Genomic DNA, 72,089 nt, shown 5'->3' on the forward strand with positions numbered 1-72,089 from the left:
TGTTTTAAATTCTTACTAATCATAACTCCCAGATCCCTTTCACAATCCGACTTCGCAATCTCAACACCATCTAGCTCGTATCTTGTAACTCTATCATCATTACCTAGCCTCAGAACTTCACATTTATCAGCATTAAACTGCATTTGCCAATCCCTTGACCACCCCAAACCCCTATGCAGATCAACTTGAAGTAATAGTGAGTCCTCCTCCGAATTAATTTCCCTACCGATTTTCGTATCATCGGCAAATTTGCAAATGTTGCTACACAAACCTGAATCTAAATCATTTATATATGCCACAAACAACAGAGGTCCCAGGACAGAGCCCTGAGGTACTCCACCAACAAGACCATCCCACTCTGACTTAACCCCATTTATACTAACTCTCTGTTTCCCTTGGAATAGCCATGCCCTAATCCAACTTAATATAGCACAATTTGGAGAATTAACTTTGTCATCCTACGTTGGACACGTTCAAGTGAATTTATATCCATTCTATAGTACAGCGACCAAAACTGAACTGCATATCTAAATGGGGCCTAACCAGAGCAAGATATAGCTGAAGAACCACACCAGGTGTCTTGTTACTAACGCTTCGATTAATAAGAACATAAGAACAAAGGCAACTGCAGAAGGCCCACTGGCCCATACGAGGCAGCTCCTATCTATAACCACCCAATCCCACTCATATACTTGCCCAACTCGCGCTTGAAACAATCGAGGGACCCCACCTCCACCACGTTACCAGGTAATTGGTTCCACAAATCAACAACCCTGTTACCGAACCAGTATTTACCCAAGTCTTTCCTAAACTTGACATGTACCCAGCGATAGGTGATGTAAAAGGGGATTTCGATGTGGATTTAATATATAACTTATTTAAGAATATTCTAAACAAAGCACAGGAACGAAGTATACCATACAAATTGAATAGATCGAATACTAATGACCCAAAGAGGATAACAAATAATTTAAAGAACCTTATAGGTAAAAAGAGAGCTTGGTACAAAAGGATTAAGAATGGGGAAGTCAGTTTAGAACAGGAATTCATACAATTGGATATGAATGGATAACAAAGAATTTGAAGAACCTTTTAGGTAAAAAGAGAGCTTGGTACAAAAGGATTAAAAATGGGGAGGTCACTTTAGAACAGGAATTCGTACAACTGGTTAGAAATGTTAAAAAAGAGATAAGGAAAGCAAAAAGAAACTATGAAGTTCGCATAGCAGGGCAAGCAAAGACAAATCCTAAAGGGTTTTTTCAGTTATATCGTACTAAGACTAGGGAAAGGATAGGTCCATTAAAAACTGAGACAGGTCAAATAACTGATAGTGATGAAGAGATGAGTAGTATTTTTAATAAATATTTTGTATCTGTATTTACTAAAGAGGAACTTAACAATATGCCTTCAGCCGAACAAGTCTATGTGGGTGGGGACGAGGACAGGTTGACGAGTTTAGCAGTTACCAGGGAGGATGTTCTTAAACAAATAGTAAAACTCAAACCAAACAAATCCCCAGGGCCGGATGAAGTGTTTGCCAGGGTGCTTAAAGAATGCAAAGAGGAGCTTTGTGACCCACTGTCAACCATATTTAATAAATCAATAGAGTTAGGCAGAGTGCCAGAGTTTTGGAAAGTTGCTAATGTGATACCAGTTTTTAAGAAAGGAGATTGATCACTTGGTCAAACTATCGACCAATTAGCCTAATGTCTATTGTGGGCCGTTCATGTTTAACAAATTTGCTAACTTTTTATTCCAGCATAGTTGAGGCAGTTGATAGTGGTAAGGATTGTGATGTTGCGTACCTTGACTTTAGCAAAGCTTTTGATACAGTGCCACATGAAAGACTAATTAAAAAAATAGAAGCTCATGGGATTGGGGGTGCTATATTAACTTGGATTAGGGCATGGCTATACCAAAGGAAACAGAGAGTTAGTATAAATGGAGTCAAGTCAGAGTGGGAAAATGTTGTAAGTGGGGTGCCTCAGGGCTCTGTCCTGGGCCCTCTGTTGTTTATAATATATATAAATGATTTAGATTCAGGTTTGAGTAGCAACATTTCCAAATTTGTCGATGATACGAAAATCGGTAGGGAAATTAATTCGGAGGAGGACTCACTATCACTTCAAGTTGATAGGGTTTTGAAATGGTCAAAGGATTGGCAAATGCAGTTTAATGCTGATAAATGTAAAGTTCTGAGGCTAGGTAATGATGATAGAGTTACAAGATACGAGCTAGATGGTGTTGAGATTGCGAAAGTGATCTGGGAGTTATGATTAGTAAGAATTTAAAACAAAAGTATCAATGCATGAATGTTCGTAATAAGGCGAATAGGACACTGGGATTTATTAATCGAAGCGTTAGTAACAAGACACCTGGTGTGGTTCTTAAGCTATATCTTGCTCTGGTTAGGCCCCATTTAGATTATGCAGTTCAGTTTTGGTCGCCGTATTATAAATGGATATAAATTCACTTGAACGTGTCCAACGTAGGATGACTAAGTTAATTCCCCAAATTAGAAATCTTTCATATGAAGAAAGATTAACAAAGCTTAAGTTGCATTCACTGGAAAGGCGAAGAGTTAGGGATGACATGATAGAGGTTTACAAGTGGATGAATGGACATAACAGGGGGATATTAATAGGGTATTAAAAATATCAACACAAGACAGAACACGAAACAATGGGTATAAATTGGATAAGTTTAGATTTAGGAAAGACTTGGGTAAATACTGGTTCAGTAACAGGGTTGTTGATTTGTGGAACCAATTGCCGCGTAACGTGGTGGAGGTGGTGTCCCTCGATTGTTTCAAGCGCGGGTTGGACAAGTATATGAGTGGGATTGGGTGGTTATAAATAGGAGCTGCCTCGTATGGGCCAATAGGCCTTCTGCACTTGCCTTTGTTCTTATGTTCTTATCTATCTCCTTTCTTAAAAACTGGTATCACATTAGCAACTTTCCACAACTCTGGCACTCTGCCTGACTCTATTGATTTATTAAATATGGTTGACAGTGAGTCACAAAGCTCCTCTTTGCATTCTTTAAGCACCCTGGCAAACACTTCATCCGGCCCTGGGGATTTGTTTGGTTTGAGTTTTACTATTTGTTTAAGAACATCCTCCCTGGTAACTGCTAAACTCGTCAACCTGTCCTCGTTCTCACCCACATAGACTTGTTCGGCTGAAGGCATATTGTTAAGTTCCTCTTTACAGATACAAAATATTTATTAAAAATACTACTCATCTCTTCATCACTATCTGTTATTTGACCTGTCTCAGTTTTTAATGGACCTATCCTTTCCCTAGTCTTAGTACGATATAACTGAAAAAACCCTTTAGGATTTGTCTTTGCTTGCCCTGCTATGCGAACTTCATAGTTTCTTTTTGCTTTCCTTATCTCTTTTTTAACATTTCTAACCAGTTGTACGAATTTCTGTTCTAAAGTGACCTCCCCATTTTTAATCCTTTTGTACCAAGCTCTCTTTTTACCTATAAGGTTAATGTCGCTTGGTTAATGTCTCGCTCCAAGACCGGCCCACACCCCATACCCAAGACTTTCCAATCAATTTGACCCAAAAAATTTCTTAGGCTATTAAAATCAGCTTTTCGAAAATCTGGCACTTTAACAGAATTTTCTCCAACAGGTCTAATCCATTCTATGCTAAATCTGATTTCTTTGTGATCACTGTTCCCTAGCTCACTCCCTATTTCGATGTCATTAATTTGTGTTTCCCTGTTAGTTAACACTAAATCTGAAATATTATTTTCCCGTGTTGGCTCCTTAATGCGTTGCGTAAGAAAGCAATCGTCAATTAATTCTAGAAAATCTAATGCTTCACTATTCCCTGTTTTGTTCAACCAGTTTATTCCACTAAAATTAAAGTCACCCATGACATAAATACTGTTAGATCTAGATGCTCTAGATATTTCATCCCATAGATGCTTTGCTTCCATTCTGTCTAAATTTGGTAGCCTATATATAACTCCTATTATAATATTATTAGCTTTTTCGTTTAATTCTATCCAAATAGTTTCTGTGTGTGGCTCAGTTTTGATTCCCTCTTTGAGACTTCATTTCAAACTGTCCCTAGCATATATGGCTACTCCACTTCCTCGTCTAATATATCTATCTGTGTGAAATAGTTTAAATCCATTTATTTGATATTCAACTAATAGTTCTCTATTTTCTACATTCATCCACGTTTCGGTAAGTGCAATAATATCTATTTTTTCTGTGCAGACAAGAGCATTTAATTCGTTAATTTTATTTCTTAGACTTCTACTGTTAGTGTAATGTAACACGGGTTTGAGTTCCTCTCTCTCTACTTCTCTACCTTCTACTCCCTCTACCCGTATTCTTACTTTTTATTCTCTACCAAGGGACTCCAAAACTTTTACCAAAGCCAACTCCACGCCACGTGGTCCTAAGACGATTGACCGACTTAGGATTCTACACCCAGTATGACGTGACCTAGGCTCTGAACAAAACCCTAGAGTCGCCTCTACGCTGCCACCACCAGACCAGTAAAAAGAAGAGCAATGATCGAGGTCTGGATCGATCACGCTAATTAATCAACCTAGGGGCTTGATCCCCACTATATATGATGACCTTGAGTGTGGAATAAATTACACGGTAATGATAATTCCGATTCGATGTTAGAATCGGCGCCCAATACAACTCTGCCTCGTGTGGACCACGTGACCAGGACAAGTATACACATAACCAAATGGAGACAATAAAAATGCAAATTATTAACTTAATTAATTTATTAAAAGAAAACTAAAACAAAAAGCTAAATATGTTCACTCCCTGTCACTTTAACACTCCCTACTTGACCTGAATGGCAAATGAGACTATTTCTATACATAACCATAGCAACTATACCTCTATGTTTTCCAGCTAAGATGTTGGGCTGGTCTCGGGGAGAGGTAAGATGTTTGACCTCTCCCAGCTGCTTCCGTGACCACACTGATCTGTCCTCGTCTGATCTCGCCCAGACTAGAACATTGTATTGTTCCGCATCGCTTACCCAGTTACTTTAGCAAGGTTAAGTTATAACAATTATCCTCTGTTTATACTGAATTGATCCAGACTGGTTGAATTATTTTACTTTAATTAGATTACACAAACATCTAACGGCAAAGCTGTTCCCGATCACAAAAATGGTTAATTGAGCTTTGAGAAATACTAGACATGTCAACCCGGAGTGACCGCCGGTCACTCCGCCTTAAAAGTTAGATCTGATTCGTGACGTCACTGATGGTGACTTAAACTCAATAATTAGAATACTCTTGATATTGTATCCAGTACTATTATACAATACAATTTTAATGCAAAATGAATAAAGGCTAATTTCTCTAAATTACTGAATACTATAGGATGATTCATTATACGCAGCTATGAACAAAGCGTCGGTTATTTCCACCGCGAATCCCCCTGGGGGTCAGGTCACCATGCGGCTCAGCTTCAGATTCTCTTTTGTCGATAAACCACTCTGGATAATTCTTACAACAGCCTAGTTTGTTACAACCCCCCCGCACAAGCACTTAGTAAACCTTGTTAATTTGTTAAAAAATCACGAGGTTTAGTATCCAAACCCACAATTCAACTCATGCCACAAACAAAAGCTAACCTAACTAATAAAATTCGACAAATAATAGTCCATCATAATAAACATGTTCAAATTTTTCTCAGCTGTCAACTGACAGCAATCCTCCAATATCAGGAAACATACATCCTATCCTTACTGACATAGCTAAATAACAAGTCCCTACTCTATCATCAACGACTAGCTATTAAACTCTCTTGGCTCTTCACTAGCCAAGTCCATGTGTCCTCCAGAGCCGGCCACACCGTGCTCAAACAAACATTAAAGTTATATCATCAGACTGAACTTTCAGTCATCCGGGAGCGTACTACGGAACTATCAGGTACACATCCGTGTACTAACCACTCCCCAATCAATGTCAACCTTGACATGTTAAGGAACACACCTAACGTTTATTACATCTATCTAAAAAATATAAAAAAAATCCTATACCATATCACAGATTTCAGCTGACTGTACAGCCAAGTGTTCTCACTCACTAGAAGTGTCAATGTTTATATTGGTCCGCCTCTCCTGTGTTCAAACATTCTGCAAAAAATAGCACAACATGATTTTCCATAACCGTTTGTTCTGGGCTGAGACAATTACACAGGGGCTTCGATTTTGATTACTGACCAATTTATAGAGCAAAATTCATATATTATACCAGAATTATTATTTTAAATCTGTTTTTCAACATTTATAAAGTATTGATTCTAAATCTGTTTTTCAACATTTAAACAAGTGTCCAGATGTTCTTTACACAGATGTTCAGAGCCAACTTTGTTGTTTGTATCAATTGTTCATATTGAGTAAACGAGAAAAAAAAAAATCGATGCTGCTGGATGCTGAATGTAGTCGCTGACGATGACGGTGTCGATCTTGCTTCTTCTCATGTGTAGACATCAATACCTGGTCCTCTTGTACTCCCATCCGGTACTCCTGAATGACGACAGAGTGTAGTAGAGCGGAGTGCCAAGTGACAGCTGTAGAATACTGTTACTTCGGCCATTAATCTTGCTCTCGACAGTCCACACGCCTTCATATCAATCACAGTTCACACGGCAGTCTCGATGTTAAACTTGACGGCGCAGATGACCACAGCAGAGCAGGACTGGATGTACCAACGGTGTCTCTTAGCAGGAGTGATGTTAGAAGGTCGTAGAGGCGGGTTGCTTGTTTGCAGAACAGGTGAATCTCGTCTTCCATCATTGCTCACGTCATCTCCGGCGTTTCTTGATGTCACCAGGTTACTAGGCCGTAAACACCAACTGTGTATACCCTCGTACCGCCGACTTTAGGCCAAAGGAGACAATTTTGCGACCTTCTATTGGCGAGTCCCGGTACTCTGTAGGGAAACCGTGCCTTCCACCTGTGACCGCCTTACTTCTGCTTTCTTGTTACTTCAGATGACGTAATCATTAATCTTCCGGCGAAATTCTTGAGTACTGCTACGTGCTTTCCATTTCTTGACCTCTCCTCCAACACTGCTGGAATGGCTGCAGTCTTGATGACGCAGCAGGTGGGTAGTGGTGATCTCGAGACAGCTACCCCGGCGTTGTATGGCACCTCCGGTGACTGCTATAATGTGGACAGCTCGCTGGCCCTGACAACCTCGTTAGTGACGTGTGGCGTCGGCCGGGTGACTCTTGGACAGTCACTCATCCCCAAAGTAACTGATGTATGGGTTACTGGGTCTGGTGGGGGGAGGGCTTTGTGTAACGTGCCTCCCCCCTCGGTCTTTACAGACAAGGGTTCACGTGTGGCTGGAACAACTGGGTCGGTGTACCAATCAGACCTGGGAACAGACAGACACAACACAGCGGAAGCATAGATATACTCTGGGTTTGGTGGAGGTGGAACCCCAGAGCACGGTAAAAGTTGCTACCTGAGTCAAGTATAGACATAGTACATCTCATTGCCTTTACAGGAAAATCTAATGAATACTAAATTATACTAACCAAGGAAGTTACTTTACTGTATAGCGCGAGATCTCGTCACCATGGGGTGGCGAGACTGCACCTGACTACTGATGAGCGATGACAGAGGGTCATCCTCATCTTCTGACTCGTCGGTGAAGCCATGAGTCAGCACTGCTGAGTCAGGAACTAGACCCGCTGAAGGCAGTTCTAATTCCTCTCTAGCATGATAATGTTTCAATTTATTTACATGAATTGTCCTTTCCACCTGGTCCTCGAACACTCCTTTTATAACAAGATTAACTGGCCCCGCCCTTTTAATTACTCTATATGGTCCTCGCCACCTCGGAGCTAGTTTCCTGCTCTGATTGGCGGGCGCAGCCTCATTCACTCTCAATACGAGGCATTCTTCCTTCAACTCAAGAGGGCGCACTTTCTTGTCATAAAAATGAGCATACCGAGTCCGTGCCTTCTTGGACGCTTCAGCTGCAATATTCCATGCATTTCTCATTTTACCCAGGACCTCTGAAGGATAGTCCTCCCCGTATGCAACATTATGTCTGTTAAGCAGACCTGACGGGAAATTGCATGAATTACCAGTAAACAAATGTAGTGGTTGGGTGTTAATTGATTGGTGGATGGCAGTATTCAAGGCGAACTGAACATAGGGTAGGTGTTCATCCCAGGTGTTTGCATCATGTTCAGCAAGGATTGCAAGCATATCCTTGACTGAACGATTAGTCCGTTCCGTCATTCCGTTTGCTTGTGGGTGGTAGGCCGTTGTAAAAGCCGAAGTTGTCTCTAAAATCTTACAAACTTCTCTAAATATATTCCCATTGAATTCTTGACCTCGGTCAGAGACTAAAACTTTAGGAGGTCCGAATACAGTAACGAACCTACGCAAGAACGCATCTGCAACCGTACGAGAATCCTTCTGAGGTAATGCAACTAGTGTAGTGTATCTAGACAGATGGTCAACTAGCACCAACACATATCTGTTACCTGAATGACTGTGGTGTAAATCAATCAGATCGGCCCCCACACGATCTAACGGTTCGCGAATTTCAGGGAATTCCTGAAGTGGGGCTTGTACCTTAAGGGTACCTTTCCTCCTCTGGCAACGAGGGCACGACTTCACGAAATTGATTACCTCAGAAAGTAATCCTGGAAAATAAAATAGAGACTTTGCTTTTAAGTGGGTTTTAAAGATCCCCGGATGCCCTGCAATTTTTGAAGCATGTGCAAGCTTTAACGCTGATGACCGCAACGCGTCCGGAATAACTAGCTGAAATACTGCCCTATCATTCTGGCTATTAACATAATACAGGACGCCCTGTTTCATCTCAAAATCATGAATAGGTAAATTCTTTTTCTTTGTCGGGTATTTTCCTCCCTCTAAATACTCAATAATCTCTTTCCATCTCGGCTCGTTCATCTGGTATTCTCTCATTTTATCTGATGGAATGGTTTCAATGTTTTCATTAATTTGAACTGCCGCTATATTTCTACTTAGCGTATCTGGCACAACATGTGCTGGACCAGGCTTGTACAAGATCTGGAATGAGTGGGCCGAAAGTTCGTGAGACCAGCGTGACATTCGTGGGCATTTCGTTCGCTTTTTAAATATATGTGTTAACGCTCGATGGTCTGTGTAGATTACAAAATGCCGCTGAAATAGGTAAGGCTCGAAATACCTAACTGATTCTACTACTGCCAGTGCCTCCCGATCCGTAGCTGAATAACGAACTTCAGGTCCTTTGACCTTCCTACTGAAATAGGCTACTGGATGGGGTAAATTATCTGCGTCTCGCTGAATTAAGCACCCGCCAATAGCAATACCGCTGGCGTCAGTGTGCACTTCCCACTCTTTCTCAAAATCAGGAATAGCCAATACCGGTGTCGTGATTAGTTGGTCTTTCAGTTTGCGATAGGCCTCGTCATGTTCTGATTTCCACACAAACTTCGCATTTTTCTTTGTCAGATCAGTCAGGGGTGCTGAAATGCCAGCGAAACCTTCAATGTGACGACGAAAATATCCGGCCGCCCCCAAAAACCTACGCACGTCCTTTGCTGTCCTTGGAGTAGGCATGTCAGCAATGGCGCGGCAAGAATCTGGGTCAGGTCGGATACCGTCTGGGCACACCTGGAACCCCAGAAATTTGAATTTCTGAGCCGCCAAGGTGCACTTCTGAACATTCAGCCTGAAACCTGCCTGATCTAACAACTTCAAAGTCTCAGTCAAGTCCTGTAGGTGTTCCTCAAACGTCCTGGAATATATCACAACATCATCCAGGTACGCTAAAGAATGCCTACCCAGTACCGGACTAAGGATAAAGTTGATGGCCCTCTGAAACGACGAGGGCGCTGTCTTCAAACCAAACGGCATCCTACGGAATTGATAAGTGTGCCTACCATCCGAGAATGCTGTTTTTTCCCTATCCTGTTCTGCCACCGGAATCGCCCAATACGCCGATTTTGCGTCAAGAGTTGAGAAATACTTAGCAGCACCAAATTGATCTATTATCTCCTGTATTCGGGGCAACGGATACACATCACCCTTAGTTAGTTCGTTCACCTTCCGGTAGTCAACACAGAAACGATAACTACCGTCCGGTTTCCGAACTAGCACAACAGGAGAGAGCCACGGTGACGTACTAGGCTCTATCACGCCCTGTCTCAACATTTTCTGGCACTCCTCCCTGATAATGTTCTTTGCCTGTTCCGGCAACCTCCACTGTCTTGTGTACACAGGCAAATGATCACCAGTTGGAATGGTGTGCTCGATCTTATCAAGGAGACCAATCTGGTCATCCTCTGTCGCAAACAATTTCGGGAATTTTCGTAAAACTCCTCTCAGTGCCTTCTTATCCGCCTGTGCAACATGTTGCAAATCAAGTGCTGAAATTAATTTTTCCACTTCCTCTACATTCTGTGCAACATTTCTCGTCTGGTATTGTACTTTGGATGGTGTTTTAGTGTTCAACATATTCAATGCACTACATTGTGCAGTGACGGCTGGCGTCTCAGCTGACTCATGGTGAAAGATTTCTGTGTCCTCCACCATGGTTCCCTGAGATACCCTATCACCTGCCCTGAAGCGAAAAGTCTTATGTGAAAGATTGACAACTGGAATGAGTGCACCTTTATCGAGCACTACAACTAAGTGATGAGGAATTAATAAACTATCACATCTCCCAGCCACCTGAAGGGTGGTACCTGGTTGTATGTGACGTCCCACGGCTACTTTAATAAATTTAACAGAATGTGGTGGGCAACTCTGTTTGGTCAATGCATGCAATGCGCATGACCTCTTAACTGTGTCTGGAAGAGACTTAAAAATCAATTTTGGATAGTGCGCATTATATTTCAGCTTCCTCTTAATTGAAGCTACAACTGGAGGATGGTCGATCATCTCCACTGGGTAGGAAGTCTGTCCCAACTGCAACCTGCAGTTCCTAGCCCCTTTTTGAGCAGACAAGGAATAATTAAATCGCGACAGAAAATCAGTTCCCATTAAGATGTGACCAGGAAAATCAAGGTTCTCTACGATCGTACATGTGTGAGGCTGCAATGCCCCATCAATCTCAAAATTAACTGTACCTTGACCTACGATCTCAATCTTCTCCCCATTGACCGCTGTTAATGTCTTTGCGCAACGTTGAAGACGTGCATACTTAAAATTGCTGAAGGCTGACTTTTTAATTACCGTTGCCTGGCTTCCTGTATCAACAAAAGCTGTCAATCTCACACCTTCCACTTTCACCTCAAAAGTAGGCCTACCATCATTAGGAGCCTGCTTTCATGCTTTCGTAGGAGTGACTTCGCAATCCCTCTGTATATGCCCGCGCTTCCAGCAGGAGTAACACCTCCGCGGATCTCTGTTGTTACCCCGCGCAGGGTGGCTCGAACTTGCAGCTGAGGGCTGCTTCCCGCCTGATGAACCCGCGCCACAGTTCCTCGGCTTGGCTCCCTCGCCTTTACTTAACGCCTCTACGTATGGCGACAACTGAGTGCCCGGCGTCTCCGTGCGCATCTGCCTGTCTAAGGCTGTGGCGGCCTGGGGTTGGGGTTGAGGTATGGTGTGGGTGGCCTGGGGTTGGGGTTGAGGTATGGTGTGGGTGGCCTGGGGTTGGGGTGTGGATGGAGGTTGGGGTTGAGGTATGGTGTGGGTGGCCTCGGGTTGGGGGAAGGGTTGGTATGGGAACTGAGGATGGGGATGGTATGGGAATTGAGGATGGGGTTGGTATGGGAATTGAGGATGGGGTTGGGGTTGTTGTAGTGACGGATGAGGTGTACCTAGGTGGTCCCCAGTGGTGTCGGAAGAGGTGCTATCCTCTACACTTCCACTTCCACTCCCACTGGTCCCCACTGACTGGTCATTATCTGGGTTAAACATTTTCTGTGATTCCTGGTGTGCCACGTCTCTTCTAAACTACCCTTTAGTACACCATCGACCCGACTCACTACAACCGTGATCGTACACAAATAAAAAAAAATCACAACTCTCTTCTAAGAGAAAACTACTAAATTCCCAAAATAGGAAATACACCGATTTATCGAGAGAATCGCTGAAGTGAATCCAATGAATGAGTATCTGCCTCGCACTCGTGTCTGACCGTGAAATATCCCGCAGTTCTATTGCTGAAACCTAAGTCCTCTACGTTAAAAAAAATTAAAGAATCTAATTTATATAAAACAATTTAAATGATAACGCAACTAACGCGCAGCACTCGTGATGGATTAATAAAGAATATTTACTGTACTTGAATACTAAGCGCGCTTGAAGTGAGCAGCGTGGCCACTGATGACTGATGGAGCGGGACCAGCTGCGCTGAAAAAAACTAAGTCCCGCGCTTTTTCGCTTAAACGCTGAAAAATCAAAATTTTTGTTCTGAAGGAAAATAACTAGTTTTACGTTAATAAACCGCTCTAGCGATTAATATAGACACCCAGGACCTATAAATGCTTACTAAAAATTGAATTTTTTTATCAAAAACTGCGTTTTTACTCAATTGCTGGACTCTGCCAATTTTTCTGACTCCGAGGGAAAAACAATTTCTATCACCCCAAATATCACAAAACTCCTTTAATTCACAAAAATTTGGGTTTCTCGTTTCCAGATATAAATACGTTATTATTTACTACTGACGTTGTATACAGAACAATACTGACACATCGGGCGGTTTCAACACTCACTAATTCGAATTTTCGTCAAAATCCGAGATTTTCACCTCAAATGGACTCTGACAAAATTACAACACGATTTTCTCGAAAAATAACTAAATTCGGCAAAAATGTAATTATCACTGTTTAATGCTTTACGAACAGAATTACGTCCCTTGCGCGCACTAGAGAGTAATACTGGCCCAGAATATACACAAAACATTAAAATTCGAATTTTCGCCAAAAAGTCAGATTCTAGCCCAAGCTGGACTTAGAAAATTTTCCACCTACGTTTCTACTGAAAACAGAATTCTAAATCTACAAACACAATTCTACCGTCTTACTGGTAAGAACTAGAAAATATCACTCGCATCGACTGGGGAATCCTAATGATACCCAGATCATACACGTGACCCACGAATACAAATTAATTACAGTTAACGACTTTCCGACGTTGACTTAGCCGAAAACTTATCCCAAAATACTTAGAAATATTCCACGGACAAATAACATTTACACGCAACTTACTATCCCTTAAACTCCTTCACTTATCTATCGTGACCGACATATAGCCCTAAGTCCAGAGGATTAACAACGCCTCTGACTTAGACTAACAGAACAGGGAATAACAAAACTTAACGTACGCACTTAGCCTAATATGCAAGAAAACGCTAAACACTTGGGAAAAATTTTAACCGGGGATTGAATGTAAGGGGAAAAAAAAAATTAATCTAGAACAACGCAAATAAACGGAAATTACTTTATAAATTTAAGTATACTTAATTCAAAAATGCACTCGACTTAATCTTATAATTGTCCCTACCGGCTCGCCGTACCACACCTAGCCTAGAGGCCACACCATCTAAGTTCCAACAGAGCGACACGCAGCTTTCAGCAACAATTATGACTAGGGACGACTCAACCTCCACTAAGTGTGCGATCACTTAGTTGTTGAATCGCTGCTAGGTAGGTTACTAGTCCGTCCCTCGGAGGCCGCAACGCCCTTCACGGATTACGTTTTTCCTAGCGTTTTGGGTCGTCTAATAACGCCCTCGGACTATCTACTGGCGTCCCACAGATATATCCGCCCCCGACAGCCCTCAAGGAACTGCTGTTGAGAGTATGGCGGCTCCCAACACCTCTGAATTAATTGCAATGGGTCGAGGATGGTACCCAGTCCAATCAACTCGGAGCGGTCTCCTTTTCAATAAATCTATATTAACAGCCTAATCTTACTAACTAAACCTTAATCATATCAGCCCGCATGACCCAAGATTCGCCAATCCCCACTCAAACGCACTGTTGTGGGGCGCACTGCTAATCCTGGCCCGCGGCTGTCTCCTTAGCATCCGCGCACGTGATCGAACGGCTAGACGCGTGAGCCTTTCAACAATTTCAAACAAAATTGTTGAAACCACCGCTGTGCACCATTGTAACACGGGTACGGGTCCCCTCTCTTTCTACTTCTCTACCTTCTACTCCCTCTACCCGTATTCTTACTTTTTATTCTCTACCAAGGGACTCCAAAACTTTTACCAAAGCCAACTCCACGCCACGTGGTCCTAAGACGATTGACCGACTTAGGATTCTACACCCAGTATGACGTGACCTAGGCTCTGAACAAAACCCTAGAGTCGCCTCTACGCTGCCACCACCAGACCAGTAAAAAGAAGAGCAATGATCGAGGTCTGGATCGATCACGCTAATTAATCAACCTAGGGGCTTGATCCCCCACTATATATGATGACCTTGAGTGTGGAATAAATTACACGGTAATGATAATTCCGATTCGATGTTAGAATCGGCGCCCAATACAACTCTGCCTCGTGTGGACCACGTGACCAGGACAAGTATACACATAACCAAACGGAGACAATAAAAATGCAAATTATTAACTTAATTAATTTATTAAAAGAAAACTAAAACAAAAAGCTAAATATGTTCACTCCCTGTCACTTTAACACTCCCTACTTGACCTGAATGGCAAATGAGACTATTTCTATACATAACCATAGCAACTATACCTCTATGTTTTCCAGCTAAGATGTTGGGCTGGTCTCGGGGAGAGGTAAGATGTTTGACCTCTCCCAGCTGCTTCCGTGACCACACTGATCTGTCCTCGTCTGATCTCGCCCAGACTAGAACATTGTATTGTTCCGCATCGCTTACCCAGTTACTTTAGCAAGGTTAAGTTATAACAATTATCCTCTGTTTATACTGAATTGATCCAGACTGGTTGAATTATTTTACTTTAATTAGATTACACAAACATCTAACGGCAAAGCTGTTCCCGATCACAAAAATGGTTAATTGAACTTTGAGAAATACTAGACATGTCAACCCTGCTGACCTATGACCGCCGGTCACTCCGCCTTAAAAGTTAGATCTGATTCGTGACGTCACTGATGGTGACTTAAACTCAATAATTAGAATACTCTTGATATTATATCCAGTACTATTATACAATACAATTTTAATGCAAAATGAATAAAGGCTAATTTCTCTAAATTACTGAATACTATAGGATGATTCATTATACGCAGCTATGAACAAAGCGTCGGTTATTTCCACCGCGAATCCCCCTGGGGGTCAGGTCACCATGCGGCTCAGCTTCCCATTCTCTTTTGTCGATAAACCACTCTGGATAATTCTTACAACAGCCTAGTTTGTTACAGTAATATACCCTAAGTGAATTGTTATTTTGAGGCCCTTCTCTTTCCCTGATCATTTTACCAATTCCTTTCTCCCACAAACACATACTTTTATTACCTCCTTCCTCCAAATCAATTCCCATACCTCTATCTACTAACAGTTTAAGCCCAAATAAACACCTCTAACCACTTCTTCCAACGAGTTCGCAACAGCAACAACCCCAGCTCTCGATAGATGCACCCCATCACGAGCATACATTTCATTTCTTCCATAGAAGTGTTCCCAGTTGTCTATGAAAGATATTGCATTTGATTTGCAATATCTTTCCAGTCGGCAATTGACACCAATTGCCCTCGACATCCATTTATTTCCCACTCCCTTTCTTGGAAGAATGCCACATATGATCGGGATTCCTCCCTTGCTCCTAACTAATTCAATGGCTGTCCTGAATCTCTGTATTAGTTCCTCACTCCTAACTCGCCCAAGGAGCCGAAACCCCCACCAAAACAAATACCAGCTCCCATGCCCACTAAAACCGCGTGGGGTCTACCCATTCAGGAAGAGGGGGCACACATCCCTTCACCATCGGCCATGGTGAAGGGTGAGAAGACAGTACAGGACAAAAAGAAAGATGGAGGACACAAGAATCATGTTCAAAGCAGTCGGCCTCCCATTTCATCCAGCAAGCACACTGGGGCCAATAGGAGTAGCAATTCCAGTGTCAAAGTTACCACCGAGAAGGGTCTAAAAGCTACTAGGCCCCAAACCTGCACAACATTAAATAGTGCTCCCACTGAACTGGACGCTCTCTGGCCAATGCTCAAAACTTTGGTCACTGAGTTGATCGAAAGTCTGCTGTCTTCACATGGAATCAAGCAAACCACAGAGACTCGGAAGACAATTGAGCACAAGCTCAAAAAATTCGAAGATGTAATATCCACACCGTCAAGACAGCAGGGCAGGAGACACCCCCATAAAAAACAGATAGAGTCCAGCTCGTCGGAAAGCGACATTGATGAGTCAATTTCAGGTCCACTAAGAACCTATACACCAATTGCAACTTCCATGGCGTGTTCATCAGACTCCATGGATACCACGAAATTATCAGCAAATTCCAAGAACCTAGAGGTCTAAAGATCCTGCAATGGAATGCGCAAGGACTGCGCACTAAATTGCAACACTTGCAATGCATAGCAGCAACCAAGGGCATAGACATCCTGATACTACAGGAGAGCTTGCTTCGAGCCGGATTAGAACCTAAAATCTCAGGCTATCGAGGCTTCTTCCTTCCATGGATCAATGGGCAATCCAAGGGATGTGCAATCTATGTAAAATGTGACCTGATCTCCAAATCCATAACCAGCCCACCCAATTGTGGAGCAGGGACAGAGGTAATGGGAGTCACCATTGAGCTAAGACACGACAAACTTGAAGTGTTCAATGTGTACAGGTCTCCACAAGCCGAAATGGATCTCTCTGTGTTATTTGGACACGCGACAACAACAAACACAATCATTTGTGGAGATTTTAATGCCCATCATCGATTGGCACTGGCCTCGAACAGAACAAATGAAGCCGGCATACACATTACACATCTACTGGACCAGCTTCCAGAAATACAGATCCTAAACAAGAATGAACCTACCCACATCCAAGGAGGCAGATTAGACCTAACCTTCGTTTCAGCCTCCCCAAGAGATGCAGCAACATGGTCAGTTGAGCCCACACTCACAAGCGACCACTATGGAGTCCAAATTGATCTTCAGTTAGACCTACCCACCCCACCTCCGCCTCCATCTGAAGCCTGGAACTTTGCTTTAGCAAACTGGGACCGATTTCAAAACCCTCATTTCAGAGTGGCAAAGAAACTATGATCTTCCCGAAGACATTAATCAGGCAGAACAAGAATTTGTCAAAGCGATTCAAAGTGCAGCCAACCACTCAATTCCACTGAAAAAACAGTCCACCGGACACCATAAAGATCATTGGTACTATTATGAACGTATCAAAGAACTCAACCATAGACTCAATAGAACAAGAAAGCTATACAAAAAACAGCCAAGTGACCGCAACAGGATCTTACTTTGTGAGGTCAAGGAACATGTACATCGAGAGACCAGACAAATAAAAGAACAAAAGTGGCTGGAATTGTGTTCACACCTGAATGAACACACCTCTCTCGGAGAGATGTGGCAGCAAATTCACCGGGCCAAAGGGAATAAAACACCTAAAGCTCCACACCCCAAGGATCCTCAACAGGAAGCCGAAGTACTGGCAACCAGGTTTGCAGAGAGAGCAGCCAGCAATCAACTTCCACCAGATGTATTAGCAGTACAGACCGGACTAGAGGAAGAAAGGTGGCACAGAATCCTTACAGCATGTGAAGAAGTCTCTGACACTAATGCCCCCTTCACACTGGATGAGCTCAATCGGGCTAAGAAAAACTCCAAGGATACATCCCCCGGAGCCGACAAAATAACCTATAAAATTATTAGAAACCTCGGCCCAGAGGGAGACGCTGCATACCTAAGGTTAATTAATTTAGCCTGGACTTCTCAAACTAGACCTTCTGCTTGGAATAGAGCAGACATAGTGCCGATCCCAAAACCCAAAGATCAAGCTAATCCCAGGCCCATCTCTCTCCAAAGCTGTGCAGCCAAGACGGCTGACAGAATGGCACTCAACAGACTTGAGTGGAAAATGCCTAAACTGCACTATGATATGTATGCCTATAGAAGAGGGGTTGGCACAGTGGAATGTATTACAACTCTGTTAGCCCACTTGAATGACAGACCAGGAATGCTGATATTCCTGGACCTCGAAAAAGCCTTTGAACTGGCTAGCGCCCAAGCTATTCTCTGCTGCCTCATTGACAAAGAGGTCAGAGGCAACCTGCTCTCCTGGACCAAAAACTGTCTCATAAACAGAGAAGCAAGAGTAAAACTTCATGGCACAGTCTCTAAGTACAAAAGACATGAAAATGGTACACCGCAAGGAGGTATTCTCAGCCCTCTTCTCTTCAACTGTTTAATGGAAAGAATAATGAGGTTGAAACTCCCACATCACTGCAGGCTACTAAACTACGCGGACGACTTTGTCATCATCATAAAAGGAAGGGATGCGGCGCGCCTTGCACCCAAATGCTTAGACTGCATCAGTAAAGAGGCAAAACAGATTGGGATCAAACTCAACCCCTCAAAGTCAAAGGCTATGCCCATAAAAATAGCGAAGCCCAACATCCAACTCGCAGTACAGGGTCAAACAATAGAATGGGCCGACCCCTATCAGTATCTAGGAATCATCCTGGACACACACATGAATTTTAATGCTGAGGTCTCTTACTTGAGAGAGCGAACTGCGGCCCGGACGGCAATCCTCAGGTCACTAACCTCCCTTTCTGGAGGAGCCAATCTGCAAGTCCTTCGCACATACTATGTACAGGCAGTCAGATCAGTGATCGATTATGCCGCACCTGCACTCACAAAATCTATCACACCAACAGTGGAAAAAGCTTAAAGTTGCCCAAAACAATGTTATGAGAGCTGCACTGGGAGCCCCCATGTGGACCAGGCTTGAAACTCTTAGACTGGAGACGGGTTTGCCCTCTCTACAAGAAAGAATATCACAAAGGACAGCTACAATTATCAGTAAGATAATTATTTCTTCTGATCCAATCCCAGTACGGCAGGCCTTGGTGGTTGGACTAGGCCAAAACAATGGAAACTCTTGGGTTGCAAGAGCAGGAAAAGTCCTAAACAGACTACATTTAAAAAACATGATTCTTGATAGAGAGGGTGATCATCCACACCCAAATTACACTCCTTCCGCGCCGTGGGAAGAGCCTACTTTCAAAATAGTAATAGAAAGTCTCCCAATGAAAAAGGCTGCCTATGATCCGACAATCCTAAGGCGCATAATAGAAGAGCAAATGTATAGCATAGCAGTAGCAGGAGCCACCCACATCTTCACAGACGGATCGGTGGACACAGAATATGAGAGTGCTGGCGCTGCTCTCTGCACGACCAGCGTACAGGCATATTGGAGACTGGGAGGACTAGTATCATCAACCCAAACTGAGCGGTTTGCCATACAACAGGCATTCGCATATGTGATTGCATAAAACACTCAAAATGCAATCATACACACAGACTCAAAAGCTGCACTTCAAATACTAGGACAAAAACAGTGGAAAGATAATGTGGAAATAATTACCACCATTTTGTATCAAGGAGCAGTCGCTAAAGGCAAAGGACTCAACATAACTTTAAACTGGATCCCATCCCATATTGGAATCCCATTAAATGAAAAAGCTGATGAAATTGCTAAATTGGCAACTCGTCACCCAGTGATACATAAAACAATTCAACCCAGACTAGAGAACATAAAAAACATCATCACCAAAAAACTCTCACATCTCAACAAAGCCTACCTACACCAGAGAATAGCTGAAGGTTCGCCATCTGCAACATGGTATCTTCAAGCAACCAAATTAGAAAGGTTAAATATCCCAAAAGGAATCCACAGGGAAATAGCAGTTAGGTTATATAGACTACGTCTAGGTTACAGATGCAACTGGGAGATTGGTGAACCCCGACAGAGAGAGTGCATCTTCTGCCAAACTGTCACAGAAAAGCCATTACTTCACTATCTTCTGGAATGTGAAGCAACCAATGACCTTAGAAGAGCTTTAAGAGTTCCTGAATCATGCAGTGGCCACCCTTAAGCCATCAACACAGCCACTCTCCTGGTCAACAAAGGTGTCCAGGAGCTGGACACCCTCATCAAGACTGTGAAGCAGTATCCTCCCCCGCGATAACAGCTTGATGGTTAAATGCAACCTCAAAATACTGAGAAAAAAAAATTGTACCACCTACGGGCTATTCATGCCCGTGCCACCTCTTGGGTGGCTTAATCTTTATCAATCAATCAATCAACTCGCCCAACATCATTACCCCCTGCACTAATACAAATAATGGGTTTGTTTCCATTTCCTGTCATAATATCATTCATGTTTCCAACAATATCACCAATTCCAGCTCCCGGATAGCAAACCCTTAATCTGTTCCCCCTATCTCTGGCACAAAACGTTCTGTCTAAATACCTCACCTGGGAATCTCCCACAACCCAAATTCGCTTCGATTCTCCCTTTTCCTTTCGAGCAGTTTGAGGGACCTGCGCTTCAATGCTCCTCGTTGCTTTGCCTCCTCTTTGAACAACAGGTTCACCACAGAACTCCTCCTCTAATACGTCAAATGCATTAAAAGTCCTTAGGTGTAGGCTATTAGTTGTCGGTTTTGCCAAGGTCTTCTTAAGACCCCTGTCTTTCACAACTTGCCAAGACGAGGTCTTCTTAATACTAGTCCCGTCAGTCCTTCCTAATGAGGTCCCGTCAACACTGGCCTCCTCCTTCGTTTCCTCCCGAAGTCTCAGCCGTCGTACCTCACGCAAGTGATCTATCTCCTTTCTTAAAAATTGGTACCACATTAGCTACCTTCCATGACTATGGCACTCTGCCTGACTCTATTGATTTATTAAATATGGTAGACAGTGGCTCGGAAAGCTCCTCTTTGCATTCTTTAAGCACCCTGGCAAACACTTCATCCGGCCCTGGGGATTTGTTTGGTTTTAGTTTTTCTAATTGTTTAATTTCATCCTCCCTGGTAACTACTAAACTAGTCAACCTGTCCTCATCCTCACCCACATAGACTTGTTCGGCTGAAGGCATATTGTTAAGTTCTTTAGTAAATACAGATATAAAATATTTGTTAAAAATACTACTCATCTCCTTGTCATTATCCGTTATTTGACCTGTCTCAGATTTTAATGGACCTATCCCTTCCCTAGTCTTAGTTCGATATAACTGATAAAAACCTTTAGGATTTGACTTTGCTTGCTCTGCTTTGCGAACTTAAGAACATAAGAACAAAGGTAACTGCAGAAGGCCTATTGGCCCATACGAGGCAGCTCCTATCTATAACCACCCAATTCCACTCATATACTTGTCCAACCCGTGGTTGAAACAATCGAGGACCCCATCTCCACCACGTTACGCGGCAATTGGTTCCACAAATCAACAACCCTGTTACTGAACCAGTATTTACCCAAATCTTTCCTAAATCTAAACTTATCCAATTTATACCCATTGTTTCGTGTTCTGTCTTGTGTTGATATTTTTAATACCCTATTAATATCCTCCCTGTTATGTCCATTCATTCACTTGTAAACCTCTATCATGTCACCCCTAACTCTTCGCCTTTCCAGTGAATGCAACTTAAGCTTTGTTAATCTTTCTTCATATAAAAGATTTCTAATTTTGGGAATTAACTTAGTCATCCTACGTTGGACACGTTCAAGATAATTTATATCCATTCTATAATACGGCGACCAAAACTGAATTGCATAATCTAAATAGGGCCTAACCAGAGCAAGATATAGCTTAAGAACCACACCAGGAGTCTTGTTACTAATGCTTCGATTAATAAATCCCAGTGTCCTATTCGCCTTATTACGAACATTCATGCATTGATCATTTTGTTTTAAATTCTTACTAATCATAACTCCCACATCCCTTTCGCAATCCGACTTCGCAATCTCAACACCATCTAGCTCGTATCTTGTAACTCTATCATCATTACCTAGCCTCAGAACTTTACATTTATCAGCATTAAACTGCATTTGCCAATCCTTTAAGATTTCAAAACCCTATCTTGATCAACTTGAAGTGATAGTGAGTCCTCCTCCGAATTAATTTCCCTACCGATTTTCGTATCATCGGCAAATTTGGAAATGTTGCTACTCAAACCTGAATCTAAATTATTTATATATATTATAAACAACAGAGGTCCCAGGACAGAGCCCTGAGGTACTCCACTAACAATATTATCCCACCCTGACTTAACCCCATTTATACTAACTCTCTGTTTCCTTTGGAATAGCCATGCCCTAATCCAACTTAATATAGTACCCCCAATACCATGAGCTTCTATTTTTTTAATTAGTCTTTCATGTGGCACTGTATCAAAAGCTTTGCTAAAGGCAAGGTACACAACATCACAATCCTTACACTATCAACTGCCTCAACTATGCTGGAATAAAAAGTTAGCAAATTTGTTAAACATGAACAGCTATTTGTAAAACCATGTTGCGACTCATTTATTAATTTATGTTTTTCAAGATAGAGACGAATTGTATTTGTAATTATTGATTCAAGTAACTTTCCCACAATAGACGTTAGGCTAATTGGCCGATAGTTTGACGCAAGTGATCTATCTCCTTTCTTAAAAATTGGTAACACATTAGCTACCTTCCATGACTCTGGCACTCTGCCTGACTCTATTCATTTATTGAATATGGTAGACAGTGGCTCGGAAAGCTCCTCTTTGCATTCTTTAAGCACCCTGGCAAACACTTCATCCGGCCCTGGGGATTTGTTTGGTTTTAGTTTTTCTAATTGTTTAATTACATCCTCCCTGGTAACTACTAAACTAGTCAACCTGTCTGTCATGTTCACAGAAAATGGTACCATCCGTTTTCTATGTGTGGCGGAGCAGACGCCAGAGAGAAGATAAACAGAAGCGTACAGGATACCAGCTTGGAAGCAGCTTGTCATGTAATTGTTTATATACGTATTAAAGTTAGTAACCAAGCAATGGCTTTATATCAACCCTACAATCAAGACTTCCTCAGTAACACACAAACACCACATTGGCGACGAGGATGAACTGTGAACGCAGGTATTTGTTCAGTTTCGAATACAAGGGAGAAGCATGCTGCCTGGAGGAGGAAGAGAAGCTGTGACCACCATAACCAATGCTATGTGCTAAACGATGCTATGTGCTAACCAATGCTATGTGCTACCCAAAGCTATGTGCTGACTCAAGCTGTGTACTGAGTAATCTGCGAGCCGATGCTTTGTACGAAACGACGCTTTGATGTGTACAAAACCTGATGTTGTGGTTACGAAACGACGCTTCGTGCTTCAAAATTCTTCACGCTGTGAACTGACTGCTGTACCAACTGCTGTACCAACTGCTAACTACTGCTGTGCCAATTGCTGTGCTGCTGTGAGTAGAAACAACACATGTACACAAGGGCTAGGTAAGAAGTCAGTTGCTGCTATATTGTGCACTGTTGTGAACTTTTGCATTAAAATGTAATTACAGTGAATTCTTAACTAACATATACAGTACAGTAAGTGTTTAATATTTTGAGGAACATTTAAGTGATAAGTTTACATTTATTCAGTAAAAAATGGCAAATATACCTCAGTTTCCTGCATTTGATCCTGATTGTGACCAGACAAACCTGTCACAGAGGTGGGTCAAACGGCTTAAAAGGTTTGAAAATTTGTTGATAGTTTCAGACATCAAAAGTGCTGAAAGAAAGCGTGCCTTTCAACTTCATTATGCAGGTGATAGACTTTGTGACATCTTTGACACACTGAAAGACACTGGTGGTGCCAAAGATTATGACACTGCCAAAACCAAACTAACAGAACATTTCAAACCAAGGCAAAATACTGCAATGGAAATTATGCATTTCAGGAAAGCCAGACAACTCTCTAATGAAACTGTGGATCAATACCACACACGTCTGCAGGGTTTAGCAGCCCATTGTGAGTTTGCTGATGTTGACAAAGAAATCAAACAGCAAATAATTGAAACATGCACATCTGCACGTCTCCGTCGAAGAGCTCTAGAACTTGTTCATGATGAAAGTTCTCTTACCAAGATACTGGATATGGCTCGTCGAATGGAAGATGCTGCACGTGATGCTCGTGTCATGGAGTGCAGTGCCAATAACGGTTCTGCCGCTGTTACTAACAGTGATGAGGTACGTAAGGTTCAGGGAGGACACCGTGATCAAAGAAGATATCATGGCAAACCTAACAGCAAATTTAGCCGAGAACCACATCACAACTGGGGTCAAGGAACAAGACTCAAGCAGTCACAATGACCCACATCAGAGAGTGTCAACAATAAATGTTACAATTGTGGAGGAGACTACCCACACCAAGATAATGTTTGTCCTGCTCAAGGTAAGAAGTGCTATGAGTGTGGAAAACTAGGTCACTTTGGTGCTATGTGTCGTTCCGTACTCAAGAAACCAGTCTATGAATAAAAGCACTGTACGAGGATCAGGTCATAGGGGTCGAGGTGATAAACACAATATTGCACCTCATATCCAAAATGTTAATAATGTACAAGACAACATTTCATTACAACCAGTCTCAGATGACAGTGAATGTGATTATACTTATGGAGTACAAGCAATCACAGAATGGAATGATCTTCCAAACAACCCAGAGACTATAGTATACATTGCTGGTATTTGTCTCAAAGTTCTCATTGACACTGGATCAAACATTGACACCATTGCTGAGTGCCACTATGAAAAATTTAAAAAACAGTTCCCAAAGCTTGAAAACTATGATGGCAAAGCCACTGCCTATGCTTCAAAGGTAGCCTTGCCAGTGATTGGAACTTTCACTGCAGAGATTAAGTCAAAGAATGCAATGCTCATTACTACATTCCATGTTGTTAGGAATGCAAAGGAGTCTTTACTCAGTTACAAGACTTCAACCAAATTGGGGCTACTTCAGCTTTCTAATGCTGTAGCAGTGGAATCTGCAAACAATGTTGATGGTATTGTTGCTGAATTTTCTGATCGATTTAAATCCATAGGTTGTTATACTGATAGCAAAGTACATTTGCATATCAACCCAGATGTAATTCCAGTTGCCCAACCACATCGCCGACAACCATTCCATACTCGCAAGAAAGTCGATGCCGAACTGGATAGGCTGATGGAACTAGATATCATTGAACCAGTAACAGGCCCAACACCATGGGTAAGCCCAATTGTCACTCCACCAAAGCCGAAGAATCCAGATGAGATACGCATTTGTGTGGACATGCGTGTTTCCATCAAGGCAATAATGCGTGAACGCCATCCTACACCCACTGTAGATGATATGATTTACCGCTTGAATGGTGCAACTGTATTCAGCAAGTTAGATTTAAACAAGGGCTATCATCAACTTGAACTTGATGATGAGAGTCGCTTCATCACAACGTTTACGACACATCGAGGTCTGTATAGGTACAAGCGCCTGAGTTTTGGGATTAACAGTGCTGCCGAGGTATTCCAGCACATCATCAGCCAGGTATTGCAAGATATACCTAATGCTGACAATATGTCTGATGACATCATTGTTTGTGGCAGTACCCAAGCTGAACACGACAAAGCTCTTCGTGCAACATTGCAATGCTTACGAGAAAAGAATCTGACGTTAAGCCGAGCAAAGTGTGAGTTCAATCAACGTAAAATTGAATTCTTTGGACATGTACTTAGTGACAAAGGTCTGTCTCTAGATCCTAAGAAAGTTGCAGATATCAAGAATGCTGCACCTCCTTCAACGTCCACTGAAGTACATAGTTTTCTGGGAATGGCAAACTACTGTTCTCGCTTCATTCCAGATTTTGCTACCATTACGAAGCCTCTACATGAGCTCCTGAAGAAAAATGCATCATGGTGCTGGAGCGATATCGAGCAAAATGCATTTGATGCCGTGAAAGATGCAGTAGTAGAGAATGCAACTGCTGCGTATTTTGATCCATCAATGCAGGGGGTAATGATGTTGGACGAGTTAGGAGTGAGGAACTAATACAGAGATTCAGGACAGCCATTGAATTAGTTAGTAGCAAGGGAGGAATCCTGATCATATGTGGCATTCTTCCAAGAAAGGGATTGGGAAATGAATGGATGTCAAGGGCACTTGGTGTCAATTGCCGGCTGGGAAAATATTGCAAACCAAATGCAATATCTTTCATAGACAACTGGGAACACTTCTATGGAAGAAATGAAATGTATGCTCGTGATGGGGAGCATCTATCGAGAGCTGGGGTTGTTGCTGTTGCGAACTCGTTGGAAGAAGTGGTTAGAGGTGTTTGTTTGGGTTTAAACTGTTAGTAGATAGAGGTATGGGAATTGATTTGGAAGAAGGAGATAATAAAAGTACGTGTTTGTGGGAGAAAGGAATTGGCAAAATAATCAGGGAAAGAGAAGGGCCTCAAAATATCAATTCACTTAGTGTATATCACACTAACAGTAGAACTCTAAGAAATAAAATTAACGAATTAAATGCTCTTGTCTGCACAGAAAAAATAGATATTATTGCACTTACCGTAACGTGGATTAATGTAGAAAATAGAGAACTATTAGCTGAATATCAAATAAATGGATTTAAACTATTTCACACAGATAGATATATTAGACGAAGAGGGGGAGTAGCCATATATGTTAGGGACAGTTTGAAATGTAGTCTCAAAGAGGGAATCAAAACTGAGCCACACACAGAAACTATTTGGATATAATTATACGAAAAAGCAAATAATATTATAATAGGAGTTATATATAGGCCACCAAATTTAGACAGAATGGAAGCAAAGCATCTATGGGATGAAATATCTAGGGCATCTAGATCTAACAGTATTTACGTCATGGGTGACTTTAATACAAATACTTTAATATTGAATACTTTGAACTGTTGTTCAAAGAGGAGGCAAAGCAACTAGGAGCATTGAAGCGCAGGTCCCTCAAACTGCTCGAAAGGAAAAGGGAGAATCGAAGCGAATTTTGGTTGTGGGAGATTCCCAGGTGAGGTATTTAGACAGAACGTTTTGTGCCAGAGATAGGGGGAACAGATAAAGGGTTTGCAATCCGGGAGCTGGAATTGGTGATATTGTTGGAAACATTAATGATATTATCGGCTCGGCTCGGCCGGCTCGCTCGGCCGAGCGGACAGCACGCGGGACTTGTGATCCTGTGGTCCTGGGTTCGATCCCAGGCGCCGGCGAGAAACATTGGGCAGAGTTTCTTTCACCCTATGCCCCTGTTACCTAGCAGTAAATAGGTACCTGGGTGTTAGTCAGCTGTCACGGGCTGCTTCCTGGGGGTGGAGGCCTGGTCGAAGACCGGGCCGCGGGGACACTAAAGCCCCGAAATCATCTCAAGATAATCTCAAGATTATGACAGGAAATGGGAACAAACCCATTATTTGTATTGCTGCAGGGGGTAATGATGTTGGACGAGTTAGGAGTGAGGAACTAATACAGAGATTCAGGAAAGCCATTGAATTAGTTAGGAGCAAGGGAGGAATCCCGATCATATGTGGCATTCTTCCAAGAAAGGGAGTGGGAAATGAATGGATGTCGAGGGCAATTGGTGTCAATTGCCGGCTGGAAAGATATTGCAAATCAAATGCAATATCTTTCATAGACAACTGGGAACACTTCTATGGAAGAAATGAAATGTATGCTCGTGATGGGGTGCATCTATCGAGAGCTGGGGTTGTTGCTGTTGCGAACTCGTTGGAAGAAGTGGTTAGAGGTGTTTGTTTGGGTTTAAACTGTTAGTAGATAGAGGTATGGGAATTGATTTGGAGGAAGGAGGTAATAAAAGTATGTGTTTATGGGAGAAAAGAATTGGCAAAATGATCAGGGAAAGAGAAGGGCCTCAAAATAACAATTCACTTAGGGTATATTACACTAACAGTAGAAGTCTAAGAAATAAAATTAACGAATTAAATGCTCTTGTCTGCACAGAAAAAAATAGATATTATTGCATTTACCGAAACGTGGATGAATGTAGAAAATAGAGAACTATTAGCTGAATATCAAATAAATGGATTTAAACTATTTCACACAGATTGATACATTAGACGAGGAGGTGGAGTAGCCATATATGTTAGGGACAATTTGAAATGTATTCTCAAAGAGGGAATCAAAACTGAGCCACACACAGAAACTATTTGGATAGAATTAAACGAAAAAGCTAATAATATTATAATAGGAGTTATATATAGGCCACCAAATTTAGACAGAATGGAAGCAAAGCATGTATGGGATGAAATACCTAGGGCATCTAGATCTAACAGTATATATGTCATGAGTGACTTTAATTTTAGTGGAATAAACTGGTTGAACAAAACAGAAGATTTTCTAGAATTAATTGACGATTGTTTTCTTACGCAACACATTAAGGAACCAACACGGGAAAATAATATTTTAGATTTAGTGTTAACTAACAGAGAAACACAAATTAATGATATCGAAATAGGGAGTGAGCTAGGGAACAGTGATCACAAAGAAATCAGATTTAGCATAGAATGGAATAGACCTGTAGGAGAAAATTCTGTTAAAGTGCCAGATTTTCGAAAAGCTGATTTTAATAGCCTAAGAAATTTTTTGGGTCAAATTGATTGGAAAGTCTTGGGTATGGGGTGTGGGCCGGTCTTGGAGCGAGACATGAACCCAGCAATAGGTGACTTAAATGGGGATTTCGATGTGGATTCAATATATAACTTATTTAAGAATATTCTAAACAAAGCACAGGAACGTAGTATACTATACAAATTGAATAGATCGAATACTAATGACCCAAAGTGGATAACAAAGAATTTGAAGAACCTTATAGGTAAAAAGAGAGCTTGATACAAAAGGATTAAAAATGGGGAGGTCACTTTAGAACAGGAATTCGTACAACTGGTTACAAATGTTAAAAAAGAGATAAGGAAAGCAAAAAGAAACTATGAAGTTCGCATAGCAGGGCAAGCAAAGATAAATACTGAAAGCAAAGTTTTTCAGTTATATCGTAATAAGACTAGGGAAAGGATAGGTCCATTAAAAACTGAGACAGGTCAAATAACAGATAGTGATGAAGAGATGAGTAGTATTTTTAATAAATATTTTATATATGTATTTACTAAAGAGGAACTTAACAATATGCCTTCAGCCGAACAAGTCTATGTGGGTGAGGACGAGGACAGGTTGACGAGTTTAGCAGTTACCAGGGAGGATGTTCTTAAACAAATAGTAAAACTCAAACCAAACAAATCCCCAGGGTCGGATGAAGTGTTTGCCAGGGTGCTTAAAGAAGGCAAAGAGGAGCTTTGTGACCCACTGTCAACCATATTTAATAAATCAATAGAGTCAGGCAGAGTGCCAGAGTTTTGGAAAGTTGCTAATGTGATACCAGTTTTTAAGAAAGGAGATAGATCACTTGCGTCTAACTATCGACCAATTAGCCTAACGTCTATTGTGGGAAAGTTACTCGAATCTATAATAGCAAATAAAATTCGTCTTCATCTTGAAAAACATAAATTAATAATTGAGTCGCAACATGTTTTAATAAATGGCCGTTCATGTTTAACAAATTTGTTATCTTTTTATTCTAGCATTGTTGAGGCAGTTGATATTGTAAGGATTGCGAAGTTGATAAGGCAGTTGATATTGTAAGGATTGCGATGTTGTGTACCTTGACTTTAGCAAAGCTTTTGATACAGTGCCACATGAAAGACTGATTAAAAAGATAGAGTCTCATGGTATTTGGGGTGCTATATTAAGCTGGATTAGGGCATGGCTATACCAAAGGAAACAGAGAGTTAGTATAAATGGAGTCAAGTCAGAGTGGGAAAATGTTGTAAGTGGGGTGCCTCAGGGCTCTGTCCTGGACCTCTGTTGTTTATAATATATATAAATGATTTAGATTCAGGTTTGAGTTGCAACATTTGCAAATTTGCCGATGATACGAAAATCGGTAGGGAAATTAATTCGGAGGAGGACTCACTATCACTTCAAGTTGATCTAGATAGGGTTTTGAAATGGTCAAAGGATTGGCAGATGCAGTTTAATGCTGATAAATGTAAAGTTCTGAGGTTAGGTAATGATGATAGAGTTACAAGATACGAGCTAGATGGTGTTGAGATTGCGAAGTCGAATTGCGAAAGGGATCTGGGAGTTATGATTAGTAAGAATTTAAAACAAAAGGATCAATGCATAAATGTTCGTAATAAGGCAAATCGGACACTTGGATTTATTAATCGCAGCGTTAGTAACAAGACACCTGGTGTGGTTCTCAAGCTATATCTTGCTCTAGTTAGGCCCCATTTAGATTATGCAGTTCAGTTTTGGTCGCCATATTATAGAATGGATATAAATTCACTTGAACGTGTGCAGCGTAGGATGACTAAGTTAATTCCCCAAATTAGAAATCTTTCATATGAAGAAAGATTAACAAAGCTTAAGTTGCATTCACTGGAAAGGCGAAGAGTTAGGGGTGACATGACAGAGGTTTACAAGTGGGTGAATGGACACAACAAAGGGGATATTAATAGGGTATTAAAAGTATCAACACAAGACAGAACACGAAACAATGGGTATAAATTGGATAAGTTTAGATTTAGGAAAGACTTGGGTAAATACTGGTTCAGTAACAGGGTTGTTGATTTGTGGAACCAATTGCCACGTAACATTGTGGAGGTGGGGTCCCTCGATTGTTTCAAGCATGTTGGACATGTATATGAGTGGGATTGGGTGGTTGTAAATAGGAGCTGCCTCGTATGGGCCAACAGGCCTTCTGCAGTTGCCTTTGTTCTTATGTTCTTATATTCTTAATTTTAGTGGAATAAACTGGTTGAATAAAACAGGGAATAGTGAAGCAGAAGATTTTCTAGAATTAATTGACGATTGCTTTCTTACGCAACACATTAAGGAACCAACACGGGAAAATAATATTTTAGATTTAGTGTTAATTAACAGGGAAACACAAATTTATGACATCGAAATAGGGAGTGAGCTAGGGAACAGTGATCACAAAGAAATCAGATTTAGTATAAAATGGAATAGACTTGTAGGAGAAAATTCTGTTAAAGTGCTAGATTTTCGAAAAGCCGATTTTAATAGCCTAAGAAATTTTTTGGGTCAAATTGATTGGAAAGTCTTGGGTATGGGGTGGGGGGCCGGTCTTGGAGCGAGACATGAACCCAGCGATAGGTGACGTAAATGGGGATTTCGATGTGGATTCAATATATAACTTATTTAAGAATATTCTAATAAAGCACAGGAACGTAGTATACCATACAAATTTAATAGATCGAATACTAATGAACCAAAGTGGATAACATAGAATTTGAAGAACCTTATAGGTAAAAAGAGAGCTTGGTACAAAAGGATTAAAAATGGGGAGATCACTTTAGAACAGGAATTCGTACAACTGGTTAGAAATGTTAAAAAAGAGATGGAAAGGAAAGCAAAAAGAAACTTATTAATGTTAATTTCTAATCAATTATGTGTTTGCATCATTTTTATCGTATATATAATGAATTAATATCAATAAACTGAAAATTTTCAAAAACGTGGAATTAGGCAAAATATTGCCTAATTCATGATATTCGTGTTTAAATTCCTAAAGTGTTTAAATCACATAAAGGAAAAAGGGATGATAAACGTCAAAATATTGCTATATACGATGATTTTTATTATAAAACAAAATGCAAGAAAACTTGCTTAAAATTCAAAATTGGCGAATTTCTGAGATATGAACGCCAAATCACATATAGTGAGAAAACATGAAGTAGTATCGAAATATTGGTAAAAACGAATATATTTACGTAAAGCTACACAATATGAAAAACGTGAAAAAAATCGCTGTTATCAAATATGAGGATTTTAACATCGAACCATAAAGCGAGGTTTCGTATTTTTTAGATCAAAGAAAAGACATAAAGATGTTGCTTCCAATACAAATGACAAAAATCAATAAGTTTTCATTAAAATTAGCTAAAACGTTCCTGATTTTCGGTTTATTTTACCGATGGAAGATGTACACGTAAAACCGTTCTAATCCGGCTGAAATGTCGATATATGCAATAAAAAAAAACTTCTCCCCTTTTAAATATCTTACTCGGTATTTTAACGAGAAACAAATAGTTCATTGAAAATGAAGTATTTGGGGTTATTTTCTAATCAGTTGCATCATTTTTATCGTATATTTAATGAATTATTAACAATAAACTGATAATTCACACAAACGGGGAAAGCGGCCAAAAATTGCCTAATTCTATGATATTTTGTTTTAATCACATAAAGGAAAAATGATAAACGTCAAAATATTGCTAAATTCGATGATTTTTAGTACGAAACAAAATGCAAGAAAACTAGCTTAAAAAGCAATATTATGCCAAATTCTGAGATTTGAAGGACAAATCACATATCGTGAGTAAACATAAAGTAGTATCGAAATATTGGTACAAACAAATATATTTACTTAAAATCACACTACGTGAAAAACGTAAAAATACTCACTATATTACAAAATTTGATGATTTTAACTTAAAATCAATGAGCGAGGTTTCTTATTCTTTAGATCTTAGAAAAGACATGAAAATGTTGTTTCCATTACAAATGATAAAAATCAGTGTGTTTTCTTTAGAATTAACTAAAATGTTCCTGATTTTCCGTTTATATTAACAATGGAAGTTGTACCCGTAAAACCGCTCTATTCCTGCTAAAACGTCGATATATGCAATAAAAACCGAACTTCTCCCCTTTTCAATATCTTACTCAGTATTTTAACGAGAAACAAATAGTTGATTGAAAATGAGGTATTTAAGGTTAATTTCTAGTCATTTATGTGTTTGCATCATTTTTATCGTATATATAAGGAATTAATAACAATAAACTGAAAATTCACAAAAACGTGGAAAAACGGCAAAATATTGCCTAATTTTATGATATTTTGTTTAAATCACATAATGGAAAAGGGGATGATAAAGGTCAAAATATTGCTATATTCGATGATTTTTAGTACGACACAAAATGCAAGAAAACTTCCTTAAAAAAGCCAATATATGTGAAATTCTGTGATTTGAAGGATTTCTCACATATCGTGAGAAAACATTAAGTAGTATCGAAATATTGGTAAAAACGAATTTATTTACGTAAAATCACATTACATGAACAACGTGAAAAAACTCACTATTTTACCAAATTTGAGGATTTTAACTTCTAATCATAAAGTGAGGTTTCGTATTATTTAGATCCAAGAAAAGACATTTGACAATGTTGTTTCCAATACAAATGATAAAAATCAATGTGTTTTCATTAGAATTACCTAAAATGTTCCTGATTTTCGGTTTATATTACAGATGGAAAATGTCCCTGTAAAACCGCTCTAATCCGGCTGAAACGTGGAAAGCGGCAAAATATGCAAAAAAACCAGAATTTCTCCCCTTTTCAATATCTTACTCAGTATTTTAACGCGAAACAAATAGTTGATTGAAAATGAAGTATTTAATGTTAATATCTAATCAATTATGTGTTTGCATCATTTTTATCGTATATATAATGAATTAATATCAATAAACTGAAAATTTTCAAAAACGTGGAATTAGGCAAAATATTGCCTAATTCATGATATTCGTGTTTAAATTCCTAAAGTGTTTAAATCACATAAAGGAAAAAGGGATGATAAACGTCAAAAAATTGCTATATACGATGATTTTTATTACAAAACAAAATGCAAGAAAACTTGCTTAAAATTCAAAATTGGCGAATTTCTGAGATATGAACGCCAAATCACATATAGTGAGAAAACATGAAGTAGTATCGAAATATTGGTAAAAACGAATATATTTACGTAAAGCCACACAATATGAAAAACGTGAAAAAAATCGATGTTATCAAATATGAGGATTTTAACATCAAATCATAAAGCGAGGTTTCGTATTCTTTAGATCAAAGAAAAGACATAAAGATGTTGCTTCCAATACAAATGATAAAAATCAATAAGTTTTCATTAAAATTAGCTAAAACGTTCCTGGTTTTCGGTTTATTTTACCGATGGAAGATGTACACGTAAAACCGTTCTAATCTGGCTGAAATGTCGATATATGCAATAAAAAAAAACTTCTCCCCTTTTAAATATCTTACTCAGTATTTTAACGAGAAACAAATAGTTGATTGAAAATGAAGTATTTGGGGTTATTTTCTAATCAGTTGCATCATTTTTATCGTATATTTAATGAATTATTAACAATAAACTGATAATTCACACAAACGGGGAAAGCGGCCAAATATTGCCTAATTCTATAATATTTTGTTTTAATCACATAAAGGAAAAATGATAAACGTCAAAATATTGCTAAATTCGATGATTTTTAGTACGAAACAAAGTGCAAGAAAACTTGCTTAAAAAGCAATATTATGCCAAATTCTGAGATTTGAAGGACAAATCACATATCGTGAGTAAACATAAAGTAGTATCGAAATATTGGTACAAACAAATATATTTACTTAAAAATCACACTACGTGAAAAACGTAAAAATACTCACTATATTACAAAATTTGATGATTTTAACTTAAAATCAAAGAGCGAGGTTTCGTATTCTTTAGATCTTAGAAAAGACATGAAAATGTTGTTTCCATTACAAATGATAAAAATCAGTGTGTCTTCTTTAGAATTAACTAAAATGTTCCTGATTTTCCGTTTATATTAACAATGGAAGTTGTACCCGTAAAACCGCTCTTTTCCGGCTAAAACGTCGATATATGCAATAAAAACGGAACTTCTCCCCTTTTCAATATCTTACTTAGTATTTTAACGAGAAACAAATAGTTGATTGTAAATGAGGTATTTAAGGTTAATTTCTAGTCATTTATGTGTTTGCATCATTTTAATCGTATATATAAGGAATATACTGAAAATTCACAAAAACGTGGAAAAACGGCAAAATATTGCCTAATTTTATGATATTTTGTTTAAATCACATAATGGAAAAGGGGATGATAAACGTCAAAATATTGCTATATTCGATGATTTTTAGTACGACACAAAATGCAAGAAAACTTCCTTAAAGAAGCCAATATGTGCGAAATTCTATGATTTGAAGGATTTCTCACATATTGTGAGAAAACATGAAGTAGTATCGAAATATTGGTAAAATCGAATTTATTTACGTAAAATCACATTACATGAACAACGTGAAAAAACTCACTATTTTACCAAATTTGAGGATTTTAACTTCAAATCATAAAGTGAGGTTTCGTATTATTTAGATCCAAGAAAAGACATTTGACAATGTTGTTTCCAATACAAATGATAAAAATCAATGTGTTTTCATTAGAATTACCTAAAATGTTCCTGATTTTCGGTTTATATTAGAGATGGAAAATGTACATGTAAAACCGCTCTAATCCGGCTGAAACGTGGAAAGCGGCAAAATATGCAAAAAAAGCAGAATTTCTCCCCTTTTCAATATCTTACTCAGTATTTTAACGAGAAACAAATAGTTGATTGAAAATGAAGTATTTAATGTTAATTTCTAATCAATTATGTGTTGCATCATTTTTATCGTATATATAATGAATTAATATCAATAAACTTAAAATTTTCAAAAACGTGGAATTAGGCAAAATATTGCCTAATTCATGATATTCGTGTTTAAATTCCTAAAGTGTTTAAATCACATAAAGGAAAAAGGGATGATAAACGTCAAAATATTGCTATATACGATGATTTTTATTACAAAACAAAATGCAAGAAAACTTGCTTAAAATTCAAAATTGGCGAATTTCTGAGATATGAACGCCAAATCACATATAGTGAATAAACATGAAGTAGTATCGAAATATTGGTAAAAACGAATATATTTACGTAAAGCCACACAATATAAAAAACGTGAAAAAAATCGCTGTTATCAAATATAAGGATTTTAACATCAAATCATAAAGCGAGGTTTCGTATTTTTTAGATCAAAGAAAAGACATAAAGATGTTGCTTCTAATACAAATGATATAAATCAATAAGTTTTCATTAAAATTAGCTAAAACGTTCCTGATTTTCGGTTTATTTTACCGATGAAAGATGTACACGTAAAACCGTTCTAATCCGGCTGAAATGTCGATATATGCAATAAAAAAAACTTCTCCCCTTTTAAATATCTTACTCAGTATTTTAACGAGAAACAAATAGTTGATTGAAAATTAAGTATTTGGGGTTATTTTCTAATCAGTTATGTGTTTGCATTATTTTTATCGTATATTTAATGAATTATTAACAATAAACTGATAATTCACACAAACGTGGAAAGCGGCAAAAATTGCCTAATTCTATGATATTTTGTTTAAATCACATAAAGGAAAAGGGGATGATAAACGTCAAAATATTGCTAAATTCGATGATTTTTAGTACGAAACAAAATGCAAGAAAACTTGCTTAAAATGCAATATTATGCGAAATTCTGAGATTTGAAGGCCAAATCACATATCGTGAGGAAACATGAAGTAGTATCGAAATATTGGTACAAACGAATATATTTACTTAAAATCACACTACGTGAAAAACGTAAAAATACTCACTATATTACAAAATTTGATGATTTTAACTTAAAATCAAAGAGCGAGGTTTCGTATTCTTTAGATCTTAGAAAAGACATGAAAATGTTGTTTCCATTACAAATGATAAAAATCAGTGTGTTTTCTTTAGAATTAACTAAAATGTTCCTGATTTTCCGTTTATATTAACAATGGAAGTTGTACCCGTAAAACCGCTCTATTCCGGCTAAAACGTCGATATATGCAATAAAAACCGAACTTCTCCCCTTTTCAATATCTTACTCAGTATTTTAACGAGAAACAAATAGTTGATTGAAAATGAGGTATTTAAGGTTAATTTCTAGTCATTTATGTGTTTGCATCATTTTTATCGTATATATAATGAATTAATAACAATAAACTGAAAATTCACAAACACGTGGAAAAACTGCAAAATATTGCCTAATTCGACAACCCGTTCTCACACAAGACAGCACATATATGACTTAATACTTAAAGTCTATATGGTAAATATGGATTAGTAAATATGTGATATATTCCCAGTTACTTTTTTTCCAAGGCCCAAACTCTTCCTCACGTACCAATTTACGTCTCACAGTACCCGTTTGTCAACCTAGATAGCAGAATAGTCGTGATTGGTTCAATTATAAGGAAAATTGTAGTTTTCAGGTCCCACATGGGTTGTGAAATTTACCTACCATTGTCCATGCTCTTTCAATATTACAGATCAGCTACTTCCTATTGAAGGCTCGTAGTTTTGTTTTGAGAAATATTAGTTCTTAGTAAATTATAATAAGCACTAAAAATTATTACATAGAATAACAGTCCTTCACCAATCAATATTATATACCATTGTTTGTGCTTTACAAATCTTTAAAGGATGTTTTGTAGGAACGCTAACAGAAAACGATGTGACGTTGGAATGTCTATGGGATAAACTACTGCAAACAGGATGGTATTGTGTCTACTATACCAACTACAGGATGGGTATATTGTCCACTACCACCTGTTAGGTGGGTATGGCGTCCACTACAACCCACAGGATGGGTATGGGGCTCCAACCACCCATAGAATGGGTATGGGGCTCCAACCACCCATAGAATGGGTATGGGGTCCAATAACACTCACTGGATGTGTATGGCGTCCATTGCCGCGCGTCGAGCTCGAAAACCGCAGCATTCATCTCAGAACAATGCCTATTTCACGCAGATTCCTTAATAAACGTAAGAGTTTTATATGTCACAAGAAAGATATTATGAGCTTCATAAGCTTCAAGCTTCATTCTAAATACCTTACCATGGGCATATTTAAATTTAAAGCGAAGATACGTGTACTTTTATAATAGCCGAGCTCCGACCCCGGACAGATCGATCGACTGAGCAACTCTCTCTCAGAACAATGTTTATTTCACGTGAATTCGTTAATAAACATATATGTTTTATATGTCTCAAGAAAGGCAGACATATAAGCTTCACTTTAAACACTTTACCATAGACATATTTAAAGTTCTAATGAAAATACATGTATTTTAAAAATTACGGCGCTCCCACCCCGTACAGACTGAACGACAGAGCAACTCTCTCTCAGATCAATGTTTATTTCACGTAAATTCGTTAATAAACACAAATGTTTTATATGTCTTAAGCAAGATAGAAATAAGAGCTTTATTTTAAATACATTACAATAGACATATTTATAGCTCAAGTGAAGATACATATGTTTTTATAGTAGTGCTCAGTAGCTTGTCGGGCAAGGAGTGCAAACGCCTACGCACTTGCCGATATATTGTATAATTAACAAAGATACGCTAATAAAGCCTAAAATCTTATATGCCTCTAGAAAGACCGAGATATGAACATTATTATGATTGCACCAAATAAAATATATCATGTTCGAGAACAAAGATATATCAATTTTAAATTAAGTTTCGACTCTTGCTCGGGCGAGAGAGATGGGGCGACTCTCGCCCCATCTATTCAACTATTGGAGATTCTGTCCACTAAAGACCTAAAGCTACTCAAACCCTCCTAGCATTATTTAAGTAATGAAGTAATATGGTATATTTACTCACTATAATGTGGGTGCTGAATGCAGAACATGAGAAAACATATATTTACTCCAAACTAATGTAATTTCATTATGAAATAAGTAGCATCAAAGGAAGTCGACGGTCCAAGCGTCAATGTTGTGGAGCGACTTATCTAAGATATATCGTTGTTTGGAAAGTGTTTGTTGGCATATCCAGTTGTCGCACTTCTCTGCACAAATTATCACAAATTTAAATTATAATGTTAACAAGTAGAATACGTATTTTTAATAAAATCTAACATAACTAGCTAGAAAACATTTAACATTTATTAAAAAATATATGTTTGGAAGTTAAATCAACTTCATAGGACAATAGTTTTTTTATATATACTCGTTATTCGTTGACATGCGTTCGCTACTTAAACTACCATGTACTGTACTTATGTAAAATCTCCCATGTCTCTTCACTCATCTCACCGAACCCTACAGGCTCTGTGATATATTGTTTAATTAATCGAGATTCACAAATAAAGCTTATAATTGTATATGTTAACAAAAAGGCAGAGCTTAGTTTAGTTCATTTATTATGCACCCCATACCCATCCTATGGGCGATAGTGGAGTGTTACAGAGGCACATAATGGGCTCAGGGACTGAGCCCCACAATTCACATAGCCAAGCAAGTTATAATCTTGATAAGCTAGTTACAAAAGTCAATGCACATTGTCACATCAACAATGGGCTCGAGACCGACCACAAGTACAGTTTATAATTTAAGCAACTGACATATATGGAGGGCTAGTGTCACAATTGATATGTTTATCCTACACATAACCCCCTCTCCCCCATCCAATGGGCAGCGGTGGATAGGTTACAATCAAGTCTTTTTTGCGTTTTATTCAGAGATTAGATCTTATTGGGTGAGGAAAGATATTCATATTTTAAAGAAGGCTTCTTGGCTGATGCTCTCCATTGATGGAAAATATACAACCTTTTGAAAATCAATGTTAGTTTGATCGAGATATTGTAATTAACTAAAGTATTTATGTCATTAGAAAGGAGGAAATATAGGCTACATTTAAAATCCTTTGTCAAAATATAACTGAAGTGAAAACGAAGATATATGCATTTTGATAGTTACTTGATGGCTAGCTCTGAGAGTGTGAAGCCCTGCACACCAGCCAATAAATTGTATAATTAGTTTCCTTATATTTTAATTAATCTTAAAAATCTATATGTCAGAAGAAAGGAAGATGTAGCCGTTAATGTGACAACATTTAAAAATATATATCTCTTAAGTTAAAAAATAATACCACCCTATCGCCAGTGTCCGGACACATGAAAACTACCTAGGTATCAGTATCCAGCCAGGCGGGGATCACAGGCTGCACATTACTGATAAATTATGTAATGCACTACTTGTGGTCGATCTCGAACCCATTTATGATGTGACGACTTATAGTGAATTTTGTAACTAGCTCATCAAGATTGTAACTTGCTTAGCTAAATGAATTGTGGGGTTCGGTCCATTCATTTTCTTTCTTTATTATGCACCCCATAATACCCATCCCGTGGGCGGTGGTGTAAAGGATTACAGAGACACATAATCGGTTCAGGAACTGAACCCTCTAGTTCGTTTAGCTAAGCAAATAACAATCTTTTGACTCTAGTTACAAAATTATTAATGAACACATACTTATGCATACATGTACATATACATACGTATACATGTATACATACACATACATATATACATACACATACATATTTAATCACCCACACAAATACACACATCAGTAATCTCTTGTGTCACAAGTGATTCAACAAGAGGCTCACAACAGTCACTATACAAGGCACTTTACATCTATGAAGAGTCGCACAGTTACTGTCTTGCTCCACACCCACCCAACTGGGCGGCAGCTTTACAGTTACCTGGTGTTATTTTTCACCTATATCTTTTTCTGGTTAATCCCTATTTACATTATGCAGTTCAGGTTTCGTCGCCATACTATAATTTTTAGTTTAGTTAATTTATCACATAATGGGTTCAGGGACTGAACACACAATTTATTTATCTAAGCAAGTTACAATCTTGAGGAGCTAGCCACAAAATTCATAACACATCGTCACATCAACAACATGGGTTCGAGATCGACCACAAGTACAGTTTCTAAATTACGCAAATGTGGAGAGCTAGTGTCACAATAGATATGGTTGTCCTGCACATTTCCACAGTAGTTTGCTTGGGTTCTTTTAATTATCTTAGATATCATTGAAGAGAACCTCCTAGGTACTATACTGTATATATGCTGGTAAGAGGTATAATAATCCTGAGAAATCGTGTAAATTATGTTGTACGAGTGCTTCCAGTTAAGTAACATAGTTCATTTGTGTGCGCATGCTTGAAGAGGAAATGTTATCCACCCCCCACCCTCATTGTAAATATTTGTGGGTTTCAGACCATACGGCCGCGGCTTACCCTCTCCGCGGTCGAGGGTAAGAACACCGGATGTATACCCAGTATTACAAGTAAACATTAGCAGTAACAATTATGGAAAGTTCCATCACCTATACATAGACAAGAGACTGAACTTCAGCACCCACATACAACACATATGGGGATGCTCTGAGAGAGAGAGAGGGAGAGTAAAAATATCCACTGAGGTCTGATTAAGTCCTTTTGGGGACCTTAATCATTAGGACGTCCAATGATTAACGCAAAGTGAAGCGTATTCAGATGGTATATTGACAACATTCAGCATATCTCATAATGACCTAGTAGTACTTGGTGCACAAATACCTTTTCCAAAGGAATCGCAAAACATAATTAAACACAACTGTACCGTACAGTGTTATATATTTATTTCAGTTTGAACAATTTTTAACATTAAAGGATAAATCCTTTAATTGGTTGAAATTGGTTTTAATATTCGAAATCTAATTTGTTGATGTTAAATAATATAAGGTTCAAAATTATTTAGATACATACTTTAAAAACTATTTCTATTTGAAATTTAAATAACAAAAAGAGTACAGAATATAACAAATACCGACTATATAAAAGACCTGACACTTGCAGCACTTAATTATGCTATTGTAACATATTGAGAGTAATAACATTATTTGATTCAGCAAAGCATTTGGTAAGGTTATAATAATAATAATAATAATAATAATAATAATAATAATAATAATAATAATAATAATAATAATAATGTATTAATTAAGTATTTTAAATTATAATTCACAAGTTGCTAGCGCACAAGAAACAAATCCACGAATCATCATTACATTCTGTAACACCTACACATGATCCATGGTGCCAAATATTGCAACGGTCACAGCATACCATCAGCTTCAAATCATTTGGTTTTCTGCAAATGCAGTACACTTCCATCGAGCATGACCGGATGATTCGTTTTCTTCTCAGTGTCTGAGCTGCAGGGAATGAGATGAGACACTTTCCTTTAAAGTTCTCTTGAAGATGTTGTCTCATATTCTGCATATCATACGAGGTTCACCGGATCTACACCACTTGCAAGTGATGCAGCAAACGCCACAGCATATACCCTACTCATACTTGAGTCCCTGTGTCTGCTGACATTCATTATATTGCATATCAGCTTATCATCCTGGCAATTAGCAAGAGCATACAAGATAACTTCAGTAGATTTGGATGGTAATTTATGCCTGGTGTCGTATATGTTAATTTGTCCAGTTACTCCAATGTTGGAAACGGTGACCCAGTGACAACCATCAACTTGGATAATTTGAATAAATTCACCATTGTAACTGGCCAGGAGAGGTCCCGCTACAACGCTGGGTCATGAAGGCCTTCTACGCTTGGCACAGTTTGTTTGATGAGGTCACATGCAGATTTTATGTGAAGATCAGAGAGCTGTACATTTGTTCCAATGTTCATTATCTCGTCATCTGTTAAATAATTTAACATTGTTGAATGTGAAGCACTGTTATCACTCCCCGTATTGATGCATTGGTGTGAGGAGTGGCAGTGATTGGTGCAGTTTATTTTTTCTTTAAATAGGGACATATATTTGTACTGCAGATACCAGTACAGTTGCACCGTTTCTTTATATATTTTATACTTGGGTTAGCAAGGCGAGACGCTTCTCTTAACGTGATACTGTTGGTATCAAATATAAATAGTTTTTAAAGTATGTATCTTAATAAATTTGAACCTTATATTATTTAACATCAACAAATTAGATCTCGAATGTTAAAACCAATTTCCACCAATTAAAGGATTCATCCTTTAATGTTAAAAAACTTTCAAACTGAAATAAATATATAACACTGTACGGTACAGTTGTGTTTGCCTGCCACAGCCTTGAGAGCACGGAGCCTCTCTCTACATTGGCGACCCAGTCTGGCTAAAACATTGCGGTACAGTAAAACCTCAAGCCCAAGGTATTTGTATCTGGTAACATAGTCAGGCAGAGAGCCATCATCCAACTGCATTTTGCGAACATTCCGCCAGGGAGGATAGAGCTTCCAATGCTTACAGTGGCTAATATGGCCAGATGATCAGACGCCATATCTGGCACTATTGACGAGGCACAGACGGTGTGAGCGACGTTGACACCGAGACATAGATCAAGAATACCCCCGTAGATATTCGTCGGTTCAAGGTCACCCACAATCTGTGCATCATCGTGACTACCTAATAGTGACAACAGTTGGTTGCCGTTACGATTATTGAACTGCGAATTACCAAGGTTCCTATGCCTAGCGTTATAATCACCTATAATGATGGTAGGCACAGTCTGAATACAGATAGGAAGGTCAGCATAATTAAAGTTACAAGGTTAGTTAGTTTAGTTCATTTATTATGCACCCCATACCCATCTTGTGGGCGGTAGTGGAAAGGGTTACAGAGGCACATAATGGGCTCAGGGACTGAACCCCACAATTCATTTAGCTAAGCAAGTTAAAATCTTGATGAGCTAGTTACAAAATTTAATATAAGTCGTCACATCAACAATGGGTTCGAGATCGACCTCAAGTACAGGTTCTAAATTAAGCAACTGACATATGTGGAGAGCTAGTGTCATAATTTATATGTTTGATCTGCACACCGCCCCCCATCCAGTGGGCAGCGGTGCAAAGGTTACAATCACTTAGTTACTACCTACAGTTAGCAAACTGGGGATATTTGGCTAAAATTTCTGGTAGCAGATCATTTTGAATGAAATATTGACACATCGCTGGAACATTGGTTATAGAATTGTCTCTAAATTCACGTATCTTTTCGCACTCCATCACATAGTGACGGAGGGTGTGCGAATAATTTTGTTGACACAGTTTACGTTTGGTCAAGTCTACATCAGCAGATAATGAGAATTCCCAGAGATACTTGTAACCGAGTCTAAGCCGAGCAGTAGTAACATCTAGAAGTCTGCTGATTTTTTTGGATGATCCATAGATGTATGGCTCCTCTTGCATGATAGTATGATGATAGATGGAATTACTGGTGTCAATTTCACTTTGCCTCAGATCTACAAGATCTTGTTGAAGTTCTCGGTGTACTGCTGCTCTTAGATTGCTCATTGACAATCCAAGGTTACACTCAACGGCTCCTTTAAAGGCAGATTCTTTGGCTAACTTATCAGCTCTATTAACGTGATTGGGAATACATACATACATACATACATACATACATACATACATACATACATACATACATACATACATACATACATACATACATACATACATACATACATACATACATACATACATACATACATACATGCGTACATACATACATGCGTACATACATACATACATTCATACATACATACATACATACATACATACATACATACATACATACATACATACATACATACATACATACATACATACATACATACATACATACATACATACATACATACATATATACATACATGCATACATACATGCATACATACATACATACATACATACATACATACATACATACATACATACATACATACATACATACATACATACATACATACATACATACATACATACATACATACGTACATACATACATACATACATACATACATACATACATACATACATACATACATACATACATACATACATACATACATACATACATACATACATGCATACATGCATACATACATACATACATACATACATACATACATACATACATACATACATACATACATACATACATACATACATACATACATACATACATACATACATACATACATACATACACGTCCAGTCAGCATATAGCTATTTCGGGTCAAAATCCAATACAGTTTATATTGGTGAGACGCCACTGTGATGAGGAGTTTAAATATCACAGGAACTGTAGGTTAATGTGTGACATAGGGGAGGTTAGATGAGGCATCTACAAGCATCAGCTGGAGGCTGATGGAGTGTTGTGGAAGCTGGTGGTACTATGCCCAGATGTTGGAGGGTGGATTTGACTCCACCCTCCCTCGGCCCCCCCCCACATTGACCGCAGAACGTCTAAGGTTACTTTTCACTCTCGCTTACCAAGGGTATAACCCCCCCCCCCCAACACACACACATGCATCAGATTCTTAACTTACAATATTTATGATTTACCAATTTATGTTACTACACTGACTCTCAATTTCACAATATTGTGTAAACTTTGATGAATCGCACGTCTATGGGTCATCCAATAATGTTAGCACACCCGCAACGCATTATCCCCCACCGCCGTTAATCTCCTGTTGTTAGGTATCAGCCTGACGTCTGATCCTAACACGCTACGACTCATGATGGACACGGAAGCACCGGTGACACACCAAGGCTGTATAGATAGTGCCCTTAAACCGTAAATGCACCTTTATGGGATGACCCGACCCGACGGTACACAACCACTGTCCGCCACCCCCTACTGTACACACTGGGTAATTAGGCGGAACAAAAAGTTTACACTGCCAGGCCAAGTGACTACCGTCACCACACAGCTTACACACTTTTGTCTGCTTAGGTCGTTCTGGCTCGTGTTTACCTGCAGTGTACCCCGTTCCCCGGGGATACCCTCTACCGGTACCCTGGTTCTGGTGGTACATTCCTGTTGCTTCCTGAGCAGGCGTGTATCGTGGTGGAGCAGGAGTGAACCTGCCTCCACGTGCCCCTACTTCAAATCATAGAGCGAGGTTTCGTATTATTTAGATCCAAGAAAAGACATATGAAAATGTAGTTTCAAATACAAATGATAAAAATCAATGTGTTTTCACTAGAATTAACTAAAATGTTCCTGATTTTCCGTTTATATTACCGATGGAAGATGTTCACGTAAAACCGCTCTAATCCGGCTGAAACATCAATATATGCAATAAAAACAGAACTTCTCCCCTTTCCAATATCTTACTCAGTAATTTAACGAGAAACAAATAGTTGATTGAAAATGAAGTGTTTAAGGTTAATTTCTAATCAATTATGTATTTGCATCATTTTTATCGTATATATATTGAAATAATAGCAATAAACTGAAAATTCACAAAAACGTGGAAAAACAGCAAAATATTGCCTAATTCGATGATATTTTGTTTATATCACATAAAGGAAAAGGGGATGATAAACGTCAAAACATTGCTGAATTCGATGATCTTTAGTACGAAACAAAATGCAAGAAAACATGCTTAAGATGCAATATTATGCGAAAATCTGAGATTTGAAGGCCAAATCACATATCGTGATACTACATGAAATAGTATCGAAATATTGGTAAAAATTAATATATTTACGTAATATCAAACTACGTGAAAAACGTGAAAAAGTCATTATTATGCCAAATTTGAGGATTTTTACTTCGAATCATAAAGCGACGTTTCGTATTTTTTAGACCCTAGAAAAGACGTATAAAGATGTTGCTTCCAATACAAATGATAAAAATCAATGTGTTTTCATTAAACTTAACTAAAATGTTCCTGATTTTCGGTTTATGTTACCGATGGAAGATGTACACGTAAAACCGTTCTAATCCGGCTGAAACGTCGATATATGCAATAAAAACCGAACTTCTCCCCTTTTCAATATCTTACTCAGTATTTTAACGAGAAACAAATAGATGATTGAAAATGAAGTATTTAAGGTTATTTTCTGATCAATTATGTGTTTGCATAATTTTTCTCGTATATTTAATGAAATAATAACAATAAACTGATAATTCACAAAAACGTGGAAAAACGGCAAAATATTGCCTAATTCGATGATATTTTGTTTAAATCACATAAAGGAAAAGGGGATGATAAAGGTCAAAATATTGCTAAATTCGATGATTTTTAGTTCCAAACAAAATGCAAGAAACTTGCTTAAAAATGCAAAATTTGCGAAAATTTTGAGATATGAAGTTCAAATCACATATCGTGAGAAAACATGAAGTAGTATCAAAATATTGGTAAAAACGAATATTTTTTAAAAATATTCACTACGTAAAATCACACTACATGAATAACGTGAAAAAAGTCACTATATTACCATATTTGAGGACTTTAACTTCAAATCATAGAGCGAGGTTTCGTATTATTTTGATCCAAGAAAAGACATATGAAAATGTTGTTTCAAATACAAATGATAAAAGTCAATGTGTTTTCATTAGAATTAACTAAAATGTTCCTGATTTTCCGTTTATATTACCGATGGACGATGTACACGTAAAACCGCTCTAATCCGGCTGAAACGTCGATATATGCAATAAAAACAGAACTTCTCCCCTTTCCAATATCTTACTCAGTATTTTAACGAGAAACAAATAGTTGATTGAAAATGAAGTGTTGAAGGTTAATTTCTAATCAATTATGTGTTTGCATCATTTTTATCGTATATATAATGAATTAATAGCAATAAACTGAAAATTCACAAAAACGTGGAAAAACAGCAAAATATTGCCTAATTCGATGATATTTTGTTTACATCACATAAAGGAAAAGGGGATGATAAACGTCAAAATATTGCTGAATTCGATGATTTTTAGTACGAAACAAAATGCAAGAAAACTTGCTTAAGATGCAATATTATGCGAAAATCTGAGATTTGAAGGCCAAATCACATATTGTGATACTACATGAAATAGTATAGAAATATTGGTAAAAATAAATATATTTACGTAATATCAAACTACATAAAAAACGTGAAAAAGTCATTATTATGCCAAATTTGAGGATTTTAAATTCGAATCATAAAGCGACGTTTCGTATTTTTTAGACCCTAGAAAAGACGTATAAAGATGTTGCTTCCAATACAAATGATAAAAATCAATGTGTTTTCATTAAACTTAACTAAAATGTTCCTGATTTTCGGTTTATGTTACCGATGGAAGATGTACACGTAAAACCGTTCTAATCCGGCTGAAACGTCGATATATGCAATAAAAACAGAACTTCTTCCCTTTTAAATATCTTACTCAGTATTTTAACGAGAAACAAATAGATGATTGAAAATGAAGTATTTAAGGTTATTTTCTGATCAATTATGTGTTTGCATATTTTTTCTCGTATATTTAATGAAATAACAATAAACTGATAATTCACAAAAACGTGGAAAAACGGTTAAATATTGCCTAATTCGATGATATTTTGTTTAAATCACATAAAGGAAAAGGGGATGACAAAGGTCAAAATATTGCTAAATTCGATGATTTTTAGTACAAAACAAAATGCAAGAAACTTGCTTAAAAATGCAAAATTTGCGAAATTTTGAGATTTGAAGTTTAAATCACATATCGTGAGAAAACATGAAGTAGTATCAAAATATTGGTAAAAACGAATATTTTTTAAAAATATTCACTACCTAAAATCACACTACATGAATAACGTGAAAAAAGTCACTATATTACCATATTTGAGGATTTTAACTTCAAATCATAGAGCGAGGTTTCGTATTGTTTAGATCCAAGAAAAGACATATGAAAATGTTGATTCAAATACAAATGATAAAAGTCAATGTGTTTTCATTAGAATTAACTAAAATGTTCCTGATTTTCCGTTTATATTACCGATGGAAGATGTACACGTAAAACCGCTCTAATCCGGCTGAAACGTCGATATATGCAATAAAAACAGAACATCTCCCCTTTCCAATATCTTACTCAGTATTTTAACGAGAAACAAATAGTTGATTGAAAATGAAGTGTTTAAGGTTAATTTCTAATCAATTATGTGTTTGCATCATTTTTATCGTTTATTTAATGAATTAATAGCAATAAACTGAAAATTCACAAAAACGTTGAAAAACAGCAAAATATTGCCTAATTCGATGATATTTTGCTTATATCATATAAAGGAAAAGGGGATGATAAACGTCAAAATATTGCTGAATTCGATGATTTTTAGTACGAAACAAAATGCAAGAAAACTTGCTTAAAAAGCAATATTATGCGAAAATCTGAGATTTGAAGGCCAAATCACATATCGTGATACTACATGAAATAGTATCGAAATATTGGTAAAAATGAATACATTTACGTAATATCAAACTACATGAAAAACGTGAAAAAGTCATTATTATGCCAAATTTGAGGATTTTAACTTCGAATCATAAAGCGACGTTTCGTATTTTTTAGACCCTAGAAAAGACGTAAAAAGATGTTGCTTCCAATACAAATGATAATAATCAATGCGTTTTCATTAAACTTAACTAAAATGTTCCTGATTTTCGGTTTATATTACCGATGGAAGATGTACACGTAAAACCGGTCAAATCCGGCTGAAACGTATATGTAATATATGCAATATGAATATGCAATATGCAATATGCATATGCAATATGCTGAATATGCAATAACAACAGAACTTCTCCCCTTTTAAATATCTTACTCAGTATTTTAACGAGAAACAAAAAGATGATTGAAAATGAATTATTTAAGGTTATTTTCTGATCAATTATGTGTTTGCATGATTTTTCTCAAATATTTAATGAAATAATAACAATAAACTGATAATTCACAAAAACGTGGAAAAATAGCAAAATATTACCTGATTCGATGATATTTTCTTTAAATCACATAAAGGAAAAGGGTCAAAATATTGCTAAATTCGATGATTTTTAGTACAAAACAAAATGCAAGAAATCTTGCTTAAAAATGCAAAATTTGCGAAATTCTGAGATTTGAAGGGCAAATCACATATCGTGAGAAAACATGAAGTAGTATCAAAATATTGGTAAAAACGAATATATATACGTAAAATCACACTACATGAATAACGTGAAAAAAGTCACTATATTACCATATTTGAGGATTTTAACTTCAAATCATAGAGCGAGGTTTCGTATTATTTAGATCCAAGAAAAGACATATGACAATGTTGTTTCAAATACAAATGATAAAAATCTATGTGTTTTCATTAGAATTAACTAAAATGTTCCTGATTTTCCGTTTATATTACCGATGGAAGATGTTCACGTAAAACCGCTCTAATCCGGCTGAAACGTCAATATATGCAATAAAAACAGAACTTCTCCCCTTTCCAATATCTTACTCAGTATTTTAACGAGAAACAAATAGTTGATTGAAAATGAAGTGTTTAAGGTTAATTTCTAATCAATTATGTGTTTGCATCATTTTTATCGTATATATAATGAATTAATAGCAATAAACTGAAAATTCACAAAAACGTCGAAAAACAGCAAAATATTGCCTAATTCGATGATATTTTGTTTACATCACATAAAGGAAAAGGGGATGATAAACGTCAAAATATTGCTGAATTCGATGATTTTTAGTACGAAACAAAATGCAAGAAAACTTGCTTAAAATGCAATATTATGCGAAAATCTGAGATTTGAAGGCCAAATCACATATTGTGATACTACATGAAATAGTATCGAAATATTGGTAAAAATAAATATATTTACGTAATATCAAACTACATAAAAAACGTGAAAAAGTCATTATTATGCCAAATTTGAGGATTTTAAATTCGAATCATAAAGCGACGTTTCGTATTTTTTAGACCCTAGAAAAGACGTATAAAGATGTTGCTTCCAATACAAATGATAAAAATCAATGTGTTTTCAATAAACTTAACTAAAATGTTCCTTATTTTCAGTTTATATTACCGATGGAAGATGTACACGTAAAACCGTTCTAATCCGGCTGAAACGTCGATATATGCAATAAAAACAGAACTTCTCCCCTTTTAAATATCTTACTCAGTATTTTAACGAGAAACAAATAGATGATTGAAAATGAAGTATTTAAGGTTATTTTCTGATCAATTATGTGTTTGCATATTTTTTCTCGTATATATAATGAAAAAATAACAATAAACTGATAATTCACAAAAACGTGGAAAAACGGCAAAATATTGCCTAATTCGATGATATTTTGTTTAAATCACATAAAGGAAAAGGGGATGATAAAGGTCAAAATATTGCTAAATTCGATGATTTTTAGTTCCAAACAAAATGCAAGAAACTTGCTTAAAAATGCAAAATTTGCGAAAATTTTGAGATATGAAGTTCAAATCACATATCGTGAGAAAACATGAAGTAGTATCAAAATATTGGTAAAAACGAATATTTTTAAAAAATATTCACTACGTAAAATCACACTACATGAATAACGTGAAAAAAGTCACTATATTACCATATTTGAGGACTTTAACTTCAAATCATAGAGCGAGGTTTCGTATTATTTTGATCCAAGAAAAGACATATGAAAATGTTGTTTCAAATACAAATGATAAAAGTCAATGTGTTTTCATTAGAATTAACTAAAATGTTCCTGATTTTCCGTTTATATTACCGATGGACGATGTACACGTAAAACCGCTCTAATCCGGCTGAAACGTCGATATATGCAATAAAAACAGAACTTCTCCCCTTTCCAATATCTTACTCAGTATTTTAACGAGAAACAAATAGTTGATTGAAAATGAAGTGTTTAAGGTTAATTTCTAATCAATTATGTGTTTGCATCATTTTTATCGTTTATTTAATGAATTAATAGCAATAAACTGAAAATTCACAAAAACGTGGAAAAACAGCAAAATATTGCCTAATTCGATGATATTTTGCTTATATCACATAAAGGAAAAGGGGATGATAAACGTCAAAATACTGCTGAATTCGATGATTTTTAGTACGAAACAAAATGCAAGAAAACTTGCTTAAAAAGCAATATTATGCGAAATCTGAGATTTGAAGGCCAAATCACATATCGTGATACTACATGAAATAGTATCGAAAGATTGGTAAAAATGAATACATTTACGTAATATGAAAAACGTGAAAAAGTCATTATTATGCCAAATTTGAGGATTTTAACTTCGAATCATAAAGCGACGTTTCGTATTTTTTAGACCCTAGAAAAGACGTATAAAGATGTTGCTTCCAATACAAATGATAAAAATCAATGCGTTTTCATTAAACTTAACTAAAATGTTCCTGATTTTCGGTTTATATTACCGATGGAAGATGTACACGTAAAACCGGTCAAATCCGGCTGAAACGTCGATATATGCAATAACAACAGAACTTCTCTCCTTTTAAATATCTTACTCAGTATTTTAACGAGAAACAAATAGATGATTGAAAATGAAGTATTTAAGGTTATTTTCTGATCAATTATGTGTTTGCATGATTTTTCTCAAATATTTAATGAAATAATAACAATAAACTGATAATTCACAAAAACGTGGAAAAATAGAAAAATATTACCTGATTCGATGATATTTTCTTTAAATCACATAAAGGAAAAGGGTCAAAATATTGCTAAATTCGATGATTTTTAGTACAAAACAAAATGCAAGAAAACTTGCTTAAAAATGCAAAATTTGCGAAATTCTGAGATTTGAAGGCCAAATCACATATCGTGAGAAAACATGAAGTAGTATCAAAATATTGGTAAAACGAATATATATACGTAAAATCACACTACATGAATAACGTGAAAAAAGTCACTATATTACCATATTTGAGGATTTTAACTTCAAATCATAGAGCGAGGTTTCGTATTATTTAGATCCAAGAAAAGACATATGACAATGTTGTTTCAAATACAAATGATAAAAATCTATGTGTTTTCATTAGAATTAACTAAAATGTTCCTGATTTTCCGTTTATATTACCGATGGAAGATGTTCACGTAAAACCGCTCTAATCCGGCTGAAACGTCAATATATGCAATAAAAACAGAACTTCTCCCCTTTCCAATATCTTACTCAGTATTTTAACGAGAAACAAATAGTTGATTGAAAATGAAGTGTTTAAGGTTAATTTCTAATCAATTATGTGTTTGCATAATTTTTATCGTATATATAATGAAATAATAGCAATAAACTGAAAATTCACAAAAACGTGGAAAAACAGCAAAATATTGCCTAATTCGATGATATTTTGTTTATATCACATAAAGGAAAAGGGGATGATCAAAGTCAAAATATTGCTGAATTCGATGATTTTTAGTACGAAACAAAATGCAAGAAAACTTGCTTAAAAAGCAATATTATGCGAAAATCTGAGATTTGAAGGCCAAATCACATATCGTGATACTACATGAAATAGTATCGAAATATTGGTAAAAATGAATACATTTACGTAATATCAAACTACATGAAAAACGTGAAAAAGTCATTATTATGCCAAATTTGAGGATTTTTACTTCGAATCATAAAGCGACGTTTCGTATTTTTTAGACACTAGAAAAGACGTATAAAGATGTTGCTTCCAATACAAATGATAAAAATCAATGTGTTTTCATTAAACTTAACTAAAATGTTCCAGATTTTCGGTTTATGTTACCGATGGAAGATGTACACGTAAAACCGTTCTAATCCGGCTGAAACGTCGATATATGCAATAAAAACAGAACTTCTCCCCTTTTAAATATCTTACTCAGTATTTTAACGAGAAACAAATAGATGATTGAAAATGAAGTATTTAAGGTTATTTTCTGATCAATTATGTGTTTGCATAATTTTTCTCGTATATTTAATGAAATAATAACAATAAACTGATAATTCACAAAAACGTGGAAAAACGGCAAAATATTGCCTAATTCGATGATATTTTGTTTAAATCACATAAAGGAAAAGGGGATGATAAAGGTCAAAATATTGCTAAATTCGATGATTTTTAGTTCCAAACAAAATGCAAGAAACTTGCTTAAAAATGCGAAATTTGCGAAAATTTTGAGATATGAAGTTCAAATCACATATCGTGAGAAAACATGAAGTAGTATCAAAATATTGGTAAAAACGAATATTTTTTAAAAATATTCACTACGTAAAATCACACTACATGAATAACGTGAAAAAAGTCACTATATTACCATATTTGAGGACTTTAACTTCAAATCATAGAGCGAGGTTTCGTATTATTTTGATCCAAGAAAAGACATATGAAAATGTTGTTTCAAATACAAATGATAAAAGTCAATGTGTTTTCATTAGAATTAACTAAAATGTTCCTGATTTTCCGTTTATATTACCGATGGACGATGTACACGTAAAACCACTCTAATCCGGCTGAAACGTCGATATATGCAATAAAAACAGAACTTCTCCCCTTTCCAATATCTTACTCAGTATTTTAACGAGAAACAAATAGTTGATTGAAAATGAAGTGTTTAAGGTTAATTTCTAATCAATTATGTGTTTGCATCATTTTTATCGTTTATTTAATGAATTAATAGCAATAAACTGAAAATTCACAAAAACGTGGAAAAACAGCAAAATATTGCCTAATTCGATGATATTTTGCTTATATCACATAAAGGAAAAGGGGATGATAAACGTCAAAATATTGCTGAATTCGATGATTTTTAGTACGAAACAAAATGCAAGAAAACTTGCTTAAAAAGCAATATTATGCGAAATCTGAGATTTGAAGGCCAAATCACATATCGTGATACTACATGAAATAGTATCGAAAGATTGGTAAAAATGAATACATTTACGTAATATGAAAAACGTGAAAAAGTCATTATTATGCCAAATTTGAGGATTTTAACTTCGAATCATAAAGCGACGTTTCGTATTTTTTAGACCCTAGAAAAGACGTATAAAGATGTTGCTTCCAATACAAATGATAAAAATCAATGCGTTTTCATTAAACTTAACTAAAATGTTCCTGATTTTCGGTTTATATTACCGATGGAAGATGTACACGTAAAACAGGTCAAATCCGGCTGAAACGTCGATATATGCAATAACAACAGAACTTCTCCCCTTTTAAATATCTTACTCAGTATTTTAACGAGAAACAAATAGATGATTGAAAATGAAGTATTTAAGGTTATTTTCTGATCAATTATGTGTTTGCATGATTTTTCTCAAATATTTAATGAAATAATAACAATAAACTGATAATTCACAAAAACGTGGAAAAATAGAAAAATATTACCTGATTCGATGATATTTTCTTTAAATCACATAAAGGAAAAGGGTCAAAATATTGCTAAATTCGATGATTTTTAGTACAAAACAAAATGCAAGAAAACTTGCTTAAAAATGCAAAATTTGCGAAATTCTGAGATTTGAAGGCCAAATCACATATCGTGAGAAAACATGAAGTAGTATCAAAATATTGGTAAAAACGAATATATATACGTAAAATCACACTACATGAATAACGTGAAAAAAGTCACTATATTACCATATTTGAGGATTTTAACTTCAAATCATAGAGCGAGGTTTCGTATTATTTAGATCCAAGAAAAGACATATGACAATGTTGTTTCAAATACAAATGATAACAATCTATGTGTTTTCATTAGAATTAACTAAAATGTTCCTGATTTTCCGTTTATATTACCGATGGAAGATGTACACGTAAAACCGCTCTAATCCGGCTGAAACGTCGATATATGCAATAAAAACAGAACTTCTCCCCTTTCCAATATCTTACTCAGTATTTTAACGAGAGAAACAAATAGATGATTGAAAATGAAGTATTTAAGGTTATTTTCTGATCAATTATGTGTTTGCATCATTTTTATCGTATATATAATGAATTAATAGCAATAAACTGAAAATTCACAAAAACGTGGAAAAACAGCAAAATATTGCCTAATTCGATGATATTTTCTTTACATCACATAAAGGAAAAGGGGATGATAAACGTCAAAATATTGCTGAATTCGTTGATTTTTAGTACGAAACAAAATGCAAGAAAACATGCTTTAAGATGCAATATTATGCGAAAATCTGAGATTTGAAGGCCAAATCACATATCGTGATACTACATGAAATAGGATCGAAATATTGGTAAAAATTAACATATTTACGTAATATCAAACTACGTGAAAAACGTGAAAAAGTCATTATTATGCCAAATTTGAGGATTTTTACTTCGAATCATAAAGCGACGTTTCGTATTTTTTAGACCCTAGAAAAGACGTATAAAGATGTTGCTTTCAATACAAATGATAAAAATCAATGTGTTTTCATTAAACTTAACTAAAATGTTCCTGATTTTCGGTTTATGTTACCGATGGAAGATGTACACGTAAAACCGTTCTAATCCGGCTGAAACGTCGATATATGCAATAAAAACAGAACTTCTCCCCTTTTAAATATCTTACTCAGTATTTTAACAAGAAACAAATAGATGATTGAAAATGAAGTATTTAAGGTTATTTTCTGATCAATTATGTGTTTGCATAATTTTTCTCGTTTATTTAATGAAATAATAACAATAAACTGATAATTCACAAAAACGTGGAAAAACGGCAAAATATTGCCTAATTCGATGATATTTTGTTTAAATCACATAAAGGAAAAGGGGATGATAAAGGTCAAAATATTGCTAAATTCGATGATTTTTAGTTCCAAACAAAATGCAAGAAACTTGCTTAAAAATGCAAAATTTGCGAAAATTTGGAGATATGAAGTTCAAATCACATATCGTGAGAAAACATGAAGTAGTATCAAAATATTGGTAAAAACGAATATTTTTTAAAAATATTCACTACGTAAAATCACACTACATGAATAACGTGAAAAAGTCACTATATTACCATATTTGAGGACTTTAACTTCAAATCATAGAGCGAGGTTTCGTATTATTTTGATCCAAGAAAAGACATATGAAAATGTTGTTTCAAATACAAATGATAAAAGTCAATGTGTTTTCATTAGAATTAACTAAAATGTTCCTGATTTTCCGTTTATATTACCGATGGAAGATGTACACGTAAAACCGCTCTAATCCGGCTGAAACGTCGATATATGCAATAAAAACAGAACTTCTCCCCTTTCCAATATCTTACTCAGTATTTTAACGAGAGAAACAAATAGATGATTGAAAATGAAGTATTTAAGGTTATTTTCTGATCAATTATGTGTTTGCATCATTTTTATCGTATATATAATGAATTAATAGCAATAAACTGAAAATTCACAAAAACGTGGAAAAACAGCAAAATATTGCCTAATTCGATGATATTTTCTTTACATCACATAAAGGAAAAGGGGATGATAAACGTCAAAATATTGCTGAATTCGTTGATTTTTAGTACGAAACAAAATGCAAGAAAACATGCTTTAAGATGCAATATTATGTGAAAATCTGAGATTTGAAGGCCAAATCACATATCGTGATACTACATGAAATAGGATCGAAATATTGGTAAAAATTAACATATTTACGTAATATCAAACTACGTGAAAAACGTGAAAAAGTCATTATTATGCCAAATTTGAGGATTTTTACTTCGAATCATAAAGCGACGTTTCGTATTTTTTAGACCCTAGAAAAGACGTATAAAGATGTTGCTTTCAATACAAATGATAAAAATCAATGTGTTTTCATTAAACTTAACTAAAATGTTCCTGATTTTCGGTTTATGTTACCGATGGAAGATGTACACGTAAAACCGTTCTAATCCGGCTGAAACGTCGATATATGCAATAAAAACAGAACTTCTCCCCTTTTAAATATCTTACTCAGTATTTTAACAAGAAACAAATAGATGATTGAAAATGAAGTATTTAAGGTTATTTTCTGATCAATTATGTGTTTGCATAATTTTTCTCGTTTATTTAATGAAATAATAACAATAAACTGATAATTCACAAAAACGTGGAAAAACGGCAAAATATTGCCTAATTCGATGATATTTTGTTTAAATCACATAAAGGAAAAGGGGATGATAAAGGTCAAAATATTGCTAAATTCGATGATTTTTAGTTCCAAACAAAATGCAAGAAACTTGCTTAAAAATGCAAAATTTGCGAAAATTTGGAGATATGAAGTTCAAATCACATATCGTGAGAAAACATGAAGTAGTATCAAAATATTGGTAAAAACGAATATTTTTTAAAAATATTCACTACGTAAAATCACACTACATGAATAACGTGAAAAAGTCACTATATTACCATATTTGAGGACTTTAACTTCAAATCATAGAGCGAGGTTTCGTATTATTTTGATCCAAGAAAAGACATATGAAAATGTTGTTTCAAATACAAATGATAAAAGTCAATGTGTTTTCATTAGAATTAACTAAAATGTTCCTGATTTTCCGTTTATATTACCGATGGAAGATGTACACGTAAAACCGCTCTAATCCGGCTGAAACGTCGATATATGCAATAAAAACAGAACTTCTCCCCTTTCCAATATCTTACTCAGTATTTTAACGAGAGAAACAAATAGATGATTGAAAATGAAGTATTTAAGGTTATTTTCTGATCAATTATGTGTTTGCATCATTTTTATCGTATATATAATGAATTAATAGCAATAAACTGAAAATTCACAAAAACGTGGAAAAACAGCAAAATATTGCCTAATTCGATGATATTTTCTTTACATCACATAAAGGAAAAGGGGATGATAAACGTCAAAATATTGCTGAATTCGATGATTTTTAGTACGAAACAAAATGCAAGAAAACTTGCTTAAGATGCAATATTATGCGAAAATCTGAGATTTGAAGGCCAAATCACATATCGTGATACTACATGAAATAGTATCGAAATATTGGTAAAAATGAATCAACCCGTTCTCACACAAGACAGCACATATATGACTTAATGCTTAAAGTCAATATGTTGAATATGAATTAGTAAATATGTGATATATTCCCAGTTACTTTTTTTACCAAGGCCCAAACTCTTCATCACGTACCAATTTACGTGTCACAGTACCCGTCCGTCAACGTAGATAGCAGAATATTCGTGATTGGTTCAATTATTAGGAAAATTGCAGTTTTCAGGTCCCACATTGGTTGTGAAATTTACCTACTATTGTCCATGCTCTTAGAATATTACAGATCAGCTACTTCCTATTGAAGGCTCGTAGTTTTGTTTTGAGAAATATTAGTTGTTCTTAGTAAATTATAATAAGCACTAAAAATTATTACATAGAATAACAGTCCTTCACCAATCAATATTATATACCATAGTTTGCGCTTTAAAAATCTTTAAAGAATGTTTTGTAGGAACGCTAACAGAAAACGATGTGACGTTGGAATGTGTATGGGGTAAACTACTGCAAACAGGACGGTATTGTGTCTACTATACCAACTATAGCAAGGATGGGTATATTGTCACCTACCGCCTGTTAGGTGGGAAAGGGGTCCAATACCATCCACAGGATGGGTATGAGGGTCACATCCACCCACAGGATGAGTATGGGGATCACATCCACCCACAGGAAGGGTATGGGGTCCAATACCACCCACAGGATGGGTATGGGGCTCCAACCACCCATAGAATGGGTATGGGGCTCCAACCACAAATAAAATGGGTATAGGGTCCAATAACACCCACTGGATGTGTATGGCGTCCATTGCCGCGCGTCGAGCTCGAAAACCGCAGCATTCATCTCAGAACCATGCCTATTTCACACAGATTCCTTAATAAACGTAAGAGTTTTATATGTCACAAGAAAGATATAAATATAAGCTTCATTCTAAATACCTTACCATGGGCATATTTAAATTTAAAGCGAAGATACGTGTACTTTTATAATAGCCGAGCTTTAACCCCGGACAGATTGATCGACCGAGCAACTCTCTCTCAGAACAATGTTTATTTCAAGTGAATTCGTTAATAAACATGTTTGTTTTATATGTCTCAAGAAAGGCAGACATATAAGCTTCACTTTAAACACTTTACCATAGACATATTTAAAGTTCTAATGAAGATACATGTATTTTAAAAATTACGGAGCTCCCACCCCGTACAGACTGAACGACAGAGCAACTCTCTCTCAGATCAATGTTTATTTCACGTAAATTCGTTAATAAACACAAATGTTTTATATGTCTTAAGCAAGATAGAAATAAGAGCTTCATTTTAAATACATTACAATAGACGTATTTATAGCTCAAGTGAAGATACATATGTTTTTATAGTAGCGCTCAGTAGCTTGTCGGGCATGGAGTGCAGACGCCTACGCACTTGCAGATATATTGTATAATTACCAAAGATACGTTAATAAAGCCTAAAATCTTATATGCCTCCAGAAAGACCGAGATATGAACATTATTATGATTTCACCAAATGAAATATATCATGTTCGAGAACAAAGATATATCAATTTTAAATTAAGTTTCGACTCTTCCTCGGGCGAGATAGAGGGAGCGACTCTCGCCCCATCTATTGGAGATTCTGTCCACTAAAGACCCAAAGCTACTCAAACCCTCCTAGCATTATTTAAGTAATGAAGTAATATGGTATATTTACTATAATGTGGGTGCTGAATGCAGAACATGAGAAAACATATATTTACTCCAAACTAATATAATTTCATTATGAAATAAGTAAATAAGTAGCATCAAAGGAATTCGACGGTCCAAGCGTCAATGTTGTGGAGCGACTTATCCAAGATATATCGTTGTTTGGGAAGTGTTTGTTGACATATCCAGTTGTCGCACTTCTCTGCACAAATTATCACAAATTTAAATTATAATGTTAACAAGAAGAATACGTATTTTTAATAAAATCTAACATAACTAGCCAGAAAACATTTAACATTTATTAAAAAAATATATGTTTGGAAGTTAAATCGACTTCATAGGACAATAGTTTTGTTATATATACTCGTTATTCGTTGACATGCGTTCGCTACTTAAACTACCATGTACTGTACTTATGTAAAATCTCCCATGTCTCTTCGCTCATCTCACCGAACCCTGCAGGCTCTTTGATATATTGTTTAATTAATTGAGATTCACAAATAAAGCTTATAATTGTATAAGTTATCAAAAAGGCAGAGCTTATTTTAGTTCATTTATTATGCACCCAATACCCATCCTATGAGCGATAGTGGAGTGTTACAGAGGCACATAATGGGCTCAGGGACTGAGCCCCACAATTCATATAGCCAAGCAAGTTATAATCTTGATAAGCTAGTTACAAAAGTCAATGCACATTGTCACATCAACAATGGGCTCGAGTCCGACCACAAGTACAGTTTATAATTTAAGCAACTGACATATATGGAGGGCTAGTGTCACAATTGATATGTTTATCCTACACATAACCCCCTCTCCCCCATCCAATGGGCAGCGGTGGATAGGTTACAATCAAGTCGTTTTTTGCGTTTTATTCAGAGATTAGATCTTATTGGATGAGGAAAGATATTCATATTTTAAAGAAGGCTTCTTGGCTGATGCTCTCCATTGATGGAAAATATACAACCTTTTGAAAATCAATGTTAGTTTGATCTAGATATTGTAATTAACGAAAGTATTTATGTCATCTGAAAGGTAGAAATATAGGCTACATTTAAAATCCTTTGTCATAAATATAACTGAAGTGAAAACGAAGATATATGCGTTTTGATAGTTACTTGATGGCTAGCTCTGAGAGTGTGAAGCCCTGCACACCAGCCAATAAATTGTATAATATTAGTTTCCATATATTTTAATTAATCTTAAAAATCTATATGTCAGAAGGAAGGAAGATGTAGCCGTTAATGTGACAACATTTAAAAATATATATATCTTAAGTTAAATAAATAATACCACCTTATTGCCGGTGTCCGGACACATGAAAATTACCTAGTGTTACGGTGCCCTCTCCTATTTCTTCCGTTTGCCGGCTTAAAGAGTCATATCAGCTCTCCCTACTAATTCTCTGAGGTTCAGGGAGTCTAATGATATATGTGGCGACCAGACCGGCTGCCAGTTAAGGGAAGGAAGTTATATTATAAGTTGTAAATAAAGGAAAATTGGCGCCCTGTTATAAAATGAAACAGTATCCCCTATGGCAGATATGACCTTTTGGAAGGGACATTAGCCGATCGCGGATTGGCCGACGTAGGTCGCGGGCGACAAATCAGGGCCCGCCATGACGTCACCGAGTGCCCCGGGCGGCGCCAACGTCAGAGTTGTTCTGACCTTGGAAGCGACAGAACGCGCCTCGGTCTGCTCTCAAGGATTGGAGGCTCTGCAAGCCTTATTCAGTGGATTGAACTAGCCGTCGCAGCCCACCATAGTTATTGGAGACCCTGCGCTTCTGGGAAGCAAAAGAGGAACCAAGTTCATTGAGCAGAGAAGTGCCAAACTTGGAAAATAGTCGGCGACGACGCTGGGCGGCGCCGCTGGCTGGACGTTGAGGTCTGGAAGGTGGGCGGGCAGGCCTAGCTGTGATTGGGGTCACATCCACTGAGAATCTTGGAAGGACGACACCGTGCCTAGGACAAGGAGCAACGCCTTGTGGGAGAGGCGAGTGTGGGGAAAAATAGTGATTAGCTCAGCGCCCATCGATGAACCAGGATTGGGGCAGCTGAATCTCAGGGATTAGAACGGCGACGACGCGAAGGCTTCACGACACCTGAGGACCTGTGGAACGTCCTGGATCGTCAAGGATCGATCCAAGGAAGCGTGGGAACCTCACACCATCGCGGGACAGGCGTCGTGAGCCAGAAATGTAAGGTAGATCATTTTCCCTCCCATTACCCCTTGTATGAGTAGGCTAGTTAGGCCACAATATTTACTTGTGTATGTGGCAGCAAGACTTGATTACTTTAATAGTAGAATAGGCTGCAAGGCAGCTTGTGTCCAGGACTGTCAGAGAGGACAGTGTGTATGGATGGCAGGACAGTGAAGAAGAGGTGCCGACGTGGTGAAGAGGCCCTCCTGTGAGAGTGTGAGACTCCTGTCTTCCTGCCCAGTTGAAGGAGTGTTGGAGGTCGTGGAAGAAGAGGCTGACGATCTCCAGACTCATTATCCATATTTCCATATTCATGTATTACTTGCGATTGTGTGTGTGTGTTCATGTAATTTGCATCAGTAAATCCACACATTTTATTACTGTGTTTGAGTGTGCCTCCATTTATGATATTTCTCTATGAGCATATATTTCTGGCTACAAACAATATATAATACACCCACTGAACTGCATTGCTGGGGTGCAGATATAATAACCCAGCTGGCGACCTTGCTAAGAGGAAGATAGAGAAGACAGGCGGGAAAGGAGTTCCTGCAACCTTTTTTTGTCTGGCAGGCAAGACTCAGGGAGGTTATGGTTATAGGTAAGCCTGAGTCTTCCATCACTCCCCCACGGGTCTAGGCCGGAACTGTTAACAGCAGTTTCCCCGTGTTTGACTGAAGGGCTTCCAGGGTGAATCAGTGGCACCCCTTTGTGGTGGAAGCAAAGACCTCCGGAGGTGGGCATTGTTGGTCCTCTCTTGTGTAACCAAGGAGACTCCGGTGAATCCAGGGAGTCGGAGGGGCTGAGTATTTGGGGCCTTTTGAGCCCCTAGCAGTTAAGTGTTAGCAGAGCCCCGGACCACCCCACACCCACGTGACAGGGAACTGGCGACCTTGCCAGGATTCGAACCCCAGTAGCCAAGAACTGGGAACTTCGCCAGGAAGCGTGGATCAAGCTACAGTGTGGACCAAATTTCAAGACAAGTGTTGCCAGGGTACTAATACAGTGTGGCCAGTGAATTCGGTGGTACTGTTACTCAACCAGCTAAGGGACTGAAACGGTGAAATTAGTGCCTACTAACTTGTCTGTGCTGTCGTGTATGCTTGATGATATAGAGATGGAGGAAGACAAAGTAAAGAAATTTATTGACACAAGGGACGAGAGAATTTTGGAAGAGTGTACCAAGGCCCAGCTCCAACAAGTGGCAAACCACTTTGGGATCAGGTTGAGGACGACTAAGGTAGCGGAGCGAAGGATAGAGATCATGGCACAGCTCACAGCTCGAGATGAAGCGACGGGAGAGGAGCCATCTCAAGAGGAGCCGTCCCGAGGAGAGCCGTCGCAAGGTGAACCGTCCCGACTAGGGCCTCCCCAAGCGCCTACCAGTGTGGAGAGAATTCACAGTGAACATGGGAGCAGTGGAAGGTCCAGCTGTAGTAAGAGGAGCCTGCAACTGGAAATAATGAAGATGCAACTGGAAGCCCAGCTGCGACGAGAGGAGAGAGAAGCGCAAATGCAGCGAGAGGAGCGAGAAGCTCGGCTGCAGCGGGAAGAAGGAGAGAGACAACTGCGACTGGAGGAGATAAAGGCAAAGAAAGAAGTCGAATTGCGTCGCGTTGAGCGTGGTCTGCCCTCATTACCTGCTCGGCGAGATGACCTCAAGGTAAGGGATCGTGACTTACCTACGTTCGAACCACAGGAAGCTGAGGCGTTCTTCGAACACTTTGAACGGATAGCAACTCTGAAGGAGTGGCCAGAAGATGATTGGGCTGCTCTGGTCCAGGGCAGGTTGACTGGTGAGGCCCGGGAAGCCTATAACATGCTGGACCTAGAGGAGTGTACTAGTTACGACGCGATTAAGAATGCGGTGCTCCACTCATTCCGGCTGACTCCGGAGATGTACCGGAAGCGGTTCAGAGAGTGTACAAGAGCGTCGGGAAAGACTTACGCCGAGACCGCCAGGGATATGGAACGGAAATTCCTACGATGGTTGAAGGCGGAGGAAGCGGAGTCGGTGGATGATATCAAACGACTGATAGTGATGGAGAAGTTTGTGTCAGTGCTCCATCCTGAGTTGCGAGTAAGGTTGAGAGAAGCAGGTATTAAGGACCTGAAGGCTGCAGCGGAGCGAGCCGACATGCTGGAGGAGGCACTACATCTCAGGAGGGAGGGGCCGCCCAGACACTCGCCTTACCCCAGGTCGGGAGGGAACCTTAGGAGTTCAGGAGGAGCGAGGACGAGTGGGGACTCTCCCAAGAGTAGTGTGCCCGATGAAGTGACGCGGTTCAAGAGCTCAAGAGACGCGGGGGAGGAAGCCCCAAGCTGTGAGCAGTGGACCTAACTCGGGAGTGAGTGCTGCAGTCCCGGATACGACGACAGGGAGTCCAAGGAGGACCCAGGGGACGTCTGCAAGTGGTACCGCCAGAGTGACTAGCGAGTGGCCGCCCAAGGGAGGTGGCCGATGCTACAACTGTGGTGTGAGAGGACATTATGCCCGCGAGTGTGAGGAGCACCAAAGGAATGTAGGATAAATGTTGGAAGAGGAGAGAGTGTTTGTTCACACCCCATATTATAGTGGACCCAACGTGAATGGTTGGGAAATGAAGTTGGGTGAACATCCCTTCGTTTTCGGGGCCAACGTGAAGTTTGGAAAGTCAGACCCAGTGGAGGTTGCCGTGCTTCGAGATACGGGTGCTGACATAAGTATGGTGACCAGGAGTATTCTCCCCAAGGAATTTAATGATTCACCTGTGGGAGTGGTGAGGATACGCAGTGTGGGGGAGGAATACAGGTTGCCACTTCACGAAGTACAGCTGATTGCCGACTGCGGAGTCGAGAAAGCTATAGTAGCTGTAGCCCCTAAATTACCCCTAGAGCATGTACAGATGGTGCTGGGTAATGACCTCGGAGGAGGCAGGATACAACCCGATTGGGCCAGGAGTGCCTATGTTGCAAGCAGCGGTACAACCCTGCCAGGTGAGGTATCGGTCGTTCCAGATGATAGAGAGGAAGTCGACTTCGCCAGGGGAAACGTCGCCAGAGACGACGACAACGAGGGCGAGAGTGCAGAGAGGTCGTCGGAGGTAGTGGAAAACTCCGACGAAGCCCTCCGACTAAGCCTGATGATGCGTGTGGAGGAGTGGCGAGGAGCAGCTGTACAAACGCCTGGGGCGGTGAAGAGGCTGCAGACCGCACTCCCTCCATACAGAAACGTGAATAAAGTAAGCTCAGTGGATGAGCGAACGGCAGTGAGGGGCAGAGTGGAGGAGCCACGACGCAAGGCACCCTATGCCGGCCAGATGAATAGTGGTAGGTGCAAGATGAACCACCGTGGTGAGGTGAGCCACAGGGAGGTGGATGAGCCCAACCACGAACCGAAGAAGACGTCTGCAGGGAAGAGAATCTCATGGAGGAGTGAAGATGTTCGTCGGGAACGAAGGAGCGAGTGGTATAGGAAAGGCAATACGAAGAAAGCAGGGAATAGGTACACCCAGGGTAGGCGCCAGCCTAACCAGAGGGGCATTGGGCCATCGCAAAAGCCTAGTGTGGAAGAGAGGAAGCTGCTGGATGGAGTACAGGTTACAAGTGCCACTGTGAGGAGACAACGCACCTACGGGAGAAGAGGAACCGAGAAGAGAGAAGATTGGCGAAGAGGAGATCATGAGAGGAAACATGGAGTACCTGTAGGACGCAGTGGAAATGCAAGACTATCTCGGAGTGCACGACGCGGTGGAGGCGCTGCATGCACTGAATCTTACAGTGGTAACGAGCCGTGGGAGTACACCCGTAGCCACGGAGAGGGGATTTCTTGTAGGTGTTCAGGGAACACCCATCACACCCGGTACTATGCGAGGTGGAGATACAATGAGGCAAGTGACTGGCAAGGTGGTACGAGCCACGTCACCAACTGGAGGAGTGACACTTCAGGAACGGAGGGAGCAAGAGTATAGATTGCCCTCTTGAGTGCTGCTCTTCCGATATGACTCTTATTTTAAGGGGAGGGGTATGTTACGGTGCCCTCTCCTATTTCTTCCGTTTGCCGGCTTAAAGAGTCATATCAGCTCTCCCTACTGATTCTCTGAGGTTCAGGGAGTCTAATGATATATGTGGCGACCAGACCGGCTGCCAGTTAAGGGAAGGAAGTTATATTATAAGTTGTAAATAAAGGAAAATTGGCGCCCTGTTATAAAATGAAACAGTATCCCCTATGGCAGATATGACCTTTTGGAAGGGACATTAGCCGATCGCGGATTGGCCGACGTAGGTCGCGGGCGACAAATCAGGGCCCGCCATGACGTCACCGAGTGCCCCGGGCGGCGCCAACGTCAGAGTTGTTCTGACCTTGGAAGCGACAGAACGCGCCTCGGTCTGCTCTCAAGGATTGGAGGCTCTGCAAGCCTTATTCAGTGGATTGAACTAGCCGTCGCAGCCCACCATAGTTATTGGAGACCCTGCGCTTCTGGGAAGCAAAAGAGGAACCAAGTTCATTGAGCAGAGAAGTGCCAAACTTGGAAAATAGTCGGCGACGACGCTGGGCGGCGCCGCTGGCTGGACGTTGAGGTCTGGAAGGTGGGCGGGCAGGCCTAGCTGTGATTGGGGTCACATCCACTGAGAATCTTGGAAGGACGACACCGTGCCTAGGACAAGGAGCAACGCCTTGTGGGAGAGGCGAGTGTGGGGAAAAATAGTGATTAGCTCAGCGCCCATCGATGAACCAGGATTGGGGCAGCTGAATCTCAGGGATTGGAACGGCGACGACGCGAAGGCTTCACGACACCTGAGGACCTGTGGAACGTCCTGGATCGTCAAGGATCGATCCAAGGAAGCGTGGGAACCTCACACCATCGCGGGACAGGCGTCGTGAGCCAGAAATGTAAGGTAGATCATTTTCCCTCCCATTACCCCTTGTATGAGTAGGCTAGTTAGGCCACAATATTTACTTGTGTATGTGGCAGCAAGACTTGATTACTTTAATAGTAGAATAGGCTGCAAGGCAGCTTGTGTCCAGGACTGTCAGAGAGGACAGTGTGTATGGATGGCAGGACAGTGAAGAAGAGGTGCCGACGTGGTGAAGAGGCCCTCCTGTGAGAGTGTGAGACTCCTGTCTTCCTGCCCAGTTGAAGGAGTGTTGGAGGTCGTGGAAGAAGAGGCTGACGATCTCCAGACTCATTATCCATATTTCCATATTCATGTATTACTTGCGATTGTGTGTGTGTGTTCATGTAATTTGCATCAGTAAATCCACACATTTTATTACTGTGTTTGAGTGTGCCTCCATTTATGATATTTCTCTATGAGCATACATTTCTGGCTACAAACAATATATAATACACCCACTGAACTGCATTGCTGGGGTGCAGATATAATAACCCAGCTGGCGACCTTGCTAAGAGGAAGATAGAGAAGACAGGCGGGAAAGGAGTTCCTGCAACCTTTTTTTGTCTGGCAGGCAAGACTCAGGGAGGTTATGGTTATAGGTAAGCCTGAGTCTTCCTTCACTCCCCCACGGGTCTAGGCCGGAACTGTTAACAGCAGTTTCCCCGTGTTTGACTGAAGGGCTTCCAGGGTGAATCAGTGGCACCCCTTTGTGGTGGAAGCAAAGACCTGCAGAGGTGGGCATTGTTGGTCCTCTCTTGTGTGACCAAGGAGACTCCGGTGAATCCAGGGAGTCGGAGGGGCTGAGTATTTGGGGCCTTTTGAGCCCCTAGCAGTTAAGTGTTAGCAGAGCCCCGGACCACCCCACCCCCACGTGACACTAGGTATCAGTATCCAGCCAGGCGGGGATCACAGGCTGCACAATACTGATAAATTATGTAATGCACTACTTGTGGTCCATCTCGAACCCATTTATGATGTGACGACTTATAGCGAATTTTGTAACTAGCTCATCAAGATTGTAACTTGCTTAGCTAAATGAATTGTGGGGTTCGGTCCACTCATTTTCTTTCTTTTTTATGCACCCCATAATACACATCCCGTGGGCGGTGGTGTAAAGGATTACAGAGGCACATAATCGGTTCAGGAACTGAACCCTCTAGTTCGTTTAGCTAAGCAAATAACAATCTTTTGACGCTAGTTACAAAATTATTAATGTACACATACTTATGCATACATGTACATATTCATACGTATACATATATACATACACATACATATTTAATCACCACCACAAATACACACATCAGTAATCTTTTGTGTCACAAGTGATTCAACAAGAGGCTCACAACAGTCACTATACAAGGCACTTTACATTTATGGTGAGTCACACAGTTACTAGTCTTGCTGCACACCCACCCAACTGGGCGGCAGCTTTACAGTCATGTGCTCCACACCCACCCAACTGGGCGGCAGCTTTACAGTCATGTGCTCCACACCCACCCAACTGGGCGGCAGCTTTACAGTCATGTGCTCCACACCCACCCAACTGGGCGGCAGCTTTACAGTCATGTGCTCCACACCCACCCAACTGGGCGGCAGCTTTACAGTCATGTGCTCCACACCCACCCAACTGGGCGGCAGCTTTACAGTCATGTGCTGCACACCCACCCAACTGGGCGGCAGCTTTACAGTCATGTGCTCCACACCCACCCAACTGGGCGGCAGCTTTACAGTCATGTGCTCCACTCCCACCCAACTGGGCGGCAGCTTTACAGGCATGTGCTCCACACCCACCCAACTGGGCGGCTGCTTTACAGTCATGTGCTCCACACCCACCCAACGGGGCGGCAGCTTTACAGTCATGTGCTCCACACCCACCCAACTGGGCGGCAGCTTTACAGTCATGTGCTCCACACCCACCCAACTGGGCGGCAGCTTTACAGTCATGTGTATGCATTACCTACAGTAAGCAAATTTTGGATACTTCGCTAAGATTTCGGGCAGCACATCATTATGAATGAAGTACTTACACATTTCATGGACACTATTGATGTTGTTATCTTTAAATTCCGCGATTTTTCACATTCCATTATATAATGACGCAAAGTATGCGAATAGTTCTGCTGACAGAGTTTACATTTAGTCAAATCTACATCATCAGATGTTACAAACTTCCAGAGGTACTTGTAGTTGAGCCTAAACCTAGCAGTGGTAACATCTAGAAGTCTGCTAACATTATTGGATGACCCATAGACGAGCGATTCATCAAAGTTTATACAATATTGTGAAATTGAGAGTCAGTGTAGTAACATAAATTGGTAAATCATAAATATTGTAAGTTAAGAATCTGATGCATGTGTGTGTGTTGGGGGGGGGGGGGGGGGCGGGGGTTATACCCTTGGTAAGCGAGAGTGGAAAGTAACCTTAGACGTACTGCGGTCAATGTGGAGGGGGGGAGGGGGAGGGAGGGTGGGAGAGTCAAATCCACCCTCCAACATCTGGACATAGTACCACCAGCCTCCACAACACTCCCCCAGCCTCCAGCTGATCCTTGTAGATGCTTCATATAACCTCACTTATGTCACACATTAACCTACAGTTCCTGTGATATTTAAACTCCTCATCACAGTGGCGTCTCACCAATATAAACTGTATTGGATTTTGTCCCGAAATAGCTATATGCTGACTGGACGTGTATGTATGTATGTATGTATGTATGTATGTATGTATGTATGTATGTATGTATGTATGTATGTATGTATGTATGTATGTATGTATGTATGTATGTATTGTCACGTGGGGGTGGGCGGTCCGGGGCTCTGCTAACGCTCGGCTGCTAGGGGCTCAAAGGGCCCAAATACTCAGCCCCTCCGACTCCCTGGATTCACCGGAGTCTCCTTGGTCGCACAAGATAGGACCAACAATGCCCACCTCCGCAGGTCTTCACTTCCACCACAAAGGGGTGCCACTGATTCACCCTGGAAGCCCTTCAGTCAACCACGGGGAAACTGCTGTTAACAGTTCCGGCCTAGACCCGTGGGGGAGTGAAGGAAGACTCAGGCTTACCTATAACCATAGCCTCTCTGAGTCTTGCCTGCCAGACAAAAAAAAAGGTTGCAGGAACTCCTTTCCCGCCTGTCTTCTCTATCTTCCTCTTAGCAAGGTCGCCAGCTGGGTTATTATATCTGCACCCCAGCAATGCAGTTCAGTGGGTGTATCATATATCGTTTGTAGCCAGAAATGTATGCTCATAGAGAAATATCACAAATGGAGGCACACTCAAACACAGTAATAAAATGTGTGGATTTACTGACGCAAATTACATGAACACACACACACAATCACAAGTAATACATGAATATGGAATATGGATGATGAGTCTGGAGATCGTCAGCCTCTTCTTCCACGACCTCCAACTCTCCTTCAACTGGGCAGGAAGACAGGAGTCTCACACTCTCACAGGAGGGCCTCTTCACCACGTCGGCACCTCTTCTTCACTGTCCTGCCATCCATACACACTGTCCTCTCTGACAGTCCTGGACACAAGCTGCCTTGCAGCCTATTCTACTATTAAAGTAATAAAGTCTTGCTGCCACATACACAAGTAAATATTGTGGCCTAACTAGCCTACTCATACAAGGGGTAATGGGAGGGAAAAATGATCTACCTTACACTCCTGGCTCACGACGCCTGTCCCTCGATGGTGTGAGGTTCCCACGCTTCCTTGGGTCGATCCTCGACGATCCAGGGCGTTCCACAGGTCCTCAGGTGTCGTGAAGCCTTCGCGTCGTCGCCGTTCCAATCCCTGAGATTCAGCTGCCCCAATCCTGGTTCATCGATGGGCGCTGAGCTAATCACTATCTTTCCCCACACTCGCCTCTCCCACAGGGCGTCGCTCCTTGTCCTAGGCACGGTGTCGTCCTTCCAAGATTCTCAGTGGATGTGACCCCAGTCACAGCTAGCTTGCTCGCCCACCTCCCAGACCTCAACGTCCAGCCAGCGGCGCCGCCCAGCGTCGTCGCCGACTATTTTCCAAGTTTGGGCACTTCTCTGCTCACTGAACTTGGTTCCTCTTTGGATTCCCAGAAGCGCAGGGTCTCCAATAACTATGGTGGGCAACGAAGGCCAGCTCAATCCACTGAACAAGGCTTGCAGAGCCTCCAATCCTTGAGAGCAGACCGAGGCGCGTCCTGTCGCTTCCACGGTCAGTTCAACTCTGACGTTGGCGCCGCCCGGGGCACTCGGTGACGTCATGGCGGGCCCTGATTTGTCGCCCGCGACCTACGTCGGCCAATCCGCGATCGGCATAGTGTCCCTTCCACAAGGTCACATCTGCCGTAGGGGATACTGTTTCATTTATAACAGGGCGCCAATTTTCCTTTATTTACAACTTATAATATAACCTCCTTCCATAAAATGGCAGCCAGTCTGGTCGCCACATATATCATTAGACTCCCTGAACCTCAGAGAATCAGTAGGGAGAGCTGATATGACTCTTTAAGCCGGCAAACGAAAGAAATAGGAGAGGGCACCGTAACATACCCCTCCCCTTAAAATAAGAGTCATATCGGAAGAGCAGCACTCCAGAGGGCAATCTATACTCTTGCTCCCTCCGTTCCTGAAGTGTCACTCCTCCAGTTGGCGATGTGGCTCGTTCCACCTTGCCAGTCACTTGCCTCATTGTATCTCCACCTCGCATAGTACCGGGTGTGATGGGTGTTCCCTGAACACCTACAAGAAATCCTCTCTCCGTGGCTACGAGTGTACTCCCACGGCTCGTTACCACTGTAAGATTCAGTGCATGCAGCGCCTCCACCGCGTCGTG

The sequence above is a fragment of the Procambarus clarkii genome, chromosome 64 (assembly GCF_040958095.1).
Source record: "Procambarus clarkii isolate CNS0578487 chromosome 64, FALCON_Pclarkii_2.0, whole genome shotgun sequence".
In the NCBI taxonomy this organism is placed as follows: Eukaryota; Metazoa; Arthropoda; class Malacostraca; order Decapoda; family Cambaridae; genus Procambarus; species Procambarus clarkii.